General features: G+C 34.8%; 2 protein-coding genes across 2 annotated transcripts; one reads left to right on the top strand and one right to left on the bottom strand.

Annotated features, from left to right (window-relative positions):
- Positions 1–4,063: 4,063 nt before the first annotated feature.
- Positions 4,064–8,914, top strand: LOC132556481 (uncharacterized; the record flags this gene model as incomplete). Its single annotated transcript, XM_060220890.1, has 10 exons — positions 4,064–4,196; positions 4,482–4,632; positions 4,793–4,934; positions 5,218–6,050; positions 6,685–6,778; positions 7,309–7,358; positions 7,678–7,717; positions 7,827–7,902; positions 8,045–8,073; positions 8,324–8,914. Coding segments are annotated over 10 exons (2,088 nt in total), but the record flags the coding sequence as incomplete, so codon positions are not given.
- A 3,806-nt stretch (positions 8,915–12,720) lies between these two features.
- Positions 12,721–60,884, bottom strand: LOC132556485 (proton myo-inositol cotransporter-like). The gene is made up of 9 exons (XM_060220895.1): positions 60,443–60,884; positions 19,163–19,322; positions 18,647–18,858; positions 16,828–16,939; positions 15,925–16,088; positions 15,289–15,403; positions 14,918–15,159; positions 14,256–14,408; positions 12,721–12,947 (listed from the first exon to the last, which is right to left on the bottom strand). The coding sequence occupies exons 1-9, from the start codon at positions 60,882–60,884 to the stop codon at positions 12,721–12,723; spliced, it is 1,827 nt and encodes a 608-aa protein (XP_060076878.1).
- Between the last annotated feature and the right edge of the window lie 3,126 nt (positions 60,885–64,010).

Below are 64,010 nucleotides of genomic sequence, written 5' to 3'. Positions count from 1 at the left end.
TTACAGGCTTATTACGTTCTGTTGGAGCAAAAAACCCCATTTTTTCGGGTTTTTCACACTAAAATTAAAATATCAAATAAGCGTAGTTGGGGGATAAAAATATATCAAAATAAAGTTCAAGACTTATATTTTCCTATTTTGGTAATCATTTTGTAATAAGATATAAATTCCTACCATTGCATGGAGTTCGAAGTGAAGTCGTTTCCAAAAATTCGGCCGCCATGTTGATTTATGTGTCAACAAGTGTGCCAAGTTCAGAATTAAATCCGCTGGCTATTACTGGACCAATTTTTACCATTAATGGCTTAAAATTTAGGAAATATAGTCTAGTTTTTGAAACTGAGTGATCTCTTTTGAAAAAGTATAGGGATCACACTGTAAAAAATATAAATTTGCAAAACAGTGTTTTTTTACCGTGATATCACTTCGCCGCGAACAGGGATCACTCGGATTTTGGTAGCCTGGACCTTCCTCTAGCGATTGGTAACCAAGGTTTCAACAAAATAACAAGAGCAGCCAGCGGAAATCATTGGATATTTGAATGACTTTTGCCACAATGTTTTGTTCGTATGAGTTATCGAACTTTGCTGCTGCTGCAGGCCGGGTGCAAATCCTCCCGACCCGGTAAACAAAATTGACCAATGGGACACGTTCATGACATCAGTATGTCCATTCGGAACATTTTTGGGGTTTTATGTTAAATATCAAAGGAAACATTCGATTATCTTTAGGATTTATATAAAAGTATGTTTTAGAACAAAAGAAAAAACGGAGATAGTTGCTGTGGTTAAGAAAAATATATTTGGGGGTATAAAAAAAACATTTTCTGAACACAGAACCATACTTCACAAATACAAATTATTTTCCATGAAATAAATGCATGAACATTTGATGAGAAAACAATTTTCTCTGTCAAATATCATGATTATACTCCCTCTCAACTAGCCCATACTTCTTAACTCAGAAAGTTGATTTTGGTCTATATCTTGGTTGTTAAATTCCTTCTGAATGTAAGAACTGCCCTTCTTTATCAATGCAAGGGGGTATTGTTGAAGTGAAAGAAAGTTGTTTTATTTATTTTGTTGAAATTCTTTATATTTTTAATTGTTTTGCTAATTTATGACACTTTTTAAAATCTCTTTTATTTATTTAAGTTTTATTTTACCTTTTTAATTTGTCAAATTTTTCAGAGGAAGAATAATAATTGTGATTTATTTTATTTAATTTTTAATCTAAATAAATCTTTTTCTAAAAAAAAAAAATTATTTTGATTTATTTTCTTTTTAGTTTGTTTACACGCTCTGATATACTGATTTTCATTTTATTTTTGGTAAGTGTGATAAGTTTTATTTACAATCCAATACACTTTTTTATTTGCAGTTTGATAAGGATGTGATGATTGTTTTTACTTTTTTTTTCAACACTATCAATGAATTAATTAGATAACAATTTTTATGACCGTTAAATTTTAACATTGATGTTAAAAGTAACTTATGCTAGATAATGACAGATTTACCTATTTTTTGTGCTTTTATCTTAATCTTAAGGATAAACTTATAAAGACAAGAATAACCGTGTTTCAACTCTTAAGGCTTATAAAAGGTGAACTAATGTCAACAGGAACATTTTTTCTTAAATGATATTGTTTGTAGGAGTAAAAAAAAATTGGGGGCTGGGTTCACCTTCTGAGAATGTTTGATTTTGGGGTAGGGCTAGGTTTTTATAGAAATACTTGGTGCTGTTAATAGATAGAGGTACAAATATTTGCTAGTTGCATTCTACATATTTCTATCTTTAAAATGATACCTTATACACCATACAATAGTTTATATTCTTCTCGCATTTCATGATTAAACACAAATTTCAGGTTTTATCCAAAATTTTCAAAACGTAGAAAAACAATCTTAAATGTTGCAAAAAATTGTTGTTTTGAGTTAAAACTTGATCATTTGTATGTAGAAATAAGCATTCTTATATAAATTGTCATTTTATTACCACCTGGGAGTAGTTGAAGATCTTTTTGTCCTGAAAAAATGTTATTTTTCGTCTTTTCGGGGCTAAAAATATACCTCTTTGGCAGCTATATTTTGGAGCTGTTGCTTTCAAAAAAAAAATTAAGGGGAAATATTACATATTTTCTGATAAAACATACAAAGATCAACAAGAAACACCATATAAAAAAATTCCAGATTTTTTTTGAGCTTTCTGCATCAAAAAAGTCATTTTTTCTGAAATTTTTGATTTCGTCTCAAAAAGGGGCTGCGCAGGGTATTTGATATCAAAATATTAAAAAAAATAATGATCTTAAACCCTAACTGGAATTTTTTTTCAAGAAAATGCATTGTGATCTGTAAAAATAAGGAGATTTGGATAAATTGGGTTATTACTTTTTAAGATAAAGTTCTTCAAAAGTGGTAGTCTAGCAAAGAGGGGTGCCGACACATTTCGCAAAAAAACTAAGTCCAAACGAATAATTCCTCATGTTCAGCTGCCAATTTTTTTTTTATCTGTCCCCACCTAAACTAAGTAAATGTTTCTTTTTGAAGCCTAAGGGGAACTTGGCACCCTACAACAATCAGACAATACATATCATAACCACATTTTCAGATATAAGGCCTCAAACATGCCTCTTTTAGGGACTATTTGCCAAAAACAGAAAAAGGGTCGCTTTTCGAGGTACAAAAATTGATGTAACTTTTGAACCGCTCAACCGATTTCCAAAATTTTTGCACCAAAATTCCTCTTTCTTTGAGTTTTGTCCAAAAAACATGTTTTAAAATGTTTTCTAGGTGGTTCATTTTTTGAGCTGACCTCCCTAGCATTAGGAAGAACTAGGCTAGTGCATTTGTTGTGTCGCTATCCATTTTGTATTAAAGAAAACTTGCATAACAAGATAGTGAAAGTTTGTCTCAAGCTTTAAAAGCTTTATTATAGTGTACCAGGACACTTCTTATGGAATATAGCCATAGTTCGACTCGAAAAACTAAAATCCGCACGGAAAATTAAATCTCGTTTAAGTAGCGAAATTGTAGGAATTCAGATACATAGGAAAGTGTCTCTATATCGGCCAGCCCTCTGTTCCAACGGAACCTTCAATATTATATCCCTTCACAAAATATGCGATAGATCGAAATTGGCTAAAGTTCCTTGACTGATACACGCGAAGAATAATGTTATAACAGCTATATTCAACACAACAGGAAAAAAACTGTCATCATATCTAATCTCAGAAAGCAACAAAGAAAACATAGTATTATAGAACATTGGAAATGAATATGAATAATTAATAATGAACCAAATGATTGTGATACATCTCCAAGTCAAATTTCAAAACGGATCCTTTTTATCTGTATTAAAATAAACATTTCAGCTTTAAATATGGAACCAGTGTCCATTCAAATGAGTTAGTGGGGTTCTATTACATTTTGGGGCCCATTTTCAAAATTGAATATTAACCCCTATTACCAAATGGATAATATATCATAATATTGTGAGGGCCATTTTTAACGTTGAATATGGAACTTAATATTCCATCGTAGCAAAATATGTCATGATATTCTGGGGTCAACTTTCAATGAATCGGTAAATGTGATCTCTATTAGGTTCCAGTTTACACGACTTCCCGGTTCAATATTCAATGTTGAAAATATACCCGGCTTCATTTTCTATGCGGTTCCCTTTCAACTTTACCCATATTCGGATACGGTTTCTACTCCCGTGTCTATGCATTCAATGGAACATAGGTCTGGTTTTGTTTTCGATTTTAAAGGTAACTTCAAGTTTTGTAACTCCTATGAAAATACGTAACATTCGGTAAACTTGAAATATCCAACATCTACCTTCTGTCTTCACACGCGGACACTAAGGTTACAGGAGTTACAATTGATGTTCACCTACAGACACGAGGATTTACAATGAGCATTTTCAGCTGTCTTTAATTACACTTATTTTCGAAATCAATTTCTTCCTGCAGGATAGCAGGTTATACCTATAAAACAACACATGTTTCACAAATTAATGATGAAAAAAAAAAAATCTTAAATTGACAAATATCTTACATTAGGAATTCTTCGAGAGAAAGAAATTTAATGCGAAGACAGCTCATCGGCACAAAGTGACAACATCTAGCAGGAAGCATAGCGAAGATTTAAAAGCAATTCAGACTATTTCAAGCATTCATTCGGATACTTTTACATGTGAGTACGAAATGATTTTAGATAAGGATAATAACACATTTTACTGAATATATTCTTAGGAATTGGTTAATAAGCTTAATATATGCTCTAGTCCATACTACAACTTATAAACATCTCAGTCGATAATTGTTATATGATAATGACATGTTTTATATTTAATGAAAGATTATCATAAATTGTCGGACGTTGGAATTTTTGAATAAAAAAATACCCGGACTCATTTGAGAATATATCACGAAAACTGCGATATATAACAGCGTCAAAACTGGAGTTTTTGTTTTTTAGTTCAGCAGCCACGTCGACCTCTGAAAGTGCTAGATCTTGACAAGTTTAGATCCAAAAGTTCAATGTTCCGTCCAGATCTTGACTTGGGTCCGTCTTCGCCGATCAAAACTCCTTCAAAGTTGCAACGTTTGGAAGCAAGTCATCACAAACAGTGCGTATATATGCTTTTCATCATAGAGTTATCTTTCTTGAGATGATTAATAAGACTATAAAGACTGAGATGAGAATGGCCTACCAGGGAATAGTTGTTAAAAGTGTTATTACTTTGAAATTAATTTAATTTCCTTGTATATAATTTGTTAATATTGCAGAGTCGACAGGAAAGTGAAAAGTTCGCAAGATGATGGCGATTTGTTTTTCCCTAAACCAAGTCAAAAATATTCCAGGTTAGGTGCAAGCGATGAGAGCCATCATCTTTCAACGCAATTTAAATACAGCCAAAGCAAGTTCAAGGTAAAGTATCGAAACAATTAACTTTAAAAAAGTTGTATAACGAACTACTGAAATGAAGTGTTTATATCGTGATACTATAACAAATGATGAGAATGCTTTGTTAACACAGTATTAAACATAGACTTTACCACATATTTCACGTTCAGTTAGTGTTGTTGATGAAGTTTGAATTTACATGTCTTAGGTCCCTCTTGAAAACCCTGAACAAGTTAGGTTCTAGGTGATAACTTGGAATGATTTGTTTGATAATACATTGTCCAGCCTTCCTAATTGTGCTATATAGATACCCGACGTACCAAGGCGTTCGCAAACAACCAGCACTGAAGGTGATTTGATCGATAACGAAAGGAAAATATGGAATAGAAAATTAACCGACGAAATGTTCAAGCACTCTAGACTGCCGAATAAAAAACATAAAATTACTTTTGAACCATACCGTCAAAGTTATTGTTCCACCAAGGATAAAAATTTTACCACTGATTTGCTCGGGATGAATTTAACACAGGACCAAAGCAAGGTATCTGGTGATCCAGGTACATACGTCCCTGCACATGTTGTACCATTTGTTTCTAAATCAACACCAGTCAATCCCTTAGGAAAAAACATGTTCATCACAGAGGACTTTCAGATGACACCAGTAAGGAAGTATCGGAGCGAAGAAAATCGGATATCCAAACTTGGATTAGGACATTTACGTGAAAATATTGAACTTTCAGACATGAGTGATGTCGAACGGCTACCAAATATTGATTCGAAGTTGAGATCTAACGTTTTTCAAGGAGAAGACTTTATACAAACACCACTTGTTGATGAATTGTCGTCAGATGATCTTCCGTTTCAAACACCACCAAAGCTGAAGTTTTATAGTTCTCAATATCCAGTGAAGGAAAAGGATGAAGTGAAAGACCAAACCAGATATTTGGAGGAAGCAAACTTTCAAACTCCATCACATAAATTCACACCAAGGATGCAATTGCAATCTGTTGTAAACCACGATAAACCTTCAGTTCAGCAGGATACCGACTGGGCACCTAATCGGATGCATATGTTGCCTAGCAGTCAGGAGTCGTTTTTGACAACTTTTAACGATTTCAGAGGTTCTACTATCCATCAGAGGTGGGTTTTGTCATTGTGAAATTCTTTTTTAGGGTATTTTGTTCTCTTACAATGAAGGAAGTCATTTACTGGCATAACTTCAAAGCAATTGTGACAAGTTAATCAGATGAAATGTCAAAGTATTTGATAGACTATATAACACTTCGATTTTAAAAAAGTAAAGCGAAAAAATTGGAAAATTCGTAACATTTTTCGTTTAAGATAATTACAGAGTATTCAAATTTGATTAACGTGAACTATTGAATGAGATTTGAAAAAAAATTACACGATTTTAAGTGTTTTCATGTTATTTTGTAACAGATTTGTAATGTTAACTTCATTGTCACACTGAATTAGAGAGACTCTACGCTTAGTCTTGCTCGATTATTTCACGATTTCAACACACTTGTTAATGTTGTATTACAATCAAACTTATATGTCCACTTTTTAAGGAATAATAGATTCAAGTACGACACAATCAGACGATTTAACTTAAATGCTGTTAGTTTAATGATCATCGCTATATTTTTGGATGTTTCTGTGTATCGCTATTTAACTTTCTTATATCCTATTTATGATTAGCTGTCAGTAAGATTTCTATAGAGCCTAACTTGAAAATGTTGTTTTTTTTATTGTTTTGCCCTATTCTATATAGGTTCAAAATGGAACATGCATCAATATCAGAGACGGCTTCTTTTCCAGAGACAACCAGCAATCAATATTCACCTAAAGAATCGGCTTCTATCAGTGTAATGGTTTTTTTTTTTTTTTTGTATCAAATTCACCTAATAGTATTATGACATTTAAATCCGTGTTAATTACAAATTAACTTTCCAAATGAATAGTAAAAAGTGGTATAATGATGCAATTTTAAAACCATAAACTGTAAAGATTTTCCCCCGATGTCCAGTTGTTCCGTTGTTCTTAACCCTGTCGTAATTTTGGAACGGGACATTTCTTACTTGGATTGACTAAGATTTACTTGTCAGGTCTTGTGGATGAAGTAGAAGACATTTAGTCTTCAGAAATACCCAGTCTTATTTCCTTTGTACCTTTGAAGGAGTTTCCGTGTAAATATTTCTTCTTTTCATATTTTGCCATAGTTCATAGAACTTGCGTTTAAACTAAGATTCTGTTGATATGCTGACTCCATATTTGTTGTTTTATTTCGCACATTTAAGATAATACGAAATATCGATTTATCCCTCTGTGTGCGATATTCTTAAATGAGATACCGGTTTTGGTTTTTGAAAAATATGCACATTTTTATCTATTTCAGATTGTTGAAAACCAAACAGAAAAAGAGGAAGAAGTTGATAAGAAACAGTTGTGAATATGATACTCACTTTAGATTTTAAGTCAGATTGATGCATTTGTTGGTATAGTTATAAACTCGCTGAAAATCATATTTCGATGTATATATATATATATATATATATATATATTTTTTTTTTTTTTTTTACAAAAGACGGACCTGTCTTGTCTATAGATAAGACTTATTATATGAAGACATTTAAATGCCTTTGGTAAATGGTCAGCGATTTCCCTACCTACTTGTGAAAATGAACGACGAAATTATACAGGGAAATGCAATTAAAAGTTGCATAGTATAGATATATTTATATTGATATAGTTTTCTCTCCTACAGCACAAAACAAGGAAATGGGATGATGGAGATCTTAGATGAGGTAAGTGTAGAATTAACATGTGTAGCTTTGATTGTGTATGTAAACGTTATCAAAATCTTTGTAGTTCTAATTACATGCACGTCTTTACTGTAATTGTACGCATTTTCAGATGCATGAACTCGAAAAACAGGACAAAATGGACGAATGGATGTTGGTAGATGAATTTGACATTCAGCACGAAGAAGGTATTTAATGACACTTAAACTTCTGATAAAGATTCATCTGTATCATTCTCAGTGGTTATTTGCAGTTGGCAGATAATACATCCATACACTAACCTTTATTAAATATTTTACCTTTCTCAAAGGATACTTTATTGCATTTCAGAATCACGAACACATCAGGTTGAAGAAGAGGTATTGTATGTTTTCTTTTATGAAATGAGATCCAGTGCGCTTTACTAAAAATTTAGTGTTAAATTTGAAATATATAAACGCAAGGTAAAAGTTTTTGTCTAATATCTAGTAAATTTTATCAAAACATTTTCAGTGTAAAGTGTGTTATCAAATGTGATCGAGTGTAGAAGTATCATAAAATATAGAAATATGAATCAGATCCACTGAGAGTAAGTTTGAGTTATATCAAATTCAAGTTGTTTTTCCACAGGTGTTATTTCCAAGTGAAGACGAAGAGGTAAAGAATGCCATGAACGATATATTGACAAGAGTGGTAGAAAATTGCAGTTATGACTTCGAGTATGACAGATACAACCCGCAAACGGAACTTAACTGTTCCCAACCACCGGTTGAAGGGTCTGATAATACATTAAAGGAATCGCATTCCGAGGTCCCTGAAAAACATATTTTAAAATCAGATGATTCAAAAGAGATTAAGGTTTCAGAATCATCATCTCGAACGGAGAGTCACTTCAACATTGGTGAGACAAGATATTGCGATGCGAGTACATCAACCATTGAAAATGAGACGTGTGAAAAAGCTACACAATATTCTCCAAGGATTAATAATGCGCCGGATTCTTTACAACGTATACTCTCTAGTTCTCAGTGTCATCGACAGTTCTCGGTCAAACCAATCAAACTAAGACATGAAAATGTCGAGAGAGAAGAATCTGTTTTGGAATCGGGAAAGAACAATATAAATGAAGTAGAAAATGCGTACTGCTTGAGGTCAAGGAAAAGGACTTAGTCCTTTGTAAAAAAGATATTGTTGTCTATGACTTACCGAGTACAAAAATAGTATAACAGTTGACTGGATAAAATAGAAACAGTGAAGAAATGTTGCTTATATTTCCTTTGTAACCGTACTTTGTAGCACGATTTCATTCTCTACAGGAGGGGTCTCCTCTTTAACAGTGTGAAAAAATGAAGAAAGCAAGAAATAAAGGAAATCACAAATTTAAAACAAATTAGATACTTTATTCATTATCACAAAAATAATTCCACATAACATTGAACGACATGTTTAATGTAACTAAACTATGATCACAAAATATTGCTGTTCTATTGGATTGTACAAAACGATTGTATAACATATAGACACTCACAATCTCGTATGTATTTAATTTATATATTTTGGTACGTAATACTTAATGAAGATCGTTATTTGAAAGAATATCAAGCAAAAAAAAAAAAAAAAAAATTGTATGTGATTATATAAACGGATATCTGTAATTGGAATCTTTGAATTAATTCAGACATCTACATCACAAAAGAATACTTTTTCGATAGAAAATAAATACTAACCGGAGGCTAATTGGCAATTGCTTTTTAGGGGTTTCAACTACGTATCGCGTACAATTTTTAATAGTATAGGTAATATTGGCATATGACACATATAGATGTATCTGTATAATAAGTTATCGCCATCCATATCCGTTATAGACCAACATACGATAATATACATACATATACACGATACTGTCCACATATGTATATGGGGCTAATTGGCAATTGCTTTTAGGTTCTTCAACTACGTGTTGCGTGTAGGTTTTAAATAGTATGAGTAATATTGGCACATGATACATACAGATGATTTATAACATACACAGACATTATCACATTCTAATTTGCTTTCTAGACATTTCTGAAGTATTTGCTTATGAAGAACTGCAAATTAAGCGTTAAAAGAGTAACAATAACGTATACATGTATAAATGTTATTCTTAAATGGGCTTGTAATTATTAAAAAAAAAAAAAAAAAAAAAATTCGGGGTTTCAAACGTAATACTTTAGTAATCAGATACCGTTCGTTTGGTACAAAACCTGACAAATCGCTTACTTTTCATACCCGCTGTGATAACATTATTTGGAAGTCTCAAAAACGTTTTGACAGGTTTTAGGTGTCTTGATCGCATTTTTGACAGAAATGACCGATGTGATTCCAATTCATTGTATCCACACTGATTGTTTTGTTATAAATTTAAAGCATCAGTAGAGCCCTTGACTTTTGAACACATTATTTGTAGGAAAAATAGTTGATAATGGCTTAGCACCATAAAGCATTTATTCCAGCTGCAATATGTTATATATAATGAGACAGACTTCTACACAGACTCTAGTCGGGAATGATAAAAAATTACTCTTACGAGACATATCCATCAAATGGAACAAGTCTACACCATAAACCTATATGATATACGAGTTGGAATAATCAATGCGTACAGACAAATGGAAACTACGCTTAATTTGACTAGGATTTTATGATATTGTGCAATTGTGTATTGAAGTATACAAGGAGTTTGTTTTGGACGTGAACGAATTTTGTGTGTCAATAAATGCACGTTTTCTTTTTCAAGCCTAGTGTTTTACTATCTGTTTCTGTGGTAACTACGTTTCTGTGTTTGATGTTGTAATGAATGTTTATGTCCATTAAGTTGAAAAGACATCTACTTGAAATGGTGAAGTCGACCATTTAAACCTATTGCTTAATTTCACATAGATTGAAGTCTTATTTTACCGGCAGTAAAGCAATAGAGTAAATATTTTCACCAATTCTTCATTTATTAAGCTGACGGTAAAATACACAGACCAATTACAGTAACGCATACGATCCAAATGTTGAGAACAGCTACTTATAAGAAAGAAAGAAAGAGAGGAAGAATCAAAGAAAGAGACAAAAACGAATAAAGACAGAAACTGACAGCTTGCGGTTCCCTAAAGAGATCGATGGTGAAACTGAAAATAACAAATGGCAAAAGACATGTTAACCATACCTGGTTTGATCTCTCTTCATCATAAACTGTGTCCTGAGAAGTTATTAAGGATTTCTTAAACAAAAAATAAATAAATAATCAAAATAAAATCATATCTGCACTCTCCACCTTCACTCCATTATTTCGAAAGTACATTAAACATGTTCATTTCATGGTGTGATGTTCCTGTTTGATTCATCAAAATGTAAATGATACTGATTATAATAATGTCAATGATTACATTAGAATTGTTTTAGTATTATTTTTATATTCATTTTACCTTTTATTACTCTATCGGAATTAACATGTAGATATATATAGTTGATATGAATTCAAACCTAAATTGTAATGCATTATATTTATATAAAGGAGTCGGGCATATCATTGAAATACGATGTTTTCAATTTATAATCATATAAACTAAAGTCTGTTACTTATATCCTATTATTCACTCATCGTTTCGCCAAATATCACGACCCGGTTCGAATGTGAAAACCTTGAATGATGGTTAAATGTCATGCATTCGAAAGTAAAGGACCCAGACATTTACACATATCAAGACAACTTTCAACTATCAAGGCTCCAACCTGTTCATCATACAAAAGAAGTTAAATGATACTGACACTTTTTTTACAGGAGTGAACTCGAGAATTGATCAAGGTTATTCATTAAAAAAAAAAAAAAACAAAATTGTCCATTATCCCAACTTGTTCTACGGCAAATACGAAACCATATCCTCTTGGTAACCCATTATTGTAACGAATTTAGCACCTGCGACAACGGAAGTTAGTCAATCTAAATTCAAACTAAATCATTTCATTTTGACATCCCTACATCAGAGTATAATTATAACTTATATCACGACTAGGCCTCTTGGTTATTGAACGGAAATTACTTTAAGAAAATAGTTTAATGACGGACGGGCGGTAACACTATCACGATAAGAAATACCTTCCTTGCCCTCTAGTTAAAGTTAATTTTAAGAATATTCGAGTAGCAATTTCCCGTTATTTGTATTTTCTTGTATTTATCGTTTGATAATATATACAACTTGCAATGAGACTGTTAATATCCGTCATTTACAGACTAAATACGGATAAATTGCATATCACATTTTCAATAAGAGTCGTTTTATCCCTTCAGAAATGAAAATATAATGATACTAACAAAACAAGTTCAAAAGGGACAATATTTGAAATTATTCTCAAACAAAAACGTAATAGTAACAGCGGAGGGAGATAACATTTTTAATCAAATTATTCTTATCTTATTGGTAAAATAATGACCTCATGGATTAAAAGTAATGGTTTTCTGCGACGAAATAGTACAGAATTGTTTAACGTGAACACAAATTTCAATTATCTTTTGACTTATTGTACAAATTTTTAGTTTTCGGGAAAAAATTAAGCCAGGAAAACCCATGCCAATAAAAACGTAAATGGTGCCATAATGAAAAGTTTTTTGCAAAAATAATTACCTTTCGTGTTATTTATAAGTTTCATTTGGTACGATAAAGGGTACGTTTTGTTCGTATTTGTTCGTAATATGTTATATATTGAATGTACAGGCATAATATACATTGGTGTGAATATTTGAATTTAAATGATAAAAGGTATTAAAATTCAGCGATGATCCGTCTTTATAAATGAAGTACAAATGGGACTTCTGGACAGCGAAAATACAAGCCATTTATGCACCAACAGTCATTTTCTAAAAAAAAACATCAATAGGAGATCATTGATTAACTAGCACTCCATCAAAACTTTTCGGCTTTCATAAAAATGATAAAAACCACAACTTTATAATGAGGAATAACACTGGTAGCTAATGAAAACATTTGACTTAATTTTAATCATTCTGGAGAGTCTAATTCAGATTCTCGACCATCTCTATTAAGACCACGTATGTGTACATATTGAATTGTTTTTGTGTTGTAGCTAATCGGTTGTCCTCCGCTGCACCATGGTTGAGCAAAGAGACCTTCTACTTCTTCCAAACTCTTTCCCTTTGTCTCAGGTAGCAAAAAGCCTAACGTTATGACTCCTATTAACGCCATCCCCGCGTAAAGGCAAAACGTTCCTTAAAACAGAAGAAAAATACATTGAATTTAAACATGGTAATGATATTTGTAATCAAGTTGAAATGACACCCAGTTGCTTCATTGCAAAGATTTTTCAGTCCATCATGATAATCAATACACTGCCACCATTAAGAACTTAGGTCTATATACGTTTATATATCTAATGAAATTCATATTCGAGTGCCTATAAGTTTACAGCCAATATGATCCTATCAGACATCATGTTATCTACGCATTATCCTTCTTTACACAGACAAAAATGATTCGAATGGTGTGATTGATATTATGCTGATGGATAAAAGGATGTTCAGCAAAGTGTTTTACGCTGGCAGTTACTGATAAAAACCGAGTACAATTAAACTTTAAATATCCATGTATACAAAGACTAGATATTAGAAAATGCTGTTTTGACAACTTTTCAGGTCCCACCAGCTTAACATTTCAACGTGACCACTTTGCAAAGATATTAACGCCGTGCATCACTTGCGCCATTGGATGTAAGCTATCAATCAACTGGGACGTTTCTCGCAATACACCGTGGGCTTTACAGAATTGCATGGAGAAAATGTTCCATTGTAAGAAATGATAAATCGGTTTCATTTTCATTCTTCCTCTTGACAGCTTCACGAAACCATATATGATATTTATGCTATGTATGAGGCAAACAATAGTACAGAAAATGGGATTGGCGAACTAACAATGGACAGAAACACGACCGTTGTTGATAAAGGAGGTGGTCAAGTCACTGTAAAGATTATCGCATTTGACATGTAAAATGCAAACTTTAATCGACAAATGCATTTACTTGAGATAGGCAAAATGATCACATCGAACACAAATCTACGTTAGGCTAAAAAAAGCTTAATTCAAGAATACTATTGAACACATATCGTAATTTTAAGTGCTTCCGGTATTAAATGTTTTGAGTTTTTTTTAATGAAGATAAAGATGGACTATACAGTAACACTACCAAAAAATCTGAGAAAGTTTTTTCCTGCCTCGGATTTTAAAAGGGTTTAAAGAAACACACATCTGATACGTGATAACTTTTTTTTTATTTCTGTCGTTGTGGAATCTATTCATAGGAGAATAATGCATCAACATTCAAATTTCTTTTTTGCTTCAGCCTAATGATTCAACAAACTTGGAATGCCTATGGCTAATCACATAGAAAATTCACGTGACTGGCGTGACTACAATACGAGATAAACTTCGGTTTTGGATCTAACACGAAAGGCAGTTATTGCTTAAGCATAAACTGTCCTGTTAACAGGGATGTATATATATAGAGATATAAGAGTACATACCCTGTCTCGTTAACGTTTCGGTAAGGCTTATAAAAGACATAGAGACGGCAAGATTAAATATCCAGTTTGTAAATGTTGAAGCAGCATTTCCAGTGCTTCTTGCCCATAAAGGATATATTTCGGAATTTATAGTCCATGGCATGGGTCCCATACCTGTAAATATAACCGAAGAAAGCATGTACGATATGACATGAAATCAAATTCACGATATTGTAATATTTACAAGTAAAAAGCTGACAAAATATGAAGCTGTGCGCTAAAGACAGTTTTGCGAATTCCTGAGGTTTGCTAGGATAACATACAGTATTTAGTTAATCTGAAAATATCGAATTGAAAAGTCTTTGCTGGTGGACGCACCTTCAATTTAGTAGTACTTGTGCTAATTCTAATAATTAAATTCTTAACTTCTTAACTTTCCATATCTCTAATTCCTGGTATCAAGAAATCGCAATAGAAAACTGTGATAGTGCATTGTGCACTTTAATAAATTATTCAGCATAGTTTATCTTGTACACAATTTATTTTGAAATATTGGAATTTTGTTCACCGTTGGGTGTCTTTTTTTCGTCTCTTACGAAATATGCTTCCATAGTCTCCTTCGAAAGTGAACCAAACGTTTATCTAAACATAACGAAGAAAAGTGTTCTTTATGCATGTCTTACCGGGTGCAAAGAATATAAGATAGAGAACTAATCCCGCCATTGGCATCCATGAGTAATCAGTCGGACAGTAGTCATACGCCCATGTTAGGTTTCCAGCCAAAGATGTTGTATTACATCGACCAATTGTAGATTGCCAAGGATCCTCGTAGTCGGTCGGTAAACAGGAACTATTTAATGGTCCTCTTATATTGTCTAAATAACAATATCCGCACTCCAGAGCTCTCATACACTGATTACAGGTTCTATAAATAGAAAATGATTTAATAATAATAAACAAAAACTGGAACAGGCATTGGAGAAAGGTTATATATCACAAACGACAAGCATGCATGGATATCTTGTAATTGCTTGGAAAATCACTAAAGACTTACGTTAGTGTTGAACAAGGAGATTTGGCCGATACACTTTCTATATTAGTAACAGCTGGTGTGTAGAGAGCTGAGAGATGGAAACCAATGGCCAGCCAAGCTAAGCTTATAACAGCACCTTTATAAGAAGTACACAATTATTGCATGAACAAAGATAAACAGAGACAAAGCCTAACTGTTAATATTTGGTTAAAGCAGAATGACAGTACCAACAAATCAAATGACAATACTAATATATTTAGCCAAATTGCACACTTGGTTGAATAGCATGCCACTTATCGAGCCTGTGGCGCACAATCAAACAAAAATGAAAACACCTCGTAATTGTAAATATACAATCGCAAACACTTTAAAACAAGAATATTGCAAGGAAAACTATACGCGGTTTTAATCGATTTCCATTAATGATGCACGGTGATAAAAAAAATCCTTTCAAGGTACTATGAACGAAGTAAAAATCTTTCCAAAATTAAGTTACAGCATATACCAAAACCACTTTAAAAAGATGAAAAGCTTTTAGGTATATTTGTGAACGCATTAGTCGAGAAATAAACTAGTTGTCTGCAGACGAATAGGTCAAGCAGTAACAAATAACGTTATCATACATGTAATGATAACGATAGCTTCACCTATTCTTACCTATCAGACTGCCAAGCGTTAGAGCACGTCTTCCAATTTTTTCAACCAAGTATAAACCAAGAATGGTGAAAACAAAATTGACGAAAGAAGTAACAGCAGACAGCCAAATAGCCGTTTCGTCTCCCTTCACTCCCGACATCCGTATGATTGTAGCACTGTAATACCTGTTTATGGAGAAAGTTAATAACACTTCAATGTAATTGCATCACAGAAATAATTGTTTTAGGCGAAACTAATAAAATTATGTTAAATTGAATTACTATTTTACCGGTAGGGTTAGGAAAATAAAAGAAATTACTTTCGTTGTTTTTTCATATAAGATCTTGGACACGGAAACACTTTACACAATATTTTTTAAAGATAGATTTTTTTATAAACTGTATAATTATATATAATAGAATAATTATAATGACTTTTAATACGTGTACAAAAGACACAAGTGGATACCATGTGTCCATACGAAATTTAAATAAGATAAGTAAAGTCAATTAGATTTTATCCTTCCAGGACTCGCGAGTGATGTTCTTAGCCTACAATAAAAACGTGCGACGAAAGAAAATTATCAAATAAAATCAAAAGTTCAAATATTGAATTAATTTAATCTTTGCACTCGGAACCTTAAAATTATTTAAACCATGGCATGCAAAGCATCATATTCTACCCCGGTAATCTCTGGTAATTTTAAACTTTGTACAAAAACACATAAGTGAAAGTAATTCAGATAAATAAATAGCATCGCGAAATAAAAAAATATCGAGGTGTCAAAATTTACATATTAATTGCCATGATTTGTATAAAACTTCAATAAAACAAGGCAATGTTTTCATGTTAAAATAACTTTATATTCGGAGTGGTGCAAAGTTTTAGTTTGGTTTTGTCTCAAATGACGACTCTGATACTTACATAACTGTATTGATTCCAGCGACCTGCTGAAACAGCTGTAAACTGCATCCCACGATCAGAGCCCGTCGGATGGATGGTGTTTGTATCATTTGGATAATGATAGGCATCTTTGCTGGAAGAAAGATGATTTCTGTTAAATTCTATCGCTCCGGGGAATTCGTTAAATCGGAATCGACGTTATCAAAGACTTTACATGTATGAGACGAATTATTTCAGATTCCATATTGATCCCAGAACTGAAAAGTGTCGGAATTCTTGCAGAAAATGCCGAATTCGTTTAAATTTGATTGAAGGTTAAGACTTTATATCAATTTTCTGGTAAATGATAGGGTTTTTAGTGACAGTGAAGCCAGACACAGCTGTTATTCACCTGTCATACAAATGAACTTCCGTTGCTATGTCAATAGCGATTGCCAGAGTCTATGTATAAGTGCATATTAGGGGAAGCTACATACTGATATTGACAAAAGTGGAGCTAAAATAGCAGCTAATCATGATTCTATTACGATTTTTCATGTCAGCGTAATTATTGAATTATTGTTTTATTACAGATTTGCGAATACTTGATATGATTAGAAACAGATGGCGTTTAATGCAGTATAATCATTAAACTGGGATATTATCAAGTAGTATTATCTATCGATCTAGGATCTAAGAGATCAACTTGCTTTCCTTATTACAGACAAGTTTAAATCTGTTTCTTGTTATATTGACTATCAATATCATCACATGGTTCAGTGCTTTGTTGACGTGAAAATCAATCGAAAGTTCATTGTGTCATCTTCACGTACAATGTATCAAAGGCATGCCTTTGTGATTTAAGAATAAAATTCCAAAATATCATGAAATATCAAATACGGTGTCCTTTATTAAGAACAGACATGATCAAGTAATGCTGAATAAAGAAGGGCAGCATCGTATTAACCATTATTTCAATCTACAATCGATGAAGCAGTCGTCCTATATATCTTAATACCTCAAAAGAATTGTAATGTTCTGAAAAGAAGGGGCGGCTTTATGTACAGGGATATAAGGAACGAGGAATGCATTGTGAGTCTTACTGATAAGGTGAAATAAGTTTGTTAGACACGTACTCAGGGGACATTCGAAATATAGCACAGACTATCAAGTTTCATTAAATCAAAATTAATATTCTGAAGTTACCTTATAGATCAATATTTCTTATCATATTAATATTACAGGTTTTATTCATAGTTCTATGATATAACTAAAGAAATAATTTTTTGATGTATCATCTTCTCTTTCATTGTTAAACACCTCATCTGACACTGTTTTGCACACTGCTTTAAGCTTTCGTTTAAGCTGATTTTGTATGAACGTTTTTCTAGCTGATACTAATCAGGTTTGTTGGAACAGATTGAATTGCGAGAGGCGTTTTACTGTGAGAGGAAAACGCATTGCCCGGGGAAAACCCATGTGGTCGGGTAGGTGACCACATACCGTTTTACATCCGTTCGGAGAATCGAACCCTGGACGTCTTGTTGAGAGACGAGTGCATTACCAATGCGCCACTCGATCATCCTTTACTTGCGCAGAGATGATTAAGTTCAATTAATGATTTTATATGGATATCAGTATAAAGAAATGATAAAAGATAAGTTTGAAAAATTCTATTTGAAAGTATTGGTTCATATTGCAAAAGAACAAGTGATTAAACAGTTTCATTAGATTAACGCCGGAAAGATCTGTTTAATTATACATAGAATCGGAATATCTACATAAACGCGTAGACTTTGTTGCCGCTGATGTAGTTAACCTATGAAGAAATAGACAAATGATCAAAACAAAGTATGCCTACATCGTTTTTGTTCCTCCACTTCTGTTTCCTGACAGCTGCTTTTGATTGACTCGTATTCTTCTTCAATGTCCAGTTGTCCCCTCATTGTCTGTAGCACTCTCCGTGCCCGCTCGTCCTTGTGGTTGATAATGAGCCATCTAGGACTCTCGGGCATCATTATAAAACCGAGGAACTGCAGGAATGACGGGATACCAGCAAGACCTAGCATATACCTACCATAAACAAAACCAAAACATATACAATACAGCATGGGGATAATGTCATTAGTACAAGTACATAAAACTGCTTATTAAAAAGAAACGACTAAATAGATATCGACTTTTGTAAAACCATTAATTCTCGTGGGGTATTTATTTTCGTTGAATCCATGATTTAATTCATTTATAATAAACGAATAAAAACTGACAATATAGCACTGGTGGATTTCATGAACAAGACGTAACCATGAAATTATATATATTTTGGAAAGCCACGAAATTTGAGCATCAGGAAAACTTATTTGTTGCTTTAAAATACCTCCATCCTGTCGATTCATCCCATCCAAAGATGCCGTCGACGACATTTGCTACGAATTGTCCACAAGCAACCATAGCAATATTTGTTGACACAAGTCGACCTCGAATATGAACTGGAGAACATTCAGCCAAGTACATCGGGATTGTTGTCGATGTCATACCTAGAACATTAAAATGAGTTGGTGAGAGGTATGATGATATTTCCAGTTTTTATTGAAATGTGGTTTTTCATCTTCGCAGCTAATTGATTACTATCAATATAATTAGTGTTCGGGAAAAATTGGTTCATTTCCGTGTATACTCCTTGCTCACAGCAATCTCGTGGAGCATGAAACCTTTCTTAGAAACAAATATTAAGATGACGGTGTTAAAAGAACATGTCTTACATTGACGTTTTTATGTATACATGAATGAGGCAATGCAAGAAAATAGTCCCTCTCTCAAAAAAAAAAAAAAAAAAATCAGGGATGAGTGCTATGAAAAGATTGGTTGGATTATAGTACAGCTAAAGCTCCAGCGGTCTTCAAGTAACAATAATAATTTGCAATACTATCAACATTAATGCTTTAAAAACATCCTTAAATTCTAAAAGAATCAGATCAAGTGCAATATTGTTATATCTCTGTAAGATTTATGAAAATTGTTTTAGATCGATAGTAAATCTGTTAAGGTTAAGAAAAATATCTTAGCATCATCAATAACACAGGAAAATACTGACTTTAGAAATAGTCATAATCTAAACTCAAAATGAATATAACTTGCAATGAACAAAAGAAAGCTTCACAAGCAAATTCGTGAAAAAGTACAAGGAGAAAAAGACTATGTTGAAGAAAGACTGGACTGTCATTGCTATACAATGCTGTAAAATTACCTTAACAATACAATATATAAACCATAAAAAATAATTCCCTCTAATCATTTAATGATTTCGAATAGTGTTTTGATGTATAAAAAACTAAGGCAAAAAGTCATGAATTAGGAAGTCAGTATAATTTATAAAAATGAAATGATCGACAGGTAGCTATTAGACAGATGCTGGCAAACAGCTTCGTGATGTAAATTAATTCCTTTATTGACACTCTTGTATCTAATTCTACTAATTTTTTTATCGAAAGATTTGAAAGACTTGTATTTCTTTTGTAAAATCTATGACATGTGAAGGAACATATACTGCCATTCAAGTACGCGAGATAACAGTATTCGTAGACCGAAGAAGAAACAAACGTTATTCTTGCGAACATAAAAAATGACATTTACAGTTTGTCTCTGTGAGTCAATTAACTTAAACGGTAATCATTTACTGAAGTAGTGTAACGAGACATTTTTGGAGAGCGATGGGGGTGTGGGGGAATGGAAGTTACGTCCTCATAACAGTCAAAGTCATATAATGACAGCACCATAAATGCTGAGTCCATTGACGACTCCTTTCTTATAGCGCCATCAGACTGAATATCTTACACCTAACACCGAGAATTCGTAGCCATCAACTCTTGTGCAGACACTAAAATCAAACCAAATGTGAGGTAGTGTGAAGAGAGACTGGAAAGGATCACCAGATTAGTTGCCTCGTACGATTATGTAATTGTGAACTGTCGATTTCACCTCTAACGTCCTATATGCATGGCCTGTAGCGAAAAAACAACTTTTATAGAAAGCTCTAATAATGTAATTAGAAACAAAAAAGATTTAGACATGGCGTAACTTATGTTGGCTTCAGTGGTATATGGTGTTTATCGAAATCCATTAAAATACACAAGCAAATAGTAGACATACATCTACATTTGCATATACGTATTTGAAACAGGATATCAATATTTTGCAGACTGCCGTACATTACAGTGCCTATTTTGTTCTGGGATATTTCAATGAATCATAAAATGACTTGTATATTGAAGTCCATATCCATATTCCCTACAGTATGAAAAAAGGACATCTTGATCGATCGGCATGAGACCCGTATAATTAAAATGGGATGAATACCCCGGGTTTTTATTCCCAGTCCCTTGCAACGCAAATACGTAAGAAAATTACGTCCTGACCTTTGTACAACTCATGTCAAAGCACGTTGTCGTGTTTGCTTAGTCAGCGATGCTCAGACGTCTGAAGATATAGCCGCTGTTTCGTAAACAAATCCAGCGTTAACACCAGTTGCAGCGTTCCGTCTGAATGTCGGCCTTTTGACCTATTCCCAAACCATGCTTCTTGAAATTAGCAATATAAATATTATGGAGATATAAGAACAATTCCAATTGAGTTGCTCTAAAGAAAATGATGTTTTTCCAAAAAGGTAGTATTCCGATGCATATCAGCTTAAATGTATTATTTAAACGTCCGTTTGCTTTCTACTCAGTAAAACAGCATGCAGGCATGCGTGTCTGTTTTATAGGTATACAAGTCAGTGTTGTTTGAATTATTCATGTTGTATACAGGTATACGTTCTTTTAAATTATGACCTAATTACGAAACTACGTCAACGATAACGTATTCACTGATCTAGCTGTTATGTAACATCAATAACGACAGCCGTTAACATGTAGTTCTGAATTTATTTATTTGTACAGAAGATCATTTCCGCTGATGGCAAGAATTAATCAACACTTAAACGCTTGTAGCAGAAGTAATGAGACAAAGCATGCAATATTGCAATGAAATATGTATGTAGAGTAATTATTGAGGTTTGTAATAAACTGCAATTTATTATCTTTCCTTGTAGGATCATTGTGACCTTCCGGATATGTGACTGATTATTATATTACCACTTAGGGAAAACATTATATCAACATCGTTTTATGCTGAAATGCTATCAATTATTTCCAGGAAACACTTTTAACTCTCTTTTAAGATGTAATATCTCAAATCAATGTCAAATTAAGATGTGAATATGATGTTACAAATTAAGTATTATGTAACCTTTGAGAAATACAATCTCTGCCGGTTGATAATTCGTTGTTTCAACCTCAGTAGAAATTAGTAATGCATTTGAAATTCATTGTCTCGCAATCACTTTAGGTAGTGGACACGTGTGCGGGACGTAGCGACGTAAGTACGAATTTATTTGATTGGAGTTGTTATTGTTTTGTTGTTGGGATGAATAAACAATAGAAGGAGTAAAGAGAAATTATTTTCATATAACATACAAAATTTCGTTGTTGGTATCACGATGTTCCGTGCTATCGTGGCCTGTACATCGTTCAACCGAAATCAACGCCAGGAAACTGATATCGTCAACCTTATTTAGTTTGAGTCAAAATTTGGAGAAGTCGAAATTTTTTCCATGGTTCTTTGACTGTTGTATAATCGCACAACAGAGATTGTATTAATGCAATGCCAGGGAAATTATAGTCGATAAGAAAGCAGAGTTTTCCCTTGCTTGAAAGCACCCTCAGCTAAAATCGTTATCAGTAGGAAAGAATGTTGATAATTTGATGTTATACTTTACCAACGGGCAGCCTTTAGTAAACATATCGCTTTTAATGCTTTGACTAGCGCTATATATTGGAAAGAATCAAAATATGTATGATTAAATGTCACTCCAATTTCTTAACGGCTCATTTGTTATCATTACACTTGTCAATTTCATATGTCAAATGATCACAAAACAAATAAAAATTACACAATCTTCCTCTCCTTTATTTCTATTAACAGAGTTGTATCTTATTACAATGGGTTTGCTAACACATAACTCAGGATACAGTTTTAGCTTGGGTGCTAAGCCAATTCATCTAATATACATGAGTTAAGTTGATAGTATGCTTTATATCATACGTATCGTAACGTAAGAATTAAAGCCGTTATATAATCGTTTATCGTCACGTTATGACAGTATGTTTGGCACTAATTGCATATTCATCTGATTAATTACGCTGTAAAGCAAGACCACCCAGACCCATCCATGCTTTTACAGGAAATCATTGATCTCGTCTCATGTTACACAAACCTCATACCACAAAACTTTGTCAGTAATTTCACTGTCCAACGGTGTAATACCTCAATTTCTGTCGGCGATAGATCGAATCTACCCACGCATATTCTCCAAATACTAAAGCTTATGAGTAATTCATATCAATGCTGAAAGTCGAAACTGAATTGATTTAAACAGAAACATTTCTGCGATAGATTGCTAAATAAATAAATGAAATATATATTTATCAATGCTAAATCGATACCAAGTTGTAAACGATGGCGGACAATGGGCGAGCAGAAAAAGGATATTTTTACGTCCGCTTTTTATTTACCGAAATTGCAGTAGCGATTGTTTTTAACTATCCTTGCATGTCATTGAATTTTGTAAGTAGCCTAACCTATTTGCTATTTAAGCTTTGACTATATGTTGATAACCAAATTTAACACGGAATCATGTTGAAATAACTAGGAATATAAAGAGATTAGTTAGAACGTTCTGGAGTTTAATATCTATGACCTATAATGCCGTTTGGTATAGCTCTTCTTAATTTTTTGTTGTCCAATTTTTACAGATTTTGATCCAACGTATATTCTGATTATAACTGATTCAGATTTGCATTATATTTAAGGGTTTAATAAACGTATGCCTCCAGCAACCTCTCCATACTTGCTGTTATTTCCATGAGTTTCGTCAGACAAAATAGGCGGTTTTTATGACCTTTCTCCTTACAATACTTCACCCAGACCTCATAAGATCTGGCCTGACTCTGCAAATGGGTCTGTCAATCTAGGATGTTTGTTTATATTTTGTAACCTAAGTCTTGTATTACTACCGTAGTCTAAAAATCAAGAGTGGGCGGCACGGGCAAAGCATTTCTTATGAAGTTATCGTTGAGGTCTTACTTCTGAAGAGTTTTGATAATACCAACAGTCATGTTAGGTGTAGCTCTCCCATATATTTTGCCTCTCTCTACGTAAGACTGTAAGACTGTCATAGCAATGACATAGAGCGTGCGAAGAACAGACAATGAATATTCATGAGTCTATTTACATGTTTATTGTTTGTGTTTAGCAATAAGTAAGTGTTGTCCTGTATTTTTTTGCATATGCATTATCTTTTTTTCTTGTGTACTCTGATATGCATAAACAACTGATAATGATGATCCACTAATAAAAATTGAGTATCATGAATATTACATTTCCTTTATTTCTTTCACAAATGCTTAATCAATAGTAAGAGTAGTGGAAAATACGAAAACATGTCAAGCAAAACATTGCTATCCTTATATTACTAGCGCTACCGCCCTAAGAGTGCTTAAAGCACAAGCGAGCTCTCTGGTCAGAGGGTCTTAATTAAAAGAACATTCCAAATGAATCAATACAGCCCTTCGGCAGAGACCTTTATGTAGCCAAAATAAAGTGATATGATTTCATTACTGATATTAGACTAATTCAATAAATAAAACTTCTAAAATCTATGCCTATATTAAACGCATTAAGTGAAACGAGATATGTTTGTCTGAATAAGTGTAAACCTCGGCAAAAATTCACAATGTTAATATAATGAAATATTGATGTTGGATTCAATTTCGCCATATTAGCGGTCAATAAAGAGATGATCAAATATCATGCTAACATTTCTGCAGCGAACGAAAATCTCAGGAGATATCTGTTTTGCCTGTATGCAATATACATGGACATCAGTTCATAGACATGTGCGATTTAAAAAAAAATCACAAAATCAATGTTTGAGATTTAGGCTCTATCTTTTAGACGTGTGCTTCCACTTATATCCTTAAGCCTAAAGTAAATGAATGTATCTACATTTCATTTATGAACTACCAAATTCAATAGGAATTCATAAAGATGATGCGGAGTTTGTCAATGCATATTAAAAATAAATATTTAAAAAAGCGTAAATGTTCCCAATAGAAGAACAATAAAAAGTGTTCTTTCTTCTCTTCAAAGTAAATAAACACAAGGTAAATTAATTTCCCACAAACATCGCCTATTACAATATATTTGTAAGCAGTGCGTTTCATATATGTAATTAGTGTCAGGAGGATAATGCATTATATTCCAAAATTAACAACATATGACATCCTGTGGAACAAAGGCGAAACACACAGCAAGAATATATGTTGGCTTTGGTATATGTATATAGCCTTGAGGAAGTAGTTATATTCATCGGAAACGTGAAAAAAGTGAAAGCATTACATTATACACATCAAATCACAATAAACAGAATCGAAAGCAGTGACAGCAGTGACAAATATTGATATCAAATGACAATTCTGATTTCATAACGATTTCAAATGTGACAATCTATTCCGTGTCGTAAAATGGCTCATATATTACAATTACGTGTTCTTTCATTCTGATATTTCAACGCAAACTGAAAATAGTTCATTTGTTTGAAATTTTTAATGTATGAAAGTCATGAAAAAATGGAAAAATGATTAATAACAATTAACGAAATGTGTCATCATTTTGTCTAAATATCCTTACATTGTTATACTAGCGTGTTCTGTTTATCTGTGGAAGTTGAATGACTACAAAATATGTCATCAGTATATTAATTTCATAACTGACTTAAAAAATCAGCGTAACGATGTATTAACAACTAGGCTTAACCGAAGTACAATCTCGGTGAAGCACGCATCCTTATTAGTCTGGGGGACACCACTGAGTGGGAAATGCTTTTACCACTTCGATAGATCATCGTCATCTGTTTTACCGGTCACATGACTAGAATTGTTTACTTAAAAAAAAACAAAAAAAAAACACAAGGAGTACTTTAAACAATGACGTCTATAAACGATCTAAATGTTTGTTTTTGTTTGTTATCTGCTTAAAGACATTTTCAGAACATTTGTAGAACACTAACCAAATATGTAGGCAATGGTTTGAAAGAATGGTACCTCTGTCGTGGAATTTTAAAAGTCATTTTGTAAGTTCTTTTCATTAAATAGTTTTAATATATAAATCCTAGTAATTCGCATGACATCACAGCAATGTACCAATTATCTTAACTTTAGTCATTCTTTGCTCTGAGATATTAAAAACATTGGTCTACGTATTGTACTAAATAAAGATATAGAACCATACCACGATTAATCTTTTTTGAGTCATATTAGATATATGTTGGCTCTCAAATATGTATATATTACATCCACCTTGTCCCTTTTGTTTGATAATGATACGAGAATGATAACTGATTTATGTTCACTTCAATACCTTTACTTGGGGGCATTCTCTTTAATTGCTATATTAACGGCATAGAGGAACTAAAAAAAAATATCGCTAAAATATGTACACTACCTTGTAAGGAAAGTGTGAAAAAACGCTGTGGCTGAAAAAATCATTTATCGTAATTAGGTTCTTTGTCATTTGGAAATATTAAAGAATAAGAACGAAATTTCATTGCTGTATAAAATGCATACGATCTATGTAATTCTATTTTAATGCCAATATATTTCTGTGAATAAATAAAACATCCCGAGTGTTTGGATTGAACATCATGTAAAACAAGACATATCAATAAACACAAAAATGGAAATTAAAACAGAGCATTTTGTATCAAATGACAAGTCGTTTCAGCATCATTTTGTTTTCCAATCTATTTATATCCATAATACAATAGAAAAGTCAGAGACGTTGTTTCTAGGGATCTTATTGCGGAAATTTGATTCCAATCGACAAGCTTCATTACAAATATGGCAAAGTGGCTGCTTTGGCCTCTGATCAAGTTTATACTGATATCAGAGACATTTGTTTTAGATCAAAGTAAAATTAATCGAAAGACAATACAACATTAGTCGCATATTACCTTATACAATGACAATTTAATGACAACACAATGATACAGTCGGTTTTTTCATATGATAGACATACTTCTTAGACAGTGCATGGACATTAATTTAGAAGACAATCAATCATAATTCGGATTTCGATAAAGGATAATAATAGTTTTTGTTTTCTACAGTGGTAGTTGATATTGATTAACGGGCTCCTGGAAGTTGGTTTAGCATGGTGTATATATATATCACTAATGACGTGGAAGGCAGTGCGTGGGTGCCCCCATCCCAACTGCCTTGGCTGGCCAGGACTAGTACGTGGATCGACAAGTAACAATATAGAAGAGTGTTGTAGTCTCCAAATCTGCATGGCAGTCAGCGTTTAGTTAGGATCAATAAATCATTATTTCATTACATGAAATTACGAGCATTTTTATTTGAATGAATAAGGTAGCTCCAACATCAACCCGAAGTTTATAAGAGGATTTAGGCAAATATGTGTTCTCAAAGATATCAATGAATTTTTCTGCCTATCGTTATGCGTGAGGCTTGTACTTTAATATTTTTAATTCGTCATACTTTTTGTCGACATGATGGCTATTACGCCGACTCTTCCTCTGAAAAAATATTATAATTGATATAAACGCTGCTTGTATTTTCATGTAATAGAATATTCTTCGATATTGTTGCTTATTAATAGGAGATCTGGCCAGACAAGCAAATTGAGATGAGGCACCCACGCACTGGCTAAAACAACTTCGAGAGGTAACTACCATTGTAGAAAATAAATACCATGATTTTCATTTACTGAAATCTGAATTAGAATTGATTGTCTAATAAATAAAGGTATGAAGACTTGCATTTTAATGTCCTTTCTGGTGTAGTATTTTTGGTTATTTTCATGGCTTTCTCTTGCTGAAATTGCCCAATACAAACTAAAGGAAAAGGAATTCCGAAGGTCTGTTTCTGTTCCCTCATTGTACTTTCAAGCACTGCCCTTGCCATTCAAGAGGCTTCCCATTGTATGTACAAAATTAAAGAAAACAAAAAACAAAACGTATTTCCTCTCTTGGTCCCCGCTCAACCCTCCCCAAATGGGTCAGACCCACCGTGGTCATTGCTTCCTCTTCGCCAAAGAATGTTTAAGGCCAAGTTTGGACAAAATGTCCTCATTCCTAAAGAATTCGGCTGCAGGAATCTCCTCCATTTCCCCAACTTGGCCCCACCCGTCATCCCCTAGGGGGCTGAGATCCATCGTTTGTACAAAGCTGAGTCCCATGAACCAATGATGCCTCAGTCCAAATTCGTACAGACTCCTACAGAAGAAGGATATAAAGAATTCCCTCTATTTTCCTTATGGGGCTTTGCTCTTCCCTTTACTTCAGACAAAATTTGTTTGAAAAAATCCAACCTTCTTCTTGAAGAATTATAAAGACGTTCAGGGCCAAGGTAAGTCCGACCCATCAATTTATACAAAATTGAGTCCCATTTTTGCGAGAATGCTTATGGCAAGACGCAGACTGACGAACGCCGCAGTATGCCATACGTTTATGTGGCCCCTGGCTAGGTCAGTTAAACAATCTTACTCTGCAATAGAACTGAAGGACTTATTTCAGTCACCCGCCGTCCGTGCTTAAGCGGGTTCATCCATTCGTATATTTTAAATGGTAAATACGGGAAAATGTATACTGTGTTGCACTGTTGCTTGCTTACGTCATTTATATTCCAGGAATAAATATTTATCTCGTTACAATACACAATTGGTTTATTTCCTATATCATCTTTAAAGGTACGCTATATCAATTTGCTTTTCATCATTGTCAGAATACTATCTGACAGCCTAAGTTTTCGTTGTGTGGAATGATGGAATTGGTCAATGTCTATTGGTATTATATACATATTACAAATGGGAAAGAATGCCACCTCAAATGAAATACCTCAAAGTATAAAACAACCTTAATGAAAGTCATTTCCGGCTTGAGATTCTGTAAACTGCAACAAAATATGTGATTTGTATGGATTGTATATAAAGAAAATGCCTAAGAGATAACGTATATTTCGATCTATCGAACGCTATCCGAAAGCATTGTAGCTTTGGTTCTATCTCATTGTCATTCAGATTGGCTCTCGCTGATAGCACGTTGCCATCGCGAATAGATTGTGTTGAAGGAGAACACCATAGATCGAGACATAGCTCCTCTATCTTTATGCGAAATCATGTATTGTTTGCCGTGTATTCTGATGGCATATTTGTATAATAATCATTCCCATGGGCTAGTTATCTCCTTTGAGGGAATTTATGATGGAAGTCGATCATTGTTGGCGAAGATTCACATGACCCTTCCGACCTGTATAGGTTTGTGTATATTACGTGTATGGACATTACGTGTGTGGGCTTGTAATTGCTCCAAACGTCCAGATCTGGACATAATAACTCAAAATTTGAAAGAAAACGATCGATTTCGTCTGATATTTCTCTTTAAAGGTTACGACCTTTTATTACTAATAAACGTATTCTGTCTGTTCATAGACTTGAATTTTATGTCTTTCGAAAAAAGTTGAAGTCTTTATTCTATAGGAGCAAAATCTCCTAAACAATTGTAAGATCAGAATTTGAAAACTGATGGCAGAGCGCTATAAAATGTCAATCCGGAATCAAAACTGATCCATCAAAATAGAACATGAGAGCTCGGACGCCACGCGAGGACGCATCATGTATCGTGTATTCTTTGACATAGACACTGTATTTCTAGCAAGCGAGGACAACAGAAGTGTATTAGCAATGGGAACGGAAAACATTCAATATTGTGCTAAATTTATATGTTACCACACACTGTACGTTTACATTGCCTTTCTGTGCGCTTTCATATGAAAGCAGATAAAATTAACAAAATGCATCAAATTGTAAAAGTGAAACGCTTCCGTAGGGACATCTCCCTTTAGCTTTTGTGAAAACAATCCGTTTAGATACCAAACCTTAGACAATAACATCGGAGCCAACGCAAACCCTGAATATGTAGCTTTACTTCAGGATATTGGATATCACGACATCACTAATGTGTAATTATTCAATAAACATTGTGTTTCCCGTATTTATATCCGACTGCTACATCACATGACATATATCCGACTGCTACATCTCATGGCATTAAAAGCGATGACCATTTTCCTCTGGTTTAGACTAGCAGCGAGTCAATAGACCGGTAATTGTCTTTGTATCACAAGCTCTGACCTTGGGTAGGGATACAAAAACACTAGTAGAGCTTGATTCACAGTCTATGGTTCTTCGATCGACCCATAAGACCCGCAGCGGACATCATATGTGTTAATTACATGATCTGACAATACTACGCCGTGCCTACGTTTATAATCAGGTATTTGCATTCAAATCATTGCCAACAGAGAATCATCACGGAATACGGAACTACAAACAACAGTTATGTACGTACTAAGAGAACCGCAGAAAATCTCACTTAATTGACTTCTAATATATATTTTCCGCGATGGCTGTTTTTTATATTGATCTAGTGCATCCTACAATCTTCGTATATATATATATATCATACAACCTGCGCTCCAATTTCTAATTTACGTAAAAGGTACGTGAATACCATCACCCTTTTTGTTACCAAAAAAGGCAGACTAGATATTGTGTCAGATACACCGAGTACATGAATATAAGATTTTCCTACTTAAAACTTGATCTCTCCAGCGTGTTATGGCCCAACCCGATTTATGACAGTTAGAATAATCCCTAACACATGATAATTTTATTGTTTATTGACTTTGAACAACCAATGTTATGCCAAGGTGTTGTTTCCTTGTTGTTGCTAGGACTTGTGGCTAAATTGCCTTGCACAAGGAGACGCCAGGAAAGCACACTACCGTTCGTGAGTTCAGCTTCCTGAGAAACGCAAACCAAGCCGAGTTTGGTTCGAACCACACACCTCGGATTTTTGTAAAATTTGATACACTAATAATTGCGCTATCATGACCGACTTAATCATATTTTACGCAGATTTGAGAATCTCATGGTAGGAAGCTTTTGCTGGATATTAACTATTCATAAGTATTTCATCGTTAACTGAATTTTCTGTAGAAAACCTAAAGTATAAAAGTAACACATATTCAGCATAAAATGATGTACAAAATACAGATAAGGGCGAATAGTACTTTAAATGCAAATTTAGAGTTAGGTACAGTAAAGCCAAACTGAATTAAGTGATTCATACAGCTATTTCGTCCTTCTAGTCAGGAAGTTTGCAAATAATAGCTACAAATGATTTCAGCGTTTTCTGAAGTTTCTTATTTCTAAGTATTAAGTAATTTAGTGATAATTGGTACTGTGTAACGTAACTGGAAACAAATAAATTCTTTCCAGTCCACCTCAACCAATGTTATTGACAAAAAAACATTGTCTATCTTAGTCCTTTCCTTATAGTGACAACAGTTGCTTCAGGAAAAAGAAAGTAAGAAAGAAACATATGACAAATATACATTAATATGAAAGAGTTCATTTAAAGTAACTCCTAAACTTTATAGAATAGGTCAATTACACACAAATATATAGTTACACTTTGAAAATGAGAGGATTGGAAAGAATCAAACATGAAATGAAGACTTAATGGGTTAAGAAAATCGGTAAGGTTAAAAAAGATGAAAAATGATAAGACTATATATCAAATAGAGATAATTCTAAACAAGTGAAGTTTGGTAGCAGTATAAGATGTTTGTTCTCCTCCCGTTTTACATCATTTTTGAAGATTTTAAAACTCTAAAGATATAATGAGGTATCTATCTGAAATTGATATGTCAAATGGATTCGCTTTTATCCTGGTTAATCTAAATAACATTCAGTACTGTACATGCTGAATATGCTTTGCGTGGTCCAAATTTGAAATCAAAGGAAGACGGCAAAAGGGTTTATATCGCAATAAACCAAAAATAACACTGGGCAATAGAAAATAAGTTGATCACATCGAAAGCAACATTTGTGAGAAATACATACTGTGATCGTTAGGTTTGTCTCCAATATGTTTTTGGTTATATGGCAGGAAATATCTCATAGTTAAAGATTGTTATTTGATGGTATAAATTTTCCTTAGTTTTTTTCAAAAGCTTCAAGCAAACAGAGTAAATGTTCTGAGTCTTTGATATCCTTAATCGATATGTCAGTGTATCAATTTCCAGTGAGTCTGTAGTACATGTAATATCTTGTATTTGTTCAATGTACAGTGTAGTATATAATAGCTATTCTGGATTGTGGTATTGTTTCCAGTGAGTCTGTAGTACATGTAATATCTTGTATTTGTTCAATGTACAGTGTAGTATATAATAGCTATTCTGGATTGTGGTATTGTTTCCAGTGAGTCTGTAGTACATGTAATATCTTGTATTTGTTCAATATATAATAGTACAGTGTAGTATATAATAGCTATTCTGGATTGTGGTATTGTTTCCAGTGAGTCTGTAGTACATGTAATATCTTGTACTTGTTCGATGTGCAGTGTAGTATATAATAGCTATTCCGGATTGTGGTATTGTTTCCAGTGAGTCTGTAGTACATGTTATACCTTGTACTTGTTCAATGTACAGTGTAGTATATAATAGCTATTCTGGATTGTGGTATTGTTTCCAGTGAGTCTGTAGTACATGTAATATATTGTACTTGTTCGATGTGCAGTGTAGTATATAATAGCTATTCCGGATTGTGGTATTATTTCCAGTGAGTCTGTATGTGGCAGAGGAGATATACACTGCTACATGTAGTACATGTAATATCTTGTACTTGTTCGATGTACAGTGTAGTATATAATAGCATGTATTGTATGAGTCTGTATAATAGTAATATCTTGTATTGTGTTCAATGTACAGTGTAGTATATAATAGCTATTCTGGATTGTATATAATAGGTATTGTTTCCAGTGAGTCTGTAGTACATGTAATATCTTGTATTTGTTCAATGTACAGTGTAGTATATAATAGCTATTCTGGATTGTGGTATTGTTTCCAGTGAGTCTGTAGTACATGTAATATCTTGTACTTGTTCGATGTGCAGTGTAGTATATAATAGCTATTCCGGATTGTGGTATTATTTCCAGTGAGTCTGTATGTGGCAGAGGAGATATACACTGCTACATGTAGTACATGTAATATCTTGTATTTGTTCAATGTACAGTGTAGTATATAATAGCTATTCTGGATTGTGGTATTGTTTCCAGTGAGTCTGTAGTACATGTAATATCTTGTATTTGTTCAATGTACAGTGTAGTATATAATAGCTATTCTGGATTGTGGTATTGTTTCCAGTGAGTCTGTAGTACATGTAATATCTTGTATTTGTTCAATGTACAGTGTAGTATATAATAGCTATTCCGGGTTGTGGTATTGTTTCCAGTGAGTCTGTAGTACATGTAATATCTTGTATTTGTTCGGTGCGCAGTGCAGTATATAATAGCTATTCCGGGTTGTGGTATTGCTTCCAATGTGCTTGTAGTACATGTAATATTATATTTGTTCAATGTACAGTATGGTGCCTAACAACCATTCCGGGTTGTGGTATTGCTTCCAATGTGCTTGTAGTACATGTAATATTATATATTTGTTCAGTGTACAGTATGGTGCCTAACAACCATTCCGGATTGTGGCATTGTTTCCAGTGAGTCTGTATTACATGTAATATCATATATTTGTTCAATGTACAGTATGGTGCCTAACAACCATTCCGGATTGTGGTATTGCTTCCAATGTGCTTGTAGTACATGTAATATTATATATTTGTTCAAGGTACAGTATGGTGCCTAACAACCATTCCTGATTGTGGTATTGTTTCCAGTGAAGCTGTAAAACATCATTTAGATTAATGACCGTACATAACTCCGTAACATGTTCTATCAGAGTGAAAAAGATACGAAACATTTGATCTAAAATAACTATGACAGCCTGTCTTGTTTCATTGGTAAAGTCAATTCGAAGGCCACTCTAAAGAATGGAGCTAGTGTGGCAGTGTTAGTACAATGACGGCAGTTTGTGGAACGTACCAATAATGACTCCGTCTTTATAAAGACAACTCCATGATGCTTTTTTGACGAGGAATGTCCTGACTTCAACAAAAAATCATCACTACGTCTGACTTAGATCAAATAGTTTAACTAACCCGATTTTGACATGATTGTATTGAACCAAGCTCAGTTACAAGGCTTTGCTTTTACTTCATGCATCTGTCTTTGATACAGGCTTAATTTTGCACACATTTGAACTACACCACAATTTACTTGTTTTCGATTTAATCTTATTCAACATATTCAATAGATTCCACAAAAGGGATTGTATCAGAATTCGATAGGCATGTTAATAGCATACTCGAATTCGAGTGCTTTATAGAACTGTTCATCGACTGCACGTCCGCATATTAATTCTGGTGACAACCTCTCCCGTGCACTTTTGCCTGTAACAAATCTTTGTCAGATGATGCATTTAGAAGGGAAATAAATGATGTAGTTAAATTACCCCGGAGAATATAATTAGTCTCCCTTATTCTTCCGTTTACCGTTGTTAACTATTTATCCAAATGAGCCCGAAATAGCTGTTTATCATATCGACATTCGATATTCTCCAATTTTCGTCTCAGCAATGTCCCGGTTGGTTGCTCTGACATCAATAAATCAGCAGCCATTGATTGATATTGCTGTCTGTCATAATTCGCTTGTCTTGCCCGCAAGGAGCTCATGGATGGTAACTGATGTTTTAGCCTAGACATAGAAGTTAGGACGAGACGAGGTTGTGACATGTGAGAAGACTCCGCGTCCTGCAGGCAATACACACACCATTACGGACTGCCGGGGGTACATTGCTCAATTGATTTTTGGTTTTAAGGGTCTTCCTAAATACATCGTTACAATCAATAGGATACAAACTATTGTAGTAGTTCTATAAACAGGAAACTTGTCTAACATACCGATAGACATGAATTCATTATTTCATTACTTTTTTATATTGAAATAAGAAACCTAAACAAAAAGACATTTGTATTAATAATGCTGAATGTAAAAATAGTAAGGAAAACAACAACGAAAATACCGAAATGTCAACAGGATCTACATTCAATTCTACTTAGATAAAACTAGGACAAAATACGAATCCCCTAACCCCCCCCCCCCCCCCAAAAAAAAAAAAAAAACAAAACAAAACAAAAATACAAACAAAAAAACCAGATCAAAAACAAATGCAAAATAACAAAACAAAGGTATAGGGAGAATAAGACCAGGTATTCCAGAAGAGTAAGTGTCCTCTGCTTCATCGACGACACTCGCGCTGTAATTCTTGGTCGATCCAAGTAGGTAATAGATTCTAAAAGTATCGAGTACGCAGCAGATATATCATGCAAATTATTTCTATTTTTTTAGAAGAACACTAATTGTATAGTTAACATATTTTAGAGTTTAGTGATAATCACTTCTATTTAATCATATAAGTATAGCATAAAAATTGCATCTGTGGGGTCAGTTTACTTTTTATTGTTGCAGTTGTGTTCAGTTAAGATACATCAATATATTTTAATAACGTCTTATTTTAGTGTATAGTAAACAAAAGCGTTAAAGAAGATAATAACGTAAAAAAGGAAAATAAGCGATTGTGAAATATGTATCCATAAATAAATGAGCTGTTACATCCAACTTACAGATCGCTCAGCAATTCGATAGATTATTGTCCTTTGTAAACCAGTTCTATATAATAACTGACAAGTATGCAAAGAACCCATTTCCTGTTACTGTAGATGTGCAAATAACACAATTTAATCAATAATACTGCGACCCATATTAGACACGCTTGCTCTAAAGGCATCTCATTTAGCATTGTCTTATCGCATCATTCTTGTGTAAAATCAATATACATAGCTTTCAATTGAAATTGGACATACACCATAAAATAGTTCAATTTTCACACCATCAAATTTCCTTAATATCCTCTTAAAGTAAAATGGGAAAGGATGAGAGAATCGATTGCAATAGCTCAGGGTATTTGCGAGTCCGAAATGGAAGGGAAATCCTTCTTTCTCTGATGGATAACCTACAGAATGAGCTCATTGTCAGCATAATCCGTCTTCATTACAAGTCTGAATCAAAATGTAAGTGCCATAACAAAATCATAAAGAAAAATAAAAAAAAGGAAGAAAAAATGATTAAAAGACAAATCGAAACCCATTCGAACAACTCGTAATTAAAGGTTGTTGTAAAGCAATGGATTTATTTTGTGATAACAATGATTTCAATAATCATCAATATTTGTTATTATACGACATCCCCTCCTTGCTGTAGTAATACAAATATCATGCCGTGTCGTCAAGTGCGTCGTTAAGTGTCGAATTCCTGGTAATCTATGAAACAGCATGTCTCACTTAGCCCTTTTTAATGTTTATTAGTGGGAACTATACATTGGATAACCAGGGTCAAGGTTTGTGACGTAATATATATAACAGACAGAGAATTGGAACGATAAAAACACCAAGAATAACTGCAACGACAGACGTTTCTCCTAAATGTTAGAAAGGGCGTTGTTTAAAAGTCAATCAACACATTATTAATCAAACAGAGATGCAGAGCCCACAATGAAAGTACATGAACGCCACGGCCACAGAGTTCCCATTAATTATGAATTGGGTGAAGTAATCGATAATGAAAAATAAATTCTGAGTGGGCGTGCGTGTTGATATGTGAAACTTGAAACTGTCAGCATTTTGTTTTCGGCATCGTATTCACAAAGGTCACTCATTGGTGAGGCGATTGATTAGCTTATTTTGTAATTGCCATCATTTGGTTTTGTGCAAAGCTTCCGGACATATTGTCATCATCAATTGCATTTGATTTTTAAAATTAATTTGTATGTGTGTATAGATTCTTATATACGAGTATGTTTGTGTTGAATCTTTATCCAAAATACAAATTTAGAATAAGCTGTTACATGAATGTACGTCCAAAGATGTCTGCTACATCCAGGTTACTTAATCAACTATCTGATATATCTCCTTGATATAATACATGTTTGTTTTACTATTGAAAGTCAAATTAAGATAGTTGTAGATTGGGTAGGGCATTGAGCGTTTCGTTGGCGGTCAGAGACTACATTATAAGCATGTGTTGTTGTATTCTACCCGTACGATCAGGTTTGTAAAGAATTGTAAAAGTCTTATATCACGCACAGCATGCCATATATGGCACTTGATTTGCTTCAACGCAGAACGTGCAAAAATGTTTAATAGTATAAATTGAAGTAGGTGGAAGTTAATTAACACAAGAAGATTGAATAGAAATAATTGAATGTTATTATATTAACACGATGTCCTGTTACCAGCTCAATAGAAAATAATTAAGAGTTAACGATAAATAGCCCAACCTCCGGATAAGTTAATTGTCCTAGTCGTTACATGTTATGACTAACATTTGTAAAAGAAAATGTAATTACATTTATCTATAATACAAACTAACCGGAAACAAGAACTGTATTGCTGTTATAAAAATTTCCGCCGTGTCTATCTTCGGTGTTCATTGAAAATTTAGATAAAGATATGCTTATTTCCGGGCTGATGCGGTTTAGCCGATACTCACTTCTACGGCGAAAAGTATAAAGCTGGAAGTGTTTGATACTCGTTAGTTTGCCTGTTGGTTCCATTATTGTATACCTTGTTCTTATTTGAGAACGTGACATTTCTTAGTCGGATTGATAAATATTAACATGTGTCATCGATGAAGCAGAAGACGCTTACTCTTCCGGAACACCAAGTCTTATTATCTTTTTTATCTATCAGGAGACTAAATCACGCTTTTGTTCATATTATGCCCTAGTTTTATATGAAGTCACTTGTCATGAATTCCTCATGTTGAGTAGTTTACGCCAATTGGACATTGGTACCATATACTCTTAGAAAATATCATAATCCAGGCGTGAATATATGCATTTTCTACGAGTATTCGACAAATTACGATTGTGTGTTATATGTATGATGTGGATAGTTGTTAGGTTGATTTAACTTGGCAGATTTCTTACAACGACCAGATAAAATCAATGAAGGCAATGCTGACATATCACCCGAATCTTAATCCACTTCAAATGCGACGAAACGTGGGTAAAATAAAAAGAAAAAGAGATGTCCGGAAGGGTAAGCGTCGCCTGCATCAATAGGTCAACCCAAGTAAGTACATCAATTCAGTAATCTATAAATGGTGTTCATTTCTTCAATCATGAATCTAATGGAAAATCAGACGTTTGCCTACCGCTGAATAAGTAGTTCCAGAAGAGCAATATCATATCAGTTTGAATCATTATAACAAAATACGTCTTAAATACTTTTTCTGCCTTTTAAATTTTTTTTAACTTTCTTGACACCTAACATCCCCATAGAATAATTTTACCCTTTTTAACCTCATGGTTTTCGAGGGTTTTTATTCTCTTTGGTTTATGAAGCTGACAAGCAGGCGTTGTATATATAGCTGAGATCGCTCACAGGTGGCAGTGTTTGCAAAGCATTATCCTAACAAACACTCTGCCGATTTAAACAAAAAAATCTTATTTTATCTTTGTTTGAGTTGTAATCTGAACAAGTATAATTAATGTATTGGAACATTCTCTATCGTCATATTATGTATTTGCTTTTTATTGTTAAAAATCTTGCATGTGAATTTACAATTCGTACAAAGCGTTAATAGGAAGAGTGCTATAGTAAAGCAATCGACAGACCACTCGTTGATTAGAAGCAATCGGATTTACACTATCTAAACATTGATATTCGCCTGAGGAGGACGCATTCTACATATCGTCCAAAATGGATGTTATTTGAAATTGGCATATTGAGATCTGCATGAATACAAAATGCTTTCAACATATTGATTTTGAACCAACTCTGATTAATTAGAGCTGCTTTATTCTAGAACTGTGTCCTTGTATTCCCAAAATGTAAATTTCCTGTATTTTTTTTTTAAATTATCGGTCGTTTTCATGTCACGAACGATATTCCTTTCTAGCATTACCATTTGAAGTATATTTCTATATCGAAAGCAATACAGTGTCATATATATATATATATACAATTATTTCTGGGAACGAAGTGCTAACAAATGCTTCTTACCTGCATTAAAATGCAACAAGCTAAATGCTTGCAGCGTGATAAACTTTAAATTATCTTCCATTCATTAAATTCTTCCACGTGCATATTAACTTAAATAAATTACAAAGAAAAATGAAAGAATGATTTGTTAAAAATGAAATTAACATTTGAATTAATTTTAATTCCTTTAATAAAATAAATGAGAAAAGTTATGAGTATTTTCTTTGATATAAATAAGGTATTCAAATTGCTGTGTATGTACCATACGCCGTCTCTCTGGTGACGTCGATATCCTTTTTTGTTTTGTTTCTTAGAAACACGTTACAATTCTTGAGGCATGAATTAAAATTTCACACAAGTGACTATTCTAAAACTGATCTACGAAATAAAGTAATAAAAAAGAAAGATAGAAGTTCGAAAGAAACTGAAGTTGTTTCGAGAACTCTATGTCTTAAAAGCATTGGGAATTCCATGGTGATTTCGGAACTTTTAGTATTTTAATATTGCAAGATATTGATCACAGGTCTCACTGCTACTTCTAAGTTGATGGCAACACTAGTGAAATGAAAATATATCTGTTATGTTAAAGAAATGCAAGATAAATGAACAACGTTAAACTAATTAAAATTAAATATGATGAATTTTCCCTTGTCGCTGGAACTATACTTCCCATTTGGTAGAACATAATCAATTCATTTGGAGGAAGAAAAAGTACTTTCTGATGAAGAAACGAATACAGAATCCTTGAGTGTGTCATTCACGGACCAGCACTAAAACCCAGAACATTTTGACGGGAAAGGCAACACAATGCTGACTAGAGACATAGTGTTCTATTGAAGTCTTAACCTTACAACCTTGCTGTGGACACTTGTACCTAAAGTTGACCATAACCTACATGTCGTGTTATATTGATTTGACGCATGGGCTCGAAATAAATACATATATGCACACATTTTTTTTTCTTTTTCAATAACTTATTTCGATCAAACTTAATTTTCCTCAGACGCCTTCTAGGTTTTAACAATTTACGTTCCTTAGAATAACTGACAAGTCCTTGGAGGACAAAACAGCTGAATGATGCAAGTTTTCTACAATATTGGCTTTAACATGCTCATCAATCAAATTTGACACCAGGATCCTCGATTCCACCATCGATATAGCATCATATGGAGATTCCCTGTTGATTTCACTGCTGTTTGCATTGTTTATTTCCGGTGCATAGTTCAGCGTATTGGTACATGTTCCTGAGCAATACTGAAAGCTTTAGGCGTGTCAAAGAGCAGCATCACTATTCTGTGCATCGCCATAAGACTCTTCTCTACGACACTGACAGCGAAAGTGACAGAAATAAAAACAAAATCAAGAGAAAAATCCCTATCTGTAAACAATATGAGTTTGATGACATTCTCAATTTAAACAGCTAATTATTCCTAGCAAAATTCCTATCAAGTACCGCTTTCTTGAACGCAAGAAAATATTTTGAACCCTGCTTTGAGTTTTCTTAATAAAAAGTTATTTATTCGCAAACATTTGCATATATATTGAAGATTTTATAATTCACTTATTCGTAAAATCGACTGTCAATATTTCACATTTGACAAGTGTGCAAAAACTGTACATAGATATTTCGGATAACTTGTTTGCTCAAATGTCTCAAACACTTTATGTTCCTTTTATGGCAGGCAAGTGGTTTAAAAGCATTTTTGTTTGTTCAATTTTAGACTAATCAACTATCGGCCGAGTAACAAACACGGAGGCTGTGGGCGTTTCTAACACGTGTTCATTTCGCTCACATTAAAGGAAGTCATTGCTGGGAGGCACTACCTTTCATCTAATTGAATAATCGAATCAGGTTTGGATGTCTGAGAAATAATACATAGAGATCGCCATTACGTGGTAACGATTTTCTCAAGAAAATCACTTATCTAGTGTTGACATGCTGAGCTTGGCGATGATGGATGCACGTCATCGTTACGGAAGCCTGTCCCTGAGGGAGTCATTCATTCTTCTGTGTCACTTTAACGCTTTGGTTTAATTCGCAGTGACGCTTTCAATTACAGAGGCAAACAACAGACACATGATAGCATAACGAATAAAAGTAGAAACTAAAATATTCCTTCGTGGTGATATTTCATAAACCAGACACTCGGAATGATCTCGCATTCAGCGTTTTATATTTTAACCATATGACTTAAATATTTAAAATTGTTAATACAACGCACTAACATTACAATCTGGTGTCACTTCCTGGGTTTCAATAATTAAATTCCTTATCATAAATGACGAGTCCTAGTGCATGTCCTGTTTTAATCAATACACATGTACCTGACCACTCTTTTGGAATGATTGAATATTAAAAATTATGAATTACATTGGAGTTTTGGTTAATGCACCTCACCATCTGATTCTTGACATCAGATTCTACCTATTTGAATGATCACTTTCAATTGTTGGCACTTAGGTTAAGAGATTTCGGCACTGACGAGTCTTAAAAAACAGATCACAGCTGTATGATGCCGTTTAATACACTATCAAAAAAATTTATCTCATTTCAAATTATTATAAAAGGTGTTACCACTTACGTGTCTTTTGTACCACCTTATCACGCATCACGAAAAAGTTTAATCAATAAGACGCAATGTTTCAAGAATAAATTTACTACATTCTGACAAAATATAAGCACGTTTCGAAGAGTGGTCGAACAATATGAAGAATCTTTTACTTAAAACATGTCATTTGAAAGTAAAATTTCCCTATATATCTATATTGATTACGTCATTTCAAGGCTGAGGTTACACCTTTATAGCACAGAGAGAAAGAGAAAATGTCATATTCCAAGTTTATAATAAACCAATAGTACAAGGCTGTTAGAGACAGGCATAAGTTTCTGTTCCACACCAATCATGTTGGTTGTAACAGTTGCTGTGGATGAGGTCTTCGAAATGTATTACCACTCTGTATACGTAATTATAGATTACGTCATTGATTACATTAAAACTATTCTCAAAGTGTATTTAGAATTATCCAATAGAAAACTTCCTGAGTTTAATGAGACAGGGCAAATTTGAATTGAACTACAAACTTGTCCCAGATGGACAAAAGTTCAACAAGATGCAGTTAAATCTTTTATTTGTAATGGGCTGTTTTTAACATTAAATCGTATTCAGAAGTGCAAATTTACCTGTGTGTCTTTTGTACAACCCTTTATACTGTACATTCAAAGTTGTGGTCCAGAACCCGACAGACAGAATTATCAGCAGGAGTAAAAGTAATGTTTAACCTTAGTCTGGCTTTTAATCTCTCCTACAGATCAGGCACACTATAAAAATCCAATATTTATTTATGGTCTAAATGCGGTTGATGCAAAATTAGGTACCATTAATTATTTACAAGAAAAAGCCTATCCCTTACGCTTTATTAACATTTAGCGGTAAATCAATCGGCTGCTTAGGGAATATTCGTTTCTAAACAAAATTGCTGACATATCTGTAGACAGCAAAACTTATTACTTAATATCTTTAAGCAGTAAAAGGACAAAAATAATTAATCTGGCAATATAAACGGCACTGTTCATTACTTTTTTCAATGTAATTACAGCTAATTATTAAGGTTGAGTTCACTGAGCTTTAAAGGGTTTTCAAGTTTCTCTGTCTCAAACGTCTCCCCATTAGTGAAACACTAGTGTGGTATTCAACACACGTAGGCCATTCCGTGTAGCGTCACGACCATCACATTGTCTAGTCTTTGAAGACAAACACAATGACGATATTCTACCTTCCAGTGATAAAGCTGCATTCGTGACCGCAACGAACCGGAAATTGATGCTATTTTTCTTCCCGATTGTCATCATATGACGATCATGTGGTCGTAGATCTCCGTCACGGAGTCAGACGATGATCGTCATGGAGAGCGACGAGGAGTGAGGATCATTGCCTGTGAGCAAGATCCTGATAAAGCAAAATGGAAAGGCAGGCATCAACTAGATTCATTCATCAGCACGAATCGGATGTACAGAATCAGTAACGCTGTCAGCTATAATTCACATAAACGTACCAATCACTAGTGCATACCTTCAAGGCTGGACAGTGGTCACCAGATAGCTCTGAGGACCGCGACACTGTCCACTGTCCAGACACAAGCCATTTGACGTGATTGATCGTAAACGTTAGACATTGGATTCTGTTACTACAAGGATATTGAATTTGTCATGTTTACGGAAATTCGTGATAGCTTGACATGATTACCTCTAGAGAATAATACTGTTATAAAGTATATGAGGAAGAGCTCGGGTTCAGATAAAGGTCGGACGATTTAGGAACGGTGCAAATACCATGACGGACGAAATGTAAATTGATGCCGGTGACAAAATAAAATTAAAGTGTAACATTATTGTATGAAGGTCAAACATCTCCAAATATAATAATAGTATCTTTTTGTCACATACAAGTTACTCGTTACACCAGACAATGTTGTCACATACAATCATGATAACTCGTTACACCAGACAATGTTGTCACATACAATCATGGTAACTCGTTACACCAGACAATGTTGTCACATACAATAATGATAACTCGTTACACCAGACAATGTTGTCACATACAATCATGATAACTCGTTACACCAGACAATGTTGTCACATACAAGTTACTCGTTACACCAGACAATGTTGTCACATAGAATAACTGGTAACTCGTTACACCAGGCAATGTTGTCACATACAATAATGGTAACTCGTTACACCAGACAATGTTGTCACATACAATCATGATAACTCGTTACACCAGACAATGTTGTCACATACAATAATGGTAACTCGTTACACCAGACAATGTTGTCACATACAATAATGGTAACTCGTTACACCAGACAATGTTGTCACATACAATAATGGTAACTCGTTACACCAGACAATGTTGTCTAATACAATAATGGTAACTCGTTACACCAGACAATGTTGTCTAATACAATAATGGTAACTCGTTACACCAGACAATGTTGTCACATACAATAATGGTAACTCGTTACACCAGACAATGTTGTCACATACAATAATGGTAACTCGTTACACCAGACAATGTTGTCACATACAATAATGGTAACTCGTTACACCAGACAATGTTGTCACATACAATCATGATAACTCGTTACACCAGACAATGTTGTCACATACAAGTTACTCGTTACACCAGACAATGTTGTCACATAGAATAACTGGTAACTCGTTACACCAGGCAATGTTGTCACATACAATAATGGTAACTCGTTACACCAGACAATGTTATCACATACAATAATGATAACTTGTTACACCAGACAATGTTGTCACATACAATAATGGTAACTCGTTACACCAGACAATGTTGTCACATAGAATAACTGGTAACTCGTTACACCAGACAATGTTGTCACATACAATAATGGTAACTCGTTACACCAGACAATGTTGTCACATACAATAATGATAACTCGTTACACCAGACAATGTTGTCTAATACAATAATGGTAACTCGTTACACCAGACAATGTTATCACATACAATAATGATAACTTGTTACACCAGACAATGTTGTCACATACAATCATGATAACTTGTTACACCAGACAATGTTGTCACATACAATCATGATAACTTGTTACACCAGACAATGCTGTCACATACAATCATGATAACTTGTTACACCAGACAATGTTGTCACATACAATAATGATAACTTGTTACACCAGACAATGCTGTCACATACAATAATGATAACTTGTTACACCAGACAATGTTGTCACATACAATAATGGTAACTCGTTACACCAGACAATGTTGTCACATACAATAATGGTAACTCGTTACACCAGACAATGTTGTCACATACAATAATGGTAACTCGTTACACCAGACAATGTTGTCACATACAATAATGGTAACTCGTTACACCAGACAATGTTGTCACATACAATAATGGTAACTCGTTACACCAGACAATGTTGTCACATACAATAATGGTAACTCGTTACACCAGACAATGTTGTCACATACAATAATGGTAACTCGTTACACCAGACAATGTTGTCACATACAATAATGGTAACTCGTTACACCAGACAATGTTGTCACATACAATAATGGTATTACCATTATGAATTATTAATGATGATAGGCTCAAAACATGTTTGACAAAAATCTTTGAAATTGTATCGATTTTGACACATTAATGCTTCTGTTTAAATTTACTTTATGAGAAAGGTCTGAACACTGTGACAAACAAATCATAACAAGGAGATCGTGTAAAACATTACAGTCATACGTTTCAAAAGCCAAACTCAATGGTAGGAGATTAACGATAACAGGCACATTACAATAGAAGTGCGATTTACCTAAATTCAAGAGACCCGAATCAGGAGGGAGATAAAAACGAACAATAAAAGACCAAAAGACATATCGGATGAGAGATCCAAAACACGTCAAAAGAAAGAGGAGGCAAATACAAGGGATCGCTAAGGAGGCAAAAATCGCTACACCGTCAGACTGAAAGCAATAATTCAGACAGGTGTTCCGAACTTGTGTTTCTTGTAGCTGTTTGTGGTTTTGTCTCTCGCGTCTCGTTGCCCTATTTCCTGTCACGTGATAGAATGATATACATTGAATATCTGCACTCTGACTCAGCAGGAGGACAACATCTAATTAATCACGCCACTTGTTTGGTTTCAAAACACGTTGGTTTACGATTGATATCAGATCTAAAAGTGCCGAAATAGTCTTAAATTAACATAACATGTCCAATCCCATTTGTTCATTTTTACAAACCAATGTGACATACATCACTTTATGGAGATAAGAAAAGGATTGACGTATTGTCACTTGGGATCATATGTGTTCGAATATGGGTAAAATATCTTCCCTCCATTTTGCTGATGAACTGTAGCTGAAAATCAATATATATATAGTCTTTTAGCCTGTAACCCAAACTAATGTTCACAGTTTGTACGTGTCTGCCAACGTGAGGAACGTTTTATGCCAGGAACAGATACAATCCATCACAAAATGCTATTGTCGCATATCAAAACACATTTATCACTGTCCGCATCAAAGACCTCTCGTAGCCGATCAATACAAATCAAAGTTTAATCACATTTGCGATAGAATCAACCGTCCCCACTGGCATTCGGTAAGGACGTATACACAAATTTACGCTGTGATGTCACAAAATGCTGAGATATTCTTTTTACAAAAGACTGCGTCATGCACTAACTCTTTTCCGGATAGTGTTACACGTTTGACATGCATTATTGACTTGAAATCTAGGTTATTTGCATTAATGCCAATCTAACACGAGTTAAAGATATCGAAATTGTCAAACGATAACAGCATTTCCTATCATAACATGGATTCACACCATGAAACGGATCAATGCAGGCTTTTAAGCGTGTCGTTTATATGAGAGATTCTGGAAATTTAAAAGCAGCAACTCTATAGAATTCATTTAAATATTGATTCCGTTGTTGATAAAGGATTTTAGCGTATTTGAAGCAAAGCTAAAAAGTTTAGAGCTGATCTACGGGAAACGGTTTTTTGTTTCTGGCATTGCAATTATGATGTCACAAATGGAATAAAGATGCGATAAGGACCCCACAGGGTGAAAGAGACCAGTTTGTTGAGTTCCAGATAAAATTGTCCCAAACATTTGAATATGTAAAATTTTGAGTTTTGATATATCACTTTGAAGACAATAAACTGGTGCTTTCCAAAGGTTTTTCATGTATACGCAAATGTGTAAATGTATTTTACTGTTTGATAATTTCAGTATAATACGCTCAGCCCTCTTTAGCCCAGTTGTTGAGTCCGGTATTTCTGTTGCACTTCGCAGATTTTTCATCTGTTTTAACAAACTGATATGATCTTAATATTCTTAATATTGAAGCAGAGTTATATGTGATTTTTTAGCGCACAAACGTCATGTTTAAACATCATTTGATAGAAAAGGTCCCGGTAAAAATGGTTCACATTTTGTACTTTAATAGTTCCGATTCCGAACGTTGATCTTGATATCTGGTTTGTTGATTTACGATTCCAAAATATTTGTTTTTATTTTGACAAAGCGTGATTAAGAACTTCTTTTCCGTGTGTTGGTTTGACTACAAGAGTACGAGTGCCTATTAATAGAATGGGACATATTAAAAGTCGTCACTTCCGGTATCAAACCAGGTGCGAGGATCCAAATTGATACCGTTCGGGAAAAGATGATCAACAGACAACGATGAAGAATTTTGTAAGTAATGATGTGATTTCAAACAACTGAGAGGTAATGATACATTGTGTACCTTATAATAATGACTATGAAATTATCTGTCAAAATATAATAGAAATTTTGTGTTATAATGGACCTTACATCCACATAGTTCACAACGTTAGAGCCAATGTGACAAATAGCCTTTACAGAGAAATATTCAACGCCAATTTGCCATTGATGTAGTCTTGTTTCTTAAAAACACATTCAATAAAAAATGAACTCAGCGCAACAAACGTTAATCAGCTGTCTGATCATAAGCATTTTTGTAACATATGCGATTTCACTCTTCAGTAAAAATGATCACTGCAGATTTAAGACGTTGCTGTCATTTATCACTCGTCAGAATGAGAAATTATTTTACTTTAACTCTACTGTACATCTAGACAATAAATTCAATGTTGAAAGAACAATAGATGTTTACTTTTTAAAATGTGAATAATACAATAACAAGAGTCTATGGACACCTTTTTTCCGTCAACATTATCAATTTCATTGACGTTATATGATAAATTTAATGGCCGAGGAAATTCAAGTGTAATTCCATCTACGTACTTTTTTATTTCGGATATCCGATGCTATATGTGACACTTGATAAGGGTCCCCTATACACAGATCAATATTCAATGCCACAAATGCAGAAATTCTTTATTTGTTTATTTACCTGTGATCGATGCATACATGTACTAAATAAAATATGACGGTAGACAAAAGTTTCGAATGAAAGAGGGCACGGACTTCATGGATCGATGATATTTATCAGGAAACTGAACGAGAGAGAGAAAAAAAAACAAACGTCCTTTTACTATCAAAACAAAACCATTCACCATGCAATATCAATTCAGCGCATGCCATTAATTGTTCTACAAGAAGCATTTCCATTCCAATGCTTGCTGTATGGAATCCCAATATTGAATATCCGTAGTAGATAATGGAAAATCTTAGAAAGTAAAACAAAATTAAATGATCTTGGAGGCAGACGTTCTATTACAGGCACTGGAGTAGTAGAAAGCTTTGTCTTACCGGTCTACACAAGGTATATTTTTGTACTTAAGTAACGAAAACCTGATCCAGCCAGTTGGTAATGTACATGTAATTTCAGCTCAGTTCATGGAAAGACAAAATTGTTTCTGCTTCCAATTGCATCCTGGAAGATGTGACCTTTACCACTATTTTGGTTGTTAAGTGGGCCATGACGTTGCATCATGGGGAAGATGTGACCTTTACCACCATTTTGGTTGTTAAGTGGGCCATGACGTTGCATGAAGGGGAAGATGTGGCTTTACCACCATTTTGGTTGTTAAGTGGGCCATGACGTTGCATCAAGGGGAAGATGTGACCTTTACCACCATTTTGGTTGTAAGGGGGCCATGACGTTGCATCAAAATGGATTTGCTCGTTCACACATTATAAAGTTACTTTGATTCAAGAGATATTGTCTCTTCATTTATACGTTTTTAAACATTGTTTGAGAAGAGTTAAGAACCTCATACAATAAATCAGACAAATATTTGCGCACGTAAAAAGCTGGCATTTCTTTGAGTGCAAAATAAGTTGTTGTCTATGTACGCCAATCAAACATGTGTGCGGTAAAAATATGGTTACATTTATGTGCCAAAAGTACTGGCATATCTTTGTGCGCCAATAGAATAAGCCTGCATTTGAATGGCAAGAGAACATGTATTATAGTCGTTATATATATATATAGAAAAGTTAAAACACTGAAATTCACATGATGTAAAACTTTCATTTCTTCTTAAGATATTTAGCATATTTACATAGATACGGATTATGTCAAAAGAAAATTCATATCGTTGTGTATCAAAAGTCTGGACATATCTTTCAGCGAAAAAACCCCAGACATACCTTTGTGCATTAAAGGAGCTGACATTATTTTTGCGCCAAAAGGACATACACGTCTTCTGCTGAGCTAATAGACAGTATTTGATAAAAAAATAAAACCAAAGCAATATAGATAATTATATTACTTCATGCAGTAGACATGAAAATTCTTACACTGATTGTCGGACGGTACGCAATGAAACAAGCCGACAACTAATGGGTTATGTTACTTCAATACAGCTACCATTTCATATCTCAGCGTGTTGACTATTTTCGATCATATTTGTCAAAGTCCTACACATCTTCTGTATATGTGGGTATTAGTCTACTTAATCCATTCCCTGTGAACATAGCTTCCGTCTCATGGGCTTATGGTTGGCGTGTTTTGATACTCCTGAACGCTATTCCGGCGATATTTTGTGCAAAGTCAATCACGATAAAGGAACTAGACCAAGACTAATAGCCTTTAAACACATTACTCTCTGTGTAAATGTATAGGACGAAACCGATGAAATTTCAACCTTTATCATTTTTTCACTATTCTTCGACATTTTTCTTCGTTATGTCGGCCTTTACACCATCTCTTTTTGGGTCCTGGGCTGTTAACCAGTCCAAGCAATTAGTTCTTAGCTCGGGACAATCATTGAAATGAGAGATGCTGATTCTTCCAGCATTTTTAATGGAACAACTACTTATTACCTTGGATAAGTGCATTGCTGATTTTGGCTATCCTGCTTGGTGTTTCTAGCTTTCGATATTTCACCAAAAGGACACTTTCAGTTAGAATAAATCTATAAATTTGGTATAAATTCTTTTTTATTGCGAAAGGGCACGCACATACATCGAAAATTTGATCTGTCGTCTCCAGACAGACTTGGCTGGTAAAAGGTAAGATTAAACGATATTGGTTCGACTGTCTATCGGTCGTTAACTTATCTGTAAGACATAAATGTCTATGTGTCTATGAATATATGTATCATTGTATGGTAAATGCTGTCAAATGTGACCCTTTCACCCTGACTGACGACCACCATGATATCATTGGGTGTAGAGAATTGACGTTATGATAATATTGGGTAAATATAAATCAAATTTCTTAAGAGGTTCTCAAGATATTACATTTATTCAGAACGGGAAGCGTCCACGGAACGGACGGACGGACGGACATAGGTAAATCTATATATAGTCCCCCATAAAAAAGCATGACAAAAAAATCAATTTAATGCTTCCCCGTATCTTAATAGTCCTATTAATGTCACACATATCTTACGATATATCAAAATAAACCAGAACGTTGCTACATGACTATTGTCGTTTGAACAATTGTATTCCATTCTGTGTTATAATGAGGATCTGAAGATTGACTAGAAATGTAAATGTCACCTTCAGTGAGAGCTACATCCGATGTACTTCGACACCAATTAAAGGCGGGTTTTCCTTTCGTTATTGCGTTAGAAAATGTTCTGTATAATGATTTACTGGGAACGTCTGCCTTCCCGCGCATCTGAAAATCGACCAGTGTTAGAACACCATTGTCCTAATTAGTAATTGAAGGTTAATTGGCAGCCTTGATAGCAAGCTCTTCCACAACAGCGAACGGAACGAGTAGAATAATTGATTAGAAATCCCATGTAAATGTTTATTGTCCGTCTCTATTTTAAGACCCAGGAGGGATTGGAGTAAGAAGTGTAGGGACATATATAGTGTAGTCTTTGCTTTATTCATGCCGGGCCCTTATTCAGAGAGGAAAGTCTGACTGGGCAGAAGTCTGACAGGAAATGTATCACTGACACCGCCGTATTCTAAGAAACCAAAGATTAAGACAGGGTTATATTAGTGTAGACAGAGAGAATGAAAAAAGAAAAGAAACGGCGGGACATAGAGCAATCATATGACGTAACTCCCAATGCGTTATTGTATTAGTGCAGGTATGGTGAATATTTCATAATAGTTATGTCTATGTAATAAATAGTATGTCAATATACAAGTTAATTTTAGTAACATGTGTACTATCAAAATGTCCAACATTACGCGCCCTGTGTATTATTACAGAGTCATTACCGATAATTGGTCATCTAAGTAAGGGCCCGTTAGGAATCACAGTCCAGACTGGTCGATATGTATCGATCTTACCTACAACTGGTTTGTCAGTTATTCATGTGTTGACTTATCAACGTACATTGTTCGTTCAATAAAAGTGAGTTCATTCATAAAACATTTAATGTTTTTATAACGCTTTCAATGTTTGGAAAATGTGGCGCGTGACTTTGTTCGAATTCTAAGAGCCAATTAATTGTACCGGAAATTGTCCGGTGATGTGCCGGACACTGCCTGTAGGTTCGCCGGAAACTAACCGTTGTTGTACCGATAACTGTTAAGTTTCTATGGGAAATTGAATATACTTGTGTCTATGTGTCGAAGAGATAATGAATTCGAACGTGGTACACAATACTTTGACCACTGAAGTGTTTCAGTAGTTATGTGTGTTGGGAAATCAAACGAACACTGGTCTAGTCATCACGAAGACAACCAGTTTAACAAAACATGTCTAGCGATGCCAATTTCTCGCGTTTTTTGTAATTTCTATGAGGGAGGATAACTCTGTGTGACGTCATATATTTATTGGCTTCTGGCTGAGGCACAACACTTATTGGAAAGTCGATGATTTCTGGTAGAGTCGGGCCTTGTGTGAGAAGCTAATAAAATAATTTTTTTTCTCTCCGCGAAACAGTTTATTTTCACTGATTTTGACAGACACACCTGGTGTGTGCCGAGTACACAGCTGATAACTGTATATACAATCATCCTAATACATTTCTTTCAAAACCCTCTTGAGTAATTGGTTGGTTTGTTTTCTGTTATTATCGCTCCATGAACAACCAGGCTGATTTTTAAGACAGAGTCTGCATTTATTTGATTGTAGCCATGTCGCTGAACACCATGCTGGAGACTCGTTGTATGTTATCCAGAGCAATTGAAGTAAGGCGTCTTGTCCAAGGGTGCAACCTTGACAGGACCATTCATGATTTAAGCTTCGCGAGATACATAAAGCGACCCAGGATTGGATTCGCACCTCACACTTCTGTCATTACCAGAGATGGAATAAGTCCGATGTCTTACCAACAAAGGTAAACACATCGGTATTAAAAGGGAGTGATTTAAGGATATAAATATATCATAAACCCGCACACTTTTTGGTCAAAGCGAGTAAGCGTTTGTGTCCGAATTCTTCCGATCGTTTACAGCGAATGTCATGGTTTTGCTGTTTGGCTTGAAATAGCTAGCTAGTTGATCAATTGCGAGGCGGATTCAAGCGTAAGTAAAGTAAATCTCAGACATGTTTAAAGCAATCTAAAGATTTAAAACATTTCACACGAGCGAAAATTGATCTGTTCGGTCACTATTATATCTCCCGGAAACAGCAACCTAGAAGATAGACATGGATGCACTGTTTGGTTTTGGGTGTATCGATTTCAAAGTGACAAGAAAAGTATTGCCAGCTTGATAAGAAAAAGTAAACGTTATTTTCACATCTTCAATAGTATATAAATACTATAATTAGTATTGGTTTAAAAGAGAATATAAGTTAATTTTTTCTAGTTGTTTCTTTCCTGAAAAAATTAGTAATAACCGAAGAAAAGATAGTCATTGCATTGTGGCGGGACTTCTAAACAACGGTAGATCTCTTGGCGAAAGGTAATGTGCCATATTCCGGTCTAGCTCAATTGTTGCCTGCATCTTAGGATGTAGACGGTTTTAAATTGAAGGAGATTTAGTGTAATAAGTGTCGTTATGCAGTTGACTTAACAAAAATGTAGGCTTTATCCAATATTGCATTGAGACCGAAAATCAATGACTTGCATTTGCTTTCTAACAAGGGCTTGCTCGCTGATGGACACATAAAAACGGAGACTTCCTGTTAAGGGGACACTACCCAGAAGAATCATGGTATCAAATTTCATACGGATGTATGTTTTCGTAGGAGCCCAAGAAATCGGAGTCTGCTGAGTTTAAGGGGCGGAGGAGGGAGGGTATCAATATTTTTATTACCTTAGTAACTGTTAGTAAGATATCATTGTTAAATAATGGTACAGATACACTGTTAAACGACATACTGTATATCCGGTGTTTTTCGTGGGCGAAAATTTTCGCAATTTTTATAAAAATCAAGAAATTTTAATTTTCATGAATTCACGTTTTCGCGATGTAGCGCTAACTTAAAATCAAATTTTCGCAAACAGACGAGCTATGCACGTAAAATGTTCTGTAGTCCTGCAGCATTCCCCTCTTTTTTTGTAGATGATAATGGTTTCGGTTTTTCCATCTCCTGGCAGACACATACGTTAACTTCACGTAAAACATTTACGCCTAATAAATCTTCCAATTCAGGACAGCTCTCCCCTTCTGGGATAGGGTCAATTTTTTTTTCAAATACTTAAGAATACTCCTAGTACAATCGATACAAACACATATACAGACCGTATCCCAGTATGTCAGGTTATAAATTGAAGTTGGTATGACACAAGACGTCATACAATATACACTGGACTGTACTCATTTTATTGATTAATCTTCATCTCACGTTTCCAACTTACCTGTAGAAATCACATAAATAATTCATTCTGTTCTGATCTGCTTTATACGCTTTAATATACGTTTTGATACGTTCTTTGTTCCGAGTCGTTTACGGGGAATTCCCTTTTCCACATTTATAGTTGTCAAAATAGCAGCATAATTCAACAAGATTTGATCACAATTTATTCTTACTAATGTAAGTATTTTTATATAATAGACCATATGTAGGTATCATATACGAGGTCCTCTGTTTCACTCGTTTTGAATTGTTTACTCACGAGTAAGAGGTGGTGACCGAGTTGGAACTTGAACACTATGGTAAGTTGGTAACGATAAATAATGCTTTCAACTTTTTATATCGCGGACAATATTTTCACGCGTCTTAATATTTTTTTAATCAAAATTTCGCGATCATAAAAATAACCCGCGAAATCGTAAACATATTATCCCGTGAAAATAGTCGGCTATAAGGAACATAAGATTCATACTCCATTCAATGCCAGCCTACATATTCATTAACTAGTATTCCAGTCGGCTATGCTTACGATCCTTATATCGTTTCAGCTTAAACAACCTTCTTCTTCTTGTAGTCTCTATAAAATGACACTCATCATATAGACCTTGAAGTGTCTTATCCCAAAACAAATGAAATAAAAGTACATATTTTTCCTAAATGTCATGACGTCATAAGTACAATAATTATACAGGCAGTAAAATATAACTAGATTAAGATTCATATCCGGCATGGATCATTGTGAGATACGGGTGATATAAGGACTCATTAACCTGATACTACAAGTGCCTAGCCCGTGAATACCCCTATATGGAGACCTATAGACACTTTCGACTCGATGTCTCCTGTCGTTTTAAAAGAAGAAAGTCGTTCATATGTCTTCCTTATTTCAAAACGACAGCACCTACATGTATTGTAGGGTTAATTCTTCGCCCTCATGTCTCGTCACGTTTGACAAGCTACAATAGAAATACGATATTTCAAACAACTTGTAGTATTCTTAACTGCAGGTATTAGGTACATACAAATACTGTACTAGAATTAATTCTATTATATATGGCTTCCGTAACACAAAAACGTGACGTTTTCAGACGTTTCCTAACACTGGGTTGAAATACCCTTGAGAGTATGTATACTTTCTGACTCCTGCTTTACTGTAAAAGAAACGCCCGACCTTCTTTGGTCATTAGATAGAGTACGTACTCATCGCTAAGTCATCTCCCAAAAGACCGATCCACTAGTTAGCTTAAAGACGTATACGTCCTGACTCGTGCTTAACTGAAGAAAACGGCCAACCTTCGCCAATCATTAGACACAGTACGAACACATCGCTCGTTCATCTCCCAAAAGGCCGATCGACTAGATAACTTTAAGACTATAGGTACTGCTCAATATCAGATAATTACTCATTCCTGAACAACAGTAAAACTCTAGGTCGCATGAGGTAAGACTAGGACTGGTGATACACTTTGAAGAGAATCTGTCTCAGAAGCGAACAAATATCCAGGTTTTACGGATTATACTGGTTCCCTGTAAGAGAAGTACAGATCAAACAGGTCAGAAATGTCGTTAAACAATTTCTTAACATACGGTGTCTCGTCAAAACAGGTAACAACGACACCACCACTCTATAGATTCTCTTCATCAGCCGTTAGTCAAATCTTGATTTTAAAAGAAATACTTCTCGTCATCACAGCACGCCCTGTTCCGTACAATACAAATGTGTCATCAAGTTTTAATCATCCTTTTCAGTCTCGATTTAAATACGAGAGGGACGAATCAGCATAAAACGTAATGAGAGGAAAAGAAACACACAATAACGAGGAAGCGAATGGGGAGCGAAGGGTCTTAATAGCAAAACTACGAGAACAAAGGCACGATAGCGTAGGAAGGAAGGGGAGAGGAAGAAAAAAAACCAGGATAGCATGGGAACTAAGGGGCAAAAAGCGAAACCATGATGGCGTAGGAACGAAAGGGCGAGGAGGCCGAACACTATAGCGTGGGAGTGAAGGGACAAGAAAGCAAAATCATGATGGCAAAGGAACAAATGGGCAGAGAAAGAATGTTACAACGTTAAATGGGTGCAGGCAATATCCTCGTGATGCAACGGATGGATGATGGTAAGTGAGCGAGAATGCGAAAGCGATGTATAACCTTTCGCCAACGGTTGTCGCTTCGTCTCCTTCAGGTTTAGGTCGAGGAAGAAAGGGAGCTATAAGGTATATTTGGTCTTAATTACAGAATACAATTTTGTTGCCCATGATATGAGTCTACTGGTTCAAATAAGGTATTGATATTAAAACGAAATATTTGAAGTAATTTGTGTAGGGAAATCGTTTTGGTATTAATTCTAGACTTCGATAGCAGTATCAGAGCAAGCAAGGATTTATAGCAAGAGTGATTGATTGATTTTGGAATCCATTACTTCAGATAAAAGAATTTATATATTGTCGGTCATAATCGACAAAGTTGTATTCTCGCTCTGGATTTCCGCGTCTGGATTAATGGAACCGGAGAATTCATTGATTTGTCACATGACATTGAAAAAACATCGTACATAAACATGCAGTAGATGAGTTAGTTGAGGATCATCCTACCATATTTTCAATATGGCGAATATCCTTTATGTTTCTCTTCTAACGTTCCAATTGTTCCAATTCAAACCGTAAAATATTATTTTTCTAAAAATAACTCCAGAATAATAGAAGGATATATCAGCAAGCCTCGATTGTTTTCTGTGAATGTATTTTAAATCATGGTGATTGTTAATAAACCTTTACTATTCTACAACCATCCTGTAACAAATCACGGCAATATTCATCACTCGTGGCAAAGCGACACCTCAGTAGAAAAGCCCGGTAAATGTGGCGCGATTGTCCTTACTTGTTACAGACCGTCCTTTGTGGTTGTGGTTGGACAGCAGCAGCGGCCTCCCGCTTGTTGTTCAATGGAGTTGAGTTGATGGTGTGATATCAAGTTTATGCATAATTCTACTGATTTCTGATGTCTATTTTGTCAATAGAGTTTAGTGTATCAATGTATTCCGAGATTCTCTGTAGAAGCATTCAGCATGTGCATGTTACCCGAGAGAGGGAGGGGGAACCCAGACTATTACATAAGATATGCTTACACTGTAATTATAAGCGATAAATAGCGTTTTTCAATCTGTGCAGTACACGATTACCGAGCACTTTGTGGCTCACTGATGTACAATATACATTCATACTACACGAGTACATAGTCGACCAGGACAGAAAGCAACCAAGCACTTTCATGAATGATTCACGGTAAGTCATGGTAAAAATCAATACGTTTATACTGGGACCTTTGTATTTTCCTTTTGTCCCATCAGGATGTTTTTACTTAATCATCTTCTGTTTGATATATAGAAGTAATTTGTGAGATGTTTTTAGACATTATAAGTTTGATCAGTAAAAAAAGATATAAATCTATCCGGGACATACCACGTAATGATTATCTATTAGAAAAAACCCAATTAACATTATCGGGTTTCTACATCAAACAAATTACTCCAGTGGAAAGGAAACTTTAATGAAAAATAAAGGAAATAAACAAATAAAAAAATCTTTATCGCCTTCTTTAATCATCTTTACCAATCATTCACTTGCCAAGTATTCTGTCCATCCATATAAATTTCGCGTACATTTATTTCTGCGAACTGACATCATCGTTTCAATGTAATATTTTACTAAAGAAGAATGTCTTTTAATCTATTTGAAATGATAGATATCTGTGTTGACAATAACAATAAAGTGATCCTGGCATTTATGTAGAAGTTCAATGACTATAAAATGCATAAATGAATCTGGATACATTTTATGTACAGGTAATGTTTATGAAATGGATTACTTTAAGGTAGTTTTAACTATGTTTCTGTTGACAAATAATATGGTATATTCATCTGTCATTATGGTATTTTTGTTTTGATATTATGAAATAGTTTTTTGCTTTCCTAAAGTTTTAATGATTCCTTGATGTACATATAAAGTTACATAATCGAGCTTCAAGTTATTTTCATCAAGATTAAATTTGTATTCAGAAGGTTCCATTTGCGGCTTGCATTGACGGTTAAACTCGTCTAAATAGTAATGAACGGTATTCGCTAGAAATGGGATTTTTAATCGTAGATTTGATTGTAATACTGCAAATATTTACTTTGTAAACTATCAAATTATACGTGAGTCACTGTGTAACAAATCCGGATTAGACCGCCTGTCATGTCGCGAAAGTACCTGCTGAACTCCATATTGGAAGCAATGTTACAGTTAAAAGAGATCCAGTGTTTGTCATTAATTCATAACTGAAAACTAACCCCTACACTCTCCCAAATTCTAACATCAAGGTCATATTTCTGCACGTGTCGATACGGGCGCGCGCTTTTTATAGAGATGTCGGTGTGTTCTAGTTGTTCAGTGTTCCAGCTCGCTGCTTGTTCTACAATCACAACAAAATCTCAAAACTCACTACTGGTTGGTTTAAGTCAATTTCCCTTTCATTAATAATAAAATTCTGTCTTTGATTACGTTTATTTTGTATTTATGAATAAATAATTTGAGAAAGTTTCGAAACCTTTATTCAGTTAACTGATGAAAAATAAGTATATTTGTAGCCAAGAATAGTCTATAATTAAATAAATCGCACAGATTTTTCTGATATTGACTGACGGGGCGCCTCGATGACACAAAACACGCCAAGTATATTACTATAATCATACGGTGCACGTGTACTTGAAGACGACGCAGTTCTCGCATCTCGCTATTATTTATGCTATACGTGTAAATGCTGTAAGCGAACACTACAGAACAGTATGAGAGAGAAGCGTATGGATATAGTTAATACAATCTTCTTATCAATGATAAAAATCATGCTTTTTGTCATCTTGATGCCATTTTGCTATTCCAGTGTTAAAAATTCACGGCAGCATTTCACCTGTACGACTTCGCTCAAACTTCGATACGTCTTGAAAGTGTGATTTTATGCTCCCGTGGCTATGTATTTCCAAAGAATTCATGTTCTAACATCAAATGACGTGTCTTTACACATAAAGTTACTACGAAAATTGTACCTTAACTGCATCCCAAAGAATTGATTGAGCATATGATATATATTGCCTGACATCTCAGCATGAGGTGAAATGGTGAACACGCACATTCTAAAAGCTGCAGATCACGCCGGTGTAAGGTGAAAATATGACCCCATTTACCTTATACCGTCATACGATTCAGACGGAAATTAAATCTTCATCTCTTGTAACTCATTTGCGTTTATCATTTTATGAAATTCTTCGACCAGGTTAAAAGTAGGGTCCATGTCTCAGTGTAAGTGAAATGGTTTTTTAAATGCATTTATTCTTGAAATCGATTGTCTCTGCTTGCAAATTAAGTATACATATTCGATTTGTTTAAGTGAATGTATTAAAAAAGAAAATGACGTGAGATTCAAGACGTCACGACATAGATTATACATCAGAATCGTCCGGAAACCAAATTTCATCACAAATTAAGTAATATAAATTGATATTTTTACGTTTTTAACGGGCCGTCAACACATAAATGGTTATTAGGGCCATCAACCGGTGAAAAACACAGCGATCCGAAAAGGAAATAGCATCAAACAAACTAACAGGTAAAAGACAAGTTCTAAAAATGTTAAATGGTTATACTATCACAAAAGATTAAAATGGTAAGTCACGTCTCATAATATAGGCCAACAACTTTCAGATAACCTAGAATTTTATAAATCTGAACAGTTTCAAAAAGGGTCTTTAGATCAAAAATTCTCAAGGAGGCAGAAGGTCATGGCAATCCAAAAAAAGTTCAACTGTGAATGACTTATCACATGCTACACACCTAAGATAATCTGGGCCTTTCAGCATATATGATTTTGTATGATAAGTATGGCCCATCCGAAGACGAACAAGGACAACTTCGTCTCGATGGTTGTCTCTATAGCATGGAGACCATTCACCGATGATAAGTTTTACTGAATATAATTCATTATCGGTATATCGATTTCATTCGTCTTGTCACTCAGCTGTTCAATACATGTTTTAAAATCAGTAAAATGAAGTTTGAAAACAAAAGGTGGAAACGATAAAGCTGTCTTTGCAGCACGATATGATTTTTCAATGCCTGGCATTCCCATGTGCCTAGGAACCCAACAAAACAATATGAAGGTTTTAGGTAAGTCCATGGTATAGCGTTAATGTATTACGAATGGAAATATTGTCGATATTTCTATTGTTAAGACCTTGTGATACAGAAAGAGAGTCTGATATGAAAACAGCTTTCATTACTTTGTTTGTTAGAATATATTCAATGGCGAGGTAGATTGCTCGCGCTTCTGCCGAGAATATTGAGGCATTGTTGGGTAGCCGGCATCCATCATCTTCATCTTATGTAACCGTGGTCGCGGATATATATACATAAAAGTATATAACAGAAAAAAAGATAAATAAAAAAATACATAGCATTCCTGAAGCTTGGAACACAATCGAAATCCGTGTCCTTTTGATGTTTTTACTAATGTTAAACAATCATAAAAAACAAACATAGAAGTGCTTTTAAACTATTCTATCAAGCCATTGTTTACAATCCAACTTCTCATATATAGCCACAGACCATTTCGGCATAAAATCGAAATAATACAGTTTTGAGATATCGACACACCACGTGCATATACTGATCTCAATAAATTCTATAACAATGAAAAGTGTTTAGTTTACATCTTTTATATATATGATAGTACATACCTATGCCAGCTCCCACGATCACCCTTCCGGTAAGTAAGAGATACTTATCCCCAGCAACTGCCATGCAAACTGCCCCAATGGTAAACACTATACTGGCCATCATTATCACAGGCCTACGCCCAAGCCGGTCATTTAAACAACCACCTATTAGGGCGAAAACGGCGGCAGCAGCGACGGTGACGCTGACAATAAGTTCCTGCCAAACAGACGACAAATTGAATTCATTCCTCAGCAAAATCATAGCCCCTGATATGACACCAGTGTCATACCCGAACAGGAATCCTCCTAGGGCCGAGAAAAATGTCAACACGTACACAAAAGTTGGCGTTTTTGGTTTCGATATTATACTGTCTAGTTTAAGTTCGTGTCGTTCCTCTTCCGACTCTTCGTAGAGGGAGCGGGGTCGGCCCCCATTGGCACTCCCGTTTGATTTCGTACTCATGATGCCTTGTAAGAAGCGCACCTGGCGATGTTGTCAACCCCGATGCTACATCCTCCGCGTGTCCCTTTTACTGTGAGAGCTACTGTTCTCTGTTGGTCGTGATTGCATTGTCGCGTCAAGGGGGACAATTTGATCAATACCAGCATTGGCAATCCACAAGTGACTGAAACTCTCTGTCGTATAGAGAGCCATGATCGATCGCGATCGACGGTATAAATCGAGCACAGAGAAAACCATTTTGTTATAGACCAAAATCACTAGTGACGTCAGAGAAAATAATGATGACCGTAACCAATTTAGGGTTTGGTCCACACAGACTGGTTAAAAGGCCTAATTAGACGGTCTGTTGAAGAAACGATCTATCGATTCATTACGGCCGTGTTTATGTTGTATCATTATACATAACCTACAAGCTTTGAAATGTAAAAACCATTGCTTCTTTGCTAAATAATTCAATAATTTTTCCACTACTCTAATTGAACTCTTGGAGCTTTTAGCATGGCTAATTATCTCCCTTGTGTGCCGTGGATTTGTGATGCCAATAAATGTACGAAGGAGAGGAACACTGATTGGCTCATTACGTGTAAGAACAACTTATAGAATGGCTATCATAATATATATGTGTCGTTATAATGTGTAGGTATACGTGTTTGGGATGTAGGACGATGTATCTGTTTATGTATAGTTATATATGTTCTGTAGTTTAAAACTATTTGTCAAATAAAGCATAAAGCCACACCTGTGTAGTTTTTCTGTATGCAAATCTACTTAAATCCATAGAACGGTGAATTATTTATATACGTTAATTAACACCAAGGCGACAAAGACGACCAAGCCAAGGATGAAAAAACACACTTGATATATATACACATGAAATAGTGTAGAATTTGACAAAAAAATAAAATAAATTTAAAATAAATCAATAAAATAATGTAGACGACGAATCAAGCATTTTTCTTTTATTTGTGTCATCCGTTGAACGAATGGCAGCCAATTTGCATATAATACTGTTAATGATCTTCGTAGGTATAGAAAAGAAAATTTCCATGGAAAGTTCAGAAATTCGTTTTCACTGTTTCTAATAATCTTGTCTCAAAACGGATTAAAAAAAATCGTAACTCCATCCGGTAATTATGTGGGAAACTGTAACACAACCCTCTCAATGTGTAGGAATACTTTACACCATCTGGTCAGTATGCGGAGATACGTAACACCATCCGGTCAGTATGTGGAGATACGTAACACCATCCGGTCAGTATGTGGAGATACGTAACACCATCCGGTCAGTATGCGGAGATACGTAACACCATCCGGTCAGTATGCGGAGATACGTAACACCATCCGGTCAGTATGCGAGGATACGTAACACCATCCGGTCAGTATGCGGAGATACGTAACACCATCCGGTCAGTATGCGGAGATACGTAACACCATCCGGTCAGTATGCGGAGATACGTAACACCATCCGGTCAGTATGTGAGGATACGTAACACCATTCGGTCAGTATGTGTAGATACGTAACACCATCCGGTCAGTATGTGGAGATACGTAACACCATCCGGTCAGTATGTGGAGATACGTAACACCATCCGGTCAGTATGTGGAGATACGTAACACCATCCGGTCAGTATGTGGAGATACGTAACACCATCCGGTCAGTATGTGGAGATACGTAACACCATCCGGTCAGTATGCGGAGATACGTAACACCATCCGGTCAGTATGCGGAGATACGTAACACCATCCGGTCAGTATGCGGAGATACGTAACACCATCCGGTCAGTATGCGGAGATACGTAACACCATCCGGTCAGTATGCGGGGATACGTAACACCATCCGGTCAGTATGCGAGGATACGTAACACCATCCGGTCAGTATGCGGAGATACGTAACACCATCCGGTCAGTATGCGGAGATACGTAACACCATCCGGTCAGTATGTGTAGATACGTAACACCATCCGGTCAGTATGTGGAGATACGTAACACCATCCGGTCAGTATGTGTAGATACGTAACACCATCCGGTCAGTATGTGAGGATACGTAACACCATCCGGTCAGTATGTGGAGATACGTAACACCATCCGGTCAGTATGTGGAGATACGTAACACCATCCGGTCAGTATGTGTAGATACGTAACACCATCCGGTCAGTATGTGGAGATACGTAACACCATCCGGTCAGTATGTGTAGATACGTAACACCATCCGGTCAGTATGTGGAGATACGTAACACCATCCGGTCAGTATGTGGAGATAAGTCACACCATCCGGTCAGTATGTGGAGATAAGTCACACCATCTAGTTCATTTGCGACAAATTTCATGACCAGTTTTCTGGGTGATAAAACATAGGACCATCAAAGCGAGAAGTAGTAACAAAGAGCACCATCTTTTGATTGTGTGGTTTAAGGATCATCTTATAAACAATCAATACCTACCAGAGTTGTCGTTCCTGAACGATCACAATAAACCTCTGTAAAGGGCTCATGGACTACCAATAGTTGACCTCGCGGTCAGGGTCAAAGTTTGACATCGTGCAAAACTATGGCGGCATCCCTGACATCACCAACAAAGGACACAACTGTACACGGTTTTGTATGCCATTGATCAGCGTAAAAACATAAGCACTTTTTGAGAAGTTATAAGCCAACCTTGTAGTCAAATTACCATCACTTTTACACAGTATATCAACATGTATCTCGACAAAGAACAAATCGTAGACACGACGGTTTGTATATAATATTTGTATTAAAACGTAGCACCACTCATGTCATGTGTGTGACCTAGCGCCATCCATGCAGTGTTAGTTAAAACGTGCTACTATGCATTTAATGATTAATTAAAGAAGTAGTATGTGTGTCAAACACTATACATTAAGTAACTGGTAGAGCATAACACCATACATTTAGTGGTTGGTACAACATAGCACCATCCACGTCAGGACTAGGAGAAAGCGTCGAACCATCAATAAAGTGTTTCTTTTAAAAACTAAGAAGTATGGAGGCACTTTTAGGTAAACGTACATAATAATGTCTGTTTCAATTCACTAGGAGCAGAAAATCTTAATTTTGAAAGTGGGTCGTAAAAAAATGTTCTGAAGTAATTCAGGGCTGGAAGGCTTGC

This window comes from Ylistrum balloti, unplaced genomic scaffold (genome assembly GCF_031769215.1).
Source record: "Ylistrum balloti isolate Yb309-2 unplaced genomic scaffold, AGI_CSIRO_Ybal_v1 Utg370572, whole genome shotgun sequence".
NCBI classification, from domain to species: domain Eukaryota; kingdom Metazoa; phylum Mollusca; class Bivalvia; order Pectinida; family Pectinidae; genus Ylistrum; species Ylistrum balloti.
This window is presented reverse-complemented; position numbering and strand designations above follow the sequence as displayed.

Coding starts and splice junctions, on each gene's coding strand:
- LOC132556485 (XM_060220895.1), bottom strand. CDS start 60,884: ATGAGTACGAAATCAAACGGGAGTGCCAATGGGGGCCGACCCCGCTCC. Junction 19,323..60,442: donor GATCGTGGGAGCTGGCATAG/GTATGTACTATC, acceptor TTAATGTTCTAG/GTATGACATCGACAACAATC. Junction 14,409..14,917: donor TCTTATATTCTTTGCACCCG/GTAAGACATGCA, acceptor TTATATTTACAG/GTATGGGACCCATGCCATGG.